The sequence below is a fragment of the Oncorhynchus mykiss genome, chromosome 23, assembly GCF_013265735.2.
Source record: "Oncorhynchus mykiss isolate Arlee chromosome 23, USDA_OmykA_1.1, whole genome shotgun sequence".
Lineage (NCBI taxonomy): Eukaryota > Metazoa > Chordata > Actinopteri > Salmoniformes > Salmonidae > Oncorhynchus > Oncorhynchus mykiss.
This window is the reverse complement of record NC_048587.1, coordinates 10,428,046-10,483,651: the sequence shown is the minus strand read 5'-3', so window position 1 is coordinate 10,483,651 and position 55,606 is coordinate 10,428,046. Positions and strand designations below refer to the sequence as shown.

General features: G+C 42.0%; 1 long non-coding RNA gene and 1 pseudogene across 2 annotated transcripts; one reads left to right on the top strand and one right to left on the bottom strand.

Annotated features, from left to right (window-relative positions):
• The first annotated feature begins 13,115 nt into the window (after positions 1–13,115).
• Positions 13,116–26,339, top strand: LOC110502258 (annotated as a pseudogene).
• A 17,974-nt stretch (positions 26,340–44,313) lies between these two features.
• Positions 44,314–50,721, bottom strand: LOC118943896. 2 transcript variants are annotated; one of them, XR_005039237.1, is made up of 3 exons: positions 50,517–50,721; positions 50,208–50,345; positions 44,314–44,773 (listed from the first exon to the last, which is right to left on the bottom strand). It is a non-coding gene; the product is annotated as an uncharacterized LOC118943896 (long non-coding RNA). The 2 variants fall into 2 exon arrangements; XR_005039238.1 differs by lacking the exon at positions 44,314–44,773 and adding an exon at positions 48,017–48,071.
• Positions 50,722–55,606: the final 4,885 nt, after the last annotated feature.

The window sequence follows — 55,606 nt, the reverse complement described above, 5'->3', positions numbered from 1 at the left end:
GTTATGAAAACTTGAAATCGGCCCTAATTAATCGACCATTCCGATTTAATCGGTCGACCTCTAGTGCAAAGGAGCAAAATAAATAAATAAAATACTGTAGGGGAGAGGTAGTTGTTTGGGCTAAATTATAGATGGTCTATGTACAGGTGCAGTAATCTGTGAGTTTAAAGCTAGTGAGGGAGATAAGTGTTTCCAGTTTCAGAGTAGTAGTTCGTTCCAGTCATTGGCAGCAGAGAACTAGAAGGAGAGGCGGCCAAAGGAAGAACTGGTTTTGGGGGTGACCAGAGAGATATACCTACTGGAGCGAGTGCTACAGGTGGGTGCTGCTATGGTGACGAGCGAGCTGAGATAAGGGTGGACTTTAACTAGCAGGGTCTTGTAGATGACCTGGAGCCAGTGGGTTTGGCGAAAAGTATGAAGCGAGGCCAGCCAACGAGAGCGTACAGGTCTCAATGGTGGGTAGTATATGGGGCTTTGGTGACAAAACAGATGGCACTGTGATAGCCTGCATCCAATTTATTGAGTAGGGTATTGGAGGCTATTTTGTAAATGACATCGCCGAAGTCAAGGATTGGTAGGATGGTCAGTTTTACAAGGGTATGTTTGGCAGCATGAGTGAAGGATGCTTTGTTGCGAAATAGGAAGCCAATCTAGATTTACCATTGGATTGGAGATGTTTGATGTGAGTCTGGAAGGAGAGTTTACAGTCTAACCAGACACCTAGGTATTTGTATTTGTCCGCATATTCTAAGTCAGATCTGTCCAGACTAGTGATGTTGGACAGGCGGGCAGGTGCAGGCAGCGATTGTTTGAAGAGCATGCATTTAGTTTTACTTGTATTCAAGGGCAATTGGAGGCCATGGAAGGAGAGTTGTATGGCATTGAAGCTCGCCTGGAAGGTTGTTAACAGTGTCCAAAGAAGGGCCAGAAGTTTACAGAATGGTGTCATCTGCGTAGAGGTGGATAAGAGACTCACCAGCAGCAAGAGTGAAATCATTGATGTATACAGAGAAGAGAGTCAGTCCAAAAATTGAACCCTGTGGCACCCCCATAGAGACTGCCAGAGGCCCGAACAACAGACCAAGGCTGTCGAGTCTGCCGATGAGGATGTGGTGATTGACAGAGTCGAAAGCCTTGGCCAGGTCAATATAAGGCTGCACAGTATTATTTCTTATTGATGGCGGTTAAGATATCGTTTAGGACCTTGAGCGTGGCTGAGGTGCACCCATGACCAGCTCTGAAACCAGATTGCATAGAGGAGAAGGTATGGTGGGGTTCGAAATGGTAATATGTTTGTTCACTTGGCTTTCGAAGACCTTAGAAAGGCAGGGTAGGATAGATATAGGTCTGTAGCAGTTTGGGTCAAGAGTGTCCCCCCCTTTGAAGAGGGGGATGACCGCAGCTGCTTTCCAATCTTTGGGAATCTCAGACGACACGAAAGAGAGGTTGAGCAGGCTAGTAAAATAGGGGTGGCAACAATTTCGAGCAGATCATTTGAGAAAAAAGGGTCCAGATCGTCTAGCCCGGCTGATTTGTAAGGGTCCAGATTTTGCAACACTTTCAGAACATCAGCTGACTGGATTTGGGAGAAGGAGAAATGGGGGGAAGGCTTGGGCGAGTTGCGCAGGGCTGTTGACCGGGGTAGGGGTAGCCAGGTGGAAAGCATGGCCAGCTGTAGAAAAATGCTTATTGAAATTCTCAATTATAGTGGATTTATCGGTGGCGACAGTGTTTCCTATCTTCAGTGCATTGGGCAGCTGGGAGGAGGTGTTCTTATTCTCCATGGACTTTAGTGTCCCAGAACTTTTTTGTGTTTGTGTTGCAGGAAGCACATTTCTGCTCTAACTGCCTGTGTATATTGGTTTCTAGCTTCCCTAAAAAGTTGCATATCACGGGGCTGTTCGATGCTAATGCAGAACGCCATAGGATGTTTTTATGTTGGTTAACTCTTGCAGCTCCCCCCTACTTTGTGCTATTCTGCCTGAAGACATACCCAAATCTAACAGCCTGTAGCTCAGGCACAGAACCAAGGATATGCATATTCTTGGTACCATTTGAAAGAAAACACTCTGAAGTTTGTGTAAATGTGAATTGAATGTAGGAGAATAACACACAATAGATCTGATTTTAGATAAAACAATGAAAAAAAACATGTTTTTTATTTTTATATCATCATCTTTAAAATGCACAATATAAAACAAACATTCAGATATGATGATGGGGACAATTTCAGTGAAAAATATAAGAGGGCAACAGTACTTGTGCAAGTTTCAGAATGATAACTTCCAAAATGAGTGTGCTATACATGACATTTATCATGAAGTCACCCAGGTGTCCCACACAAGTAGCCCAAATGTACCCAAGTGACCAAATTGGTGAAGGTATACATTTTGAAACAAATAACTATATACAAAATGCCAAAATGGTATTCTAACACCCCCCCCCCAAAAAAAAAATGAAAAAAAATGAAAAAAAAAATATATATACATTTACAAAATAACATGGGTAACTATTTACACACTTTCAATATTTGGATGACCCCCAGTCCTCAATCAAATCTATTTATATAGCCCCAGCCTAAAACCCCAAACGGCAAGCAATGCAGGTGTAGAAGCACGGTGGCTAGGAAAAACTCCCTAGAGAGGCAAAAACCTAGGAAGAAACCTAGAGAGGAACCAGGCTATTGAGGGGTGGCCAGTCCTCTTCTGGCTGTGCTGGGTGGAGATCACAGTGGTTGTAGAGGGTGCAACAGGACAGCACCTCAAGACTAAAAATGAATAGTTTAGGGTTCCATAGCCGCAGGCAGAACAGTTGAAACTGGAACAGCGGCAAGGCCAGGTGGACTGGGGACAGCAAGGAGTTATCATGCCAGGTAGTCCTGACATATGGTCCTAGGGCTCAGGTCATCAGAGAGAGAGAAAGAGAGAATTAGAGAGAGCATACTTAAATTCACGCAGGACACCGGATAAGACTCCCAGTCGGAGTCAGAGTCACTGTGAAAGAAAATGTTCAGTTAGAATAGTTTCACATATGAGCCCTGTATCAACAGGTATAATAAACAGATATATATAGAGAGTTGAAGGTTGAATATATTATTATTACCTGCTACATCTACTGTCTCTTTTATATTATGACATTTCAGCTAGATCTACTGTCTCTTACATTATGACAGACCAGCTAGATCTACTGTATTTATTATATTACTGTCTTTATTATATTACAACAGACCAGCTGTGTCTACTGTCTCCATTTCACTTTGGCCATTGATGTGGTCCTGCCCTCTCCTCAACAGCCTCAAATAGGCTATTTCATGTGGGTTGGGGTGGGGCGGCAGACACACACATCTCACATTTCATGACATTAAATTGTTATATATTTCTTCTAAAATAAAAATCACAAATAATATTTTATATTATTAATTTCAAACAAGGGCATTGGCATGATAACTTACCAGTCCAAAACGATGTCCTCTCCCGTTTAAAAAAATATTCCTCCACAATCGCTAAATGAAGCGTCCAACAACAATCTCTGTCTCACCTTCCCAATCAATTTATTCTAAAGTTGTGTGTACATCTGTATATCTAGACTTAGATTTAGCTTTCCCTGACTTAGTCGCCATAATGATTGATATATAAACGGCTGAATCTGCGCATTCACCAAACAATGCAGTGCGTAATATGCGTAGCTTCTTCCGGTATGAAAATTCAATAGCGCATGACTCTCTTTACGGTGGAGCTTACTACATGGGTTGGTCTTGCAACACATAAACATGGCGTATTGCCGTTTAGCTCAGCTCATTGGCTATCTATACAGCTAGATTTCAAGACGATCAGTGGTCATTGGGTTAAAAGACAGTCAATCAACGAAACAGTGGGCAAATCATTGGTGCACAATGATGTCATTACTTGTCGTCTTCAAATCGGTTTCTTTCAGTCAATACGTCCCGCGAAATGGCCCATCAGGTTTGATTGTGTTACAAACAAACCAGTTGATTGCAATGAAACCAAACATGACTGGAAAAGTCACGGTCTGTGTGGGTGATTTACCGGGAATGTGTCGTCGAAAATGGAATGAGACGGAATTCACAAGGTACAAGCGGTTCACAAAATGTTTCGTGTTAGGCTATAAAAACAGATTTTATCAAACAAAAGATCATTCATTGTGTAACAATGAGCATTGGAATTGCAAACAGACGAAGATCGTCAAAGGTGTTATATAAATAATCTAATATCAAGCATTACTAGCAGGCCAATGCTCTGGTTAAACCGGATGTCCTCAGATAACTCTGGGCCCAGTGTCCTCAGTCAAGTTTAGAGCCTACGTGCAATAACATGATTATCCAAAGGACACACAGCTGCCATCACGCAAATATACTCCCCTGTAAACTACTAAGAACATCCTGCAACACTAACGAGCTTAGAGTGCCAAACTATCTCACTGACATTGACCCTTGCATGCACTCCTGCAAAGACAGGAAACACCTGAGCCTAAAGCAGACATTGCCAGTCCCTATATCCACGCTTCCTTGACACACAAACATCTCATGAGCACTGTACACTCACACTCCACCCCCCCTACTGGTCGGGTGCCAAGAGCAGGGGACTCTGCTGTGCACCAATGGGGCCCCTGCTCTGGCTAGAGCAGGCCCGCCTCCAACTCTTCAGGACCAGTCAGAAGACCAACACGACAAGACTCCACCTACATTATTCTGTGTATACATTCTGCTGTAAACTCTGGCTAAGGACCCCTTTCTGAGCTGACTCCTTCTGAGCCAAATTAATAGGGTCCGTGCACGTTAAACTGCAGGACAAGATATCTTTTGACTCAATAAACTGCCTTTTTGCTATACTTGATTACACTCTGTCCAGCGTCCATGATTTGGTCTCACTCTCCTGTATTTCAACACCAACAAATTGGTAGCAGAGGATGGTTATTCCTGAATTCGATCTATGATAAATTGGTGTGAGAGGCGAGACAAATCAGCGGCTCAAAATCAGACGGAAGAGTGACCTGTCCAGGAGACAATCAGCCATTCATCTTGCTTCAGGAAACCTGATCAGAGCGCTCTACTTAAAAGGTAAGCAGAGCCTGTTAAATCGAAATCTGCATATTGTATCTTAGCCTAAATCAAATTTTGATCAGAAAGTACTGAGTGTGAGTATGAATCGTTGCCAAAAAAATGTATACTAAACTGTTGAAGGCATAGGTCAAAAGATATCTTGTGCATAATATAACTTTTTATGATTTGTTAATGTGAATAATTGATCAACTGAAATCTGCATAGAAAACCGTCCTATTTTGAATAGGTTGTGTATGAAGTGAAGTTGAGTAGTAGACTGAAATCTGCATAGAAAACCGTCCTATTTTTTTAATAGGTTGTGTATGAAGTGAAGTTGAGTAGTAGACTGAAATCTGCATAGAAAACCGTCCTATTTTGAATAGGTTATGTATGAAGTGAAGTTGAGTAGTAGACTGAAATCTGCATAGAAAACCGTCCTATTTTTTTAATAGGTTGTGTATGAAGTGAAGTCAGGTAGAATTAATATAACCAGATTTGACGTTCCGCGATTCCGTGACGGGATGCATTTGTGCCCAATTCAGAGAAAACATTTGTTGGGGAATAATTGCCATACTGTGAATACATAAACGGTGTAAAATTGACGGCCGCTGAGCCCAAATCCTGCCCATACCAGCCGCCGTGCTGAATGCTGACTGGCTGCTATTTTCCTTTTTCTGCTGTGGGTATTCACCAGATGCTAATATTATTCTGATAATTGTTACACACCCGCCTAAATTCACTAATATATTGTTCCAAAAGGAAATTACTGAATTAATTCTAGAAAGTACTTAAATAATCCGCAGAGCTGAGCACGGACTTTTGAAAGAGCCGCAGAGCTGAGCACTGCCTTTGATTGACAAGCCGCCGAGCTATACACTGATTTTTTGTTTTTCATTTCTATCGATATTTCCTAAAGAAATATAATTATTCTGACAATTGCTATAGAACCGCTTGAATTTGTTAACATATTGTTCCAAGAGGTGATTGCTGAATTATTTTTAGAAAGTATTTAAATAATTCACTGAACAAATCCGAATAAAAAATACCGGTTCCCAAAGTGATAAAATTATTCTGACAATTGTTATAGAAGCGCCTGAATTCACTAATCTATTGTTCCAAAAGGTGATTGCTGAATTATTTTTAGAAAGTATTTAAATAAATCGCTGAACAAATTCAAATAAACTACAGGAGAAACACACACGTGGCTGGCACCACATACTGGGAAACCTTTGTATGCGAGGGTGGGGTGCAAGAGATAAGTCTGTGCCGACAACCGCGAATACATCCCTGGTTTCGACCTAGGACGGGCTAAGTATACAAAGATAGAAATGAACACATATACACTGAGGACTGACTGAAACCTAGAGGACACATTACAGACATTACCAGATGAGCTAGAATAAGGATTAGGAGCCAAATAAGACCTTTTTCAGATAATCACTGCCTTAGTTATATCCTGCCTAACCGCGTTAATAATTACCTTAGCAGTTCACGTAATTATTTTGTGATAACATGTCTGGCCCAAATACACCCATACTCAAGTTCAATGAATACTTAGAACAGCGCATGACTGATAGAGCGGGAGGAAAGGAACAGTAAGTGTACTGGCTAAAATGCCTACCCACAGGGCCTGCCACCCCTCACATCCAGTTTAAGTTCAACCAACTGAAAGCTCAAATCTACACTCTGCACCCATATAAGACTCCCCAAGCTGAGACACTGATGACTGCCCCTACACTGAAGACTGGGACGAAGACATGATGCACCTGACCCCACCTATCAGGTGTTGTACCATTGTGTGTGGCCCAGAGGGGGTGGCAGCACCGGTCATCCTACAACCAAGGAACCTCCATGCACCCCTGACCTGGACGGATGAAGCATCAACAGCTTTTGCACTCCTAAAAACAGATCTATCAGCGGCAGCAGCGGTGATTGCACCTGACTACAACAACAAGTGAACACAGAGAAAAATATGGCAGATGCACTCAACGCAGAAGAAGGACTGCCCCACTCTTGTGCTGAAAGAGCGGTACAAGAACTAAAACTGAGACCAGACCTGAAGAATGAACCACTGACCAATCCCGACCAATTGCTGTGCACTGATGGCTGCTGCTACAAAGGAGAAGAAGGAAACATAGCAGCCTATGCGGTGGTACAGCAACTCCCAGACGGTTCACATGTCAGCCTTGAATCAGTCATCATCCCTCAACCAGCATCTGCCCAATTAGCTGAAATCATCGGATTGACGCAGGCCCTCATCAGAGGAAAAGGAAAGACTGTGAATATCTATACAGACTCAGCCTATGCCCATGGAGCAGTCCACACTGATGGACCCAGAACTTTTACGAGAAGCACATAGCCCCACACACGAAGGCAAACTAAAGACCCTTCAAAAGGTCTCGCACATCTGGTGGCACCCTCAAATTAAAGTAATGACTGACTTATTTTATGACGATGACTTATTTTATGACGAATGCAATGTTTTTGACAGCCATAACCCGAAGAAGCCATATCAAACATACCTAATGCATATTTTCAGGACAGTAGCATAGAACACTATCTCTTAGTTATGGTAGATAGGTGTCCAAATGGTTAGAAGCAATACCAACAGCAAAAGAGAATGCTAGGTCAGTCATTAAGTGGCTACAAACCAAACTAATACCCAGGTATGGCATCCCAAGACAAATCAAATTTGACAAATGGCTCACATTTCAGTGACAAACACCTGAGACAGGTGGAAGAAAGATTTGGCATAACCTACAGATTTGGATCTGTGTACAGGCCCCAATCCCAAAATCTGGTGGAACGTCAAACCAAAAGCAAAAGCTAAGATAGCTAAAGTATGTGCCTCATGGGATAATGACTGGTAGAGTCATGCATGGTCCAACAAGGGAGGGAGGTCATATGCCCGCCCTTGATGTACAACAAATTGTAATGTCTGATTATGTGAAAAAACTGACGGTTCTCTCTGCAGCACTCTACCCAGGTTCACAAGGTCCAGGAGGGGGAGCTGCCGGGAGACACGCCACCACTGAAGGTAAAGGTTGGTGACTGGGTGAGGGTTAAAGTCCACAAGAGAAAGTGGCTGGAACCCAGGTGGACTGGACCGTACGAAGTGAAGGAGGTTACTTCACACTCAGTCCAGGTCAATGGTAAATCAGGCGCACCTTGGCACCACCTTACACATTGCACCACAGCCCCAACTCCTTCCAGAACACTGACTGAAGTCTGAGCTCATTTGAACAGCCTAAATTCGATACCAAATGAAGACAGTCCTGATTCAGGTGATGGAGTATCAAACTCCATCTCCCCTGACAAAGGAACCTCGCCCAGTTAGAGGGATATTTCTCTCTCCCTGGGCAAGGCTAGGAATATCTGGGCCTTTCTTTGTGATATTCCTACTGATATTTGGGGTGTCCCTGGGCACTTTCACATGGTTAATAGAACAACTATCACACCCTACCACATCACGTACACTTACCCAGTCCCCTATCCCTGATACCGTCCCTAACATCACTCACTCCAATCACTCTGGCTAGAGCAGGTCCGCCTCCAACCCTTCGGGACCATTCAGAAGGCGGCACGACAAGACTCTACCTACATTATTCTATGTATAAAAACTGCTGTAACCTTTGTCTAAGCCCCTTTTTCAGCTGTCTCCTTCCGAGTCAAATGAATAGGTCCGTGCACGTTAAACTGCAGGACAAGATATCTTTTGACTCAATAAACTGCCTTTTTGTTACAACTGAAATCCACTCTGTCCAGCGTCCATGATTTGGTCTCACTCTCCTGTAAGTTAATCATCAACAGCCCAAATTTGACTAAAGTTTCTTCCTTCACAATGAATATGCGATGTTTATCTTCAATTTCAGCTGCCTCCTCTTCTCCTCCTCAGACAGCAGCACTTGCCTCCTCAATGCTGCTGACACCGTCTCAACAGGTACAGATCTCTGCAATGGATATGCGCCGCTAGATGTTCTTTCTTTTCAGATGCGGGTTACTTGACACGAAGGATGAGTCTGTTTCTGCCCTCTACAATATTTCCAGAACATGACGTTGTTTTCGAACTCTAGCCATGGGAACATTTTGAGCCAATTCGCATTGAATCTATATGTTCTCCCTCCACCGGCTACAGTGGAGGTTGAAGTGACAGCGGGGGTCACGGTAGCTTCGCTAACATTGTTCTCAGCATCCCTAACGTTAGGCACCTCAGGTAAACCTTGTGAAAATGCTTTAGTTGATCCTTGCGAATACCCCTCGCCGGATTTCTCTTTCTCCTCGTCTCTTTTTCGCTTAAAATTGAACGGGCTTCATTTTTATATCACGGTAGGTTGTAATCTTTACTCCCACACTGTGCTCGCACATATCTATTTTTAGGGGCAAATGCAAGTGAAATACTCACACTGTAGAGCCCTGTCCTTGCAACATGGGGCCGTGCATTATCATGCTGAAACATGAGGTGATGGTGGTGGATGAATGGCACAACAATGGGCCTCAGGATCTCGTCACAGTATCTCTTTGCATTCAAATTGCCATCGATAAAATGCAGGCGAAGAAACCGGATGTGAAGGTCCTGGGTTGGTGTGGTTACACTTAGTCTGCGGTTGTGAGGCCGATTGGGTGTAATGCCAAATTCTCTAAAACAACGGAGGCTTATGAGAGAGAATTAATTTAACATAAAATTATCTGGCAACAGCTCTGGTGGGCATTCCTAGTCAGCATATAAATTGCACGCTCCCTCAACTTGAGACACCTGTGGTGTTGTGTGGCAGAACTGCACATTTTAGAGTAGCATTTTATTGTCCCCAGCACAAGGTTGCACCTGTGTAATGATCATGCTGTTTAATCAGCTTCTTGATATGCCACACCTGTCAGGTGGATAGATTACCTTGACAAAGTATAAAAGCTTATTAACAGGGAGGTAAAAAAAAAAAAAAAAAAGTGCACAATGTGAGAAATTAACTTTTTGCACATATGGAACATTTCTGAGATGTTTTTTATTTCAGCTCATGAAACATGGGACCAACACTTTACATGTTGCGTTCATATTTTTGTTCATTTTATTTCCGCACTATGAGGTTGGAATAATATTGTGAAAATGATAATGCCCTTTGTGTAAGAGCTGTTTGAAAAGGCTGCCTTATATTTCTGCCTGTTTTGGTGGGATAGAGTTTTGGCCTGCCTGGTGACATCACCAGGTGGTAAATTAGTTAATAGACCAATAGAAAAGCGTTCCAAACCCCTCTGCCAATAACAGCCACTCCGACCACTCCCAGATGGTCCTTGCAAAATTCTTGTTTGAGTTATTACTCTTTGCTAAGAAGTAGAGGCCTTGTAGTCAGACAAAATTAGTATCGTAACGTATATGGGCAGTTTACTGAATATGATTACGATCTAAATCTGTTTTGTAATTATCCATGATTGGGGTGAAAAAATTATATTCTGGTGCCAGCACGCATCTTTCGCATGTCGATCAGTCAAGTGAGGCTCTACGTGGTCTAAATAACTCAACTGGCTAGTTGAAGAGAAGGGCAGGGTGTACCTTGGTCCTGCTGCTCTGATTGGATAGTGAAGCTGTATTTCTCTGTCCACTCCTGTCATAATTTCACCCGATCACTTTTACTTGTTTCAGTCTGATCATTCAGACTGCTGCCTCTTGTTAGCCTGCTACTATGATGAATCAAATGGTAAGGACATTTGCTATCAGTGTGCATAATATCTCAGAAGGGGCGCGAAAGCGCTTTAGGTGTTTCCCCATGAGGCCAATGGTGACTTTAAAACAGTTAGTTTAATGGCTGTGATGGGAGAAAACTGAGGAAGGATCAACAAGATTGTAGTTACTCCACAATACTAACCTAATTGACAGAGTGAAAAGAAGGAAGCCTGTACAGAATAAAAAATATTACAAATATGCATCCTGTTTGCAACAGGGCACTAAAGTAATACTGAACAAAATATGGCAAAGCAATTAACTTTTTGACCTGAATAGCAAAGTGTTATGTTTGGAAAAAATTACTGAGTACCACTCTCCATATTTTCAAGCATAGTGGTGGCTGCATCATGTAATGGGTATGCTTGTAATCGTTAAGGATTGTAGTTTTTCAGAATAAAAAATCTACGGTATGGAGCTAAGCACAGGCTAAATCCGAGAGGAAAGCCTGGTTATCTGCTTTTCACCAGACACTGGGAGATTAATTCACCATTCAGCAGGAAACACAAGGCCAAAATATACACTTTCGTTGCTCACCAAGAAGGCAGAGAATTTTCCTGAGTGGCCGAGTTAGAGTTATGACTTAAATCTACTTACAGTGCCTTGCGAAAGTATTCGGCCCCCTTGAACTTTGCGACCTTTTGCCACATTTCAGGCTTCAAACATAAAGATTTAAAACTGTATTTTTTTGTGAAGAATCAACAACAAGTGGGACACAATCATGAAGTGGAACGACATTTATTGGATATTTAAAACTTTTTTAACAAATCAAAAACTGAAAAATTGGGCGTGCAAAATGATTCAGCCCCCTTAAGTTAATACTTTGTAGCGCCACCTTTTGCTGCGATTACAGCTGTAATTCGCTTGGGGTATGTCTCTATCAGTTTTGCATATCGAGAGACTGAACATTTTTCCCATTCCTCCTTGCAAAACAGCTCGAGCTCAGTGAGGTTGGATGGAGAGCATTTGTGAACAGCAGTTTTCAGTTCTTTCCACAGATTCTCGATTGGATTCAGGTCTGGACTTTGACTTGGCCATTCTAACACCTGGATATGTTTATTTTTGAACCATTCCATTGTAGATTTTGCTTTATGTTTTGTATCATTGTCTTGTTGGAAGACAAATCTCCGTCCCAGTCTCAGGTCTTTTGCAGACTCCATCAGGTTTTCTTCCAGAATGGTCCTGTATTTGGCTCCATCCATCTTCCCATCAATTTTAACCATCTTCCCTGTCCCTGCTGAAGAAAAGCAGGCCCAAACCATGATGCTGCCACCACCATGTTTGACAGTGGGGGTGGTGTGTTCAGCTGTGTTGCTTTTACGCCAAACATAACGTTTTGCATTGTTGCCAAAAAGTTCAATTTTGGTTTCATCTGACCAGAGCACCTTCTTCCACATGTTTGGTGTGTCTCCCAGGTGGCTTCTGGCAAACTTTAAACAACACTTTTTATGGATATCTTTAAGAAATGGCTTTCTTCTTGCCACTCTTCCATAAAGGCCAGATTTGTGCAATATACGACTGATTGTTGTCCTATGGACAGAGTCTCCCACCTCAGCTGTAGATCTCTGCAGTTCATCCAGAGTGATCATGGGCCTTTTGGCTGCATCTCTGATCAGTCTTCTCCTTGTATGAGCTGAAAGTTTAGAGGGACGACCAGGTCTTGGTAGATTTGCAGTGGTCTGATACTCCTTCCATTTCAATATTATTGCTTGCACAGTGCTCCTTGGGATGTTTAAAGCTTGGGAAATCTTTTTGTATCCAAATCCGGCTTTAAACTTCTTCACAACAGTATCTCGGACCTGCCTGGTGTGTTCCTTGTTTTTCATGATGCTCTCTGCTCTTTTAACGGACCTTTGAGACTATCACAGTGCAGATGCATTCATACGGAGACTTGATTACACACAGGTGGATTGTATTTATCATCATTAGTCATTTAGGTCAACATTGGATCATTCAGAGATCCTCACTGAACTTCTGGAGAGAGTTTGCTGCACTGAAAGTAAAGGGGCTGAATAATTTTGCACGCCCAATTTTTCAGTTTTTGATTTGTTAAAAAAGTTTGAAATATCCAATAAATGTCGTTCCACTTCATGATTGTGTCCCACTTGTTGTTGATTCTTCACAAAAAAATACAGTTTTATATCTTTATGTTTGAAGCCTGAAATGTGGCAAAGGGTCGCAAAGTTCAAGGGGGCCGAAGACTTTCGCAAGGCACTGTAAATCTATGGCAAGACCGGAAAATGGTTGTCCAGCATTGATCAGCAAACAATTTGACAGAATTTAAATAATTTTTTAAAGAATAATGGGCAAATGTTGCACTATCCTGTTGTGGAAAGCTCTTAGACTTACCCAGAAAGGCTCTCAGCTGTAATCGATGCCAAGGGTGCTTCTACAAAGTATTGACTCAAGGGTGTGAGAACTTATGTAAATTAGATTTCATTTATCAATTTGCAAATTATAATTATACATTTTGAATTCAGCCTGTAACATAACAAAATGTAGAATAAGACAAGGGGTATGAATACATTAACATAAAGGGGTGGAACAGGGCTGGAACCACAAACTTCCTTTGTCTAGGCCTACCTGCACTGTCTAGATTTCCTCATTTAATTACTGTTGTCACGTTCTGTTGCATAATTCAACAAGCGTGTCAGTAGCAAGATCTACATGCTTGGCTCTAGATATCACCTATCTATACATACTTTACATTGTGAGATCAGACATCACTATTATCCAAGTTTTCATTTTGGTGTTTGACAGGTCATTAAATATTTCCGCGTTCGTAACTTTAACGGGGAAAAACAACAGGCACCAACAAGAGTATGAAAGAGTCACTGGAGTAAAATGAAAGCAATCAATCCAGCGAGATATAAGTGACAAGTGGATTTTGCATCCCTCAAACAACAGGAAATAGATGGCTGAAAAAGACAGATCCTCAGGTGGGCGGGGCGTGTGCGTTGCTACTCAGCACCTCATTCAACATGTGGACTTCATGTATGCATGGGAGGATTGTATGTGACATGTTTTTTTAACTTCCTATAAAGCTTTCATCCTGTATGTCTGGGCCTACCGTTGGGTAAATGACTGTCTGGAGATGCCAACAGCATAGGTGCTTTGTTTCAAATCTGTCCTTAATTCTTCCTGGTTTCCCCCAATTCACCCCAACCCATGAACCCTTTCTTCCCATATGCTCCACAGGATTTCTATGATCTAAAGGACCAGATTCAGGATGTAGAGGGGCAGTACATGCAGGGACTTAAAGAGCTGAAGGTAGAGGGACCTGAGCTCACAGTGTGCCTTCTTTTGCCCCCTGGTAGCCTTATGGCATCACTAACCCCACTGTACCTACATCGCTCTATGGCCCCACTGACTGTAACCGCTAACTGTAACACCAAAAACACTCAGTCTGATGGCATGTTCCCTGCATGATCTTTCCTGCTCAGTTTGAAACGCACTGTTTATGGCATGGATTGAAAGCCTCGTTTGAACTCTAGCAGTGCTTGGGGAGTAAGAACAAGACCATGAATTGTCTTGTCTTTCAACAATCTGTCTGTTGGATGGGTTTCCAGGTTTGTAGTCCTACGCTAAAATCTATGATTAGCTTTCATTCACACAGCTCTGAGGAACTCCTGGTTTATTTTCTGTAGTCACTCTAAAAGCTCACTGTTCTCTGAATCTATTTGTGTTTAAAAGGGTAGTTTACTAACACACCTGATTCCTTGCATGTCCTACACTTTGGTAGAACTGAAACACAATAGCTGAACTCACTCCAGTTTGATATATTTTTGATCTTTTGTCTCAATTTGTTTTATTTGATTTATTTTGTGCTTTGAATCATTGCGCCGACTGAATCAATGCACCATCGATATCAAGTGGATCTGTTGTATCACTTGTCCATCTCGGGTTTTGTGAAATGGATTACAATGTAAGCCAAGTCCAAGGTGGGCTTCAGAGGGCGCATTGTGATGAAGTTTCAACACCCCATATTTTCAAACACAATCAAACCTGAGTTGGACAACTGATGGAACACTTGAGAAAAGTTGCTTTTCCTCTGTTTTTAGATCTTATAAGATATTACTCATGTTCATACCTTTTTTATGTCTTGATATGAGTATTGTTAATTTAATAACTCGAGTCACTTAAATGCGTCATACTGAATTAGTCATTTGAAGGTGAGACTGAAGTAGAGGTTGCATTTAAGACTCGCCAGTGTGCTTCAAACATCCCAAACATGGTTTCCTAGTTGAGAGACTAAATTAATGTACGAATACTTTCTTGCTCCTATTATCAGCATGGTCTAGGGTTGGACGACGTCAACCTTTGTCCTATTGTGATATGCGATGCTACTGGACGAATCCTGATGAAAAATTATGTTGAACGCCTGGGCAGAAGCTAAGGGCAGGCAATGCTAATCTTTTCTGATATTCCTGTCTGGTGGAGGAGTTGAACAGGTTTGTGTCTGTGGTGTGCACATGATGGAGCAGTGACTGTCTGATGAGGATCTGGCTGTCTTACTGTAGTGAGCTAGGTTAGAGGCCCACATCGTGGCCTGGATAGAAGCAGCCTGCAGTCTTCAGAACTGGATAATAGTTGCTTTATTTGCCTCATAAAATGGAACAAACTATTTGTGTTTAGAAAAAGGTAGTTTACAGACACACCTGATTCCTGGCATGTCCTACACTTTGGTTGAGCTGAAACAGAGTAGCTGAACTCGCTCCACTTTTGATATATTTTTGTTCTGTGGAATCGAGGGTTCCTTATTTTTTTTAATCAGTGGCTTGAATCATTCCGCCGACTGAATCAATGCACCGTCGATCTCACGAGTGTCCTTTTTATAATAAAAATTTATAATAAATAGGTTTAGGCTATAGCCTAATGCCCATGCATGGGAGAGAGAGAAATAATATTGTCTGAATGGACTTTTTGCGCTGCTTTGGTGGAATTCTCCGCTCTGTCTGGCCAACATTCCTCTCTTGCACTCTGTAGGCTATATATAATATTTATTGAAACAGGCTATAGCAAAAAGAATAGGCAGAGTAATTTGACTGTCACTTGTGTGTTGCCCTGCTGTGCACTGCAAGACTGTTTTCTTTACTTCGCGGCTCCAGTCAAGTTCAAATAGGCTAAACCATCGTCGTCTGTCACGTCACGATGTTGTCACCATCGATGATGGCTGTCAATCATCGTCGACAGATGATACTATCGCCCAACCCAAGTGTGGTTGTGCAGAGCTGTACTATTATTACTGTAATTACTATAGTAATAATAGTAATTATTGTTCTGTGGTATCTCCCTCATGGTTCATTCTGTAAAGAGGTGTGTGTGTGTGTCTGGTAGGAGTCGCTGTCGGAGGTGGAGGAGAAGTATAAGAAAGCCATGGTGTCGAACGCACAGCTGGACAATGACAAAGCCAACCTCATCTACAACGTGGATACACTCAAAGATGTCATCGAGTAGATGGAAGAGCAGATGGCCGAGATGCGTAGGGAAACTGAGGACAAGTCTAAGGTGAAGTGTTACACACACTCTCTCTCTCTCTCACACACACACACAGCATAGTAGATAACCTTTATCATCTACTGTTAACATATGCAGACTCGGACAGAGGTGAGCATATGCAAATTGCAGCTAAGTCTCCAACCGCTCTATCAACTTGTTCATATACTTGAACTCATTCATGTGTGCAGGTCTTATAATCAGCAAAGCGGCCAAGTACAACTGCACCATTGTCTGTCTGACCATGAGATCCACTGCTCTTTGCTGACAATGGGTGCAGCTATATAATTCCAGAGGAAACAAGGCCAAATCAAAATGCTCCCTAATCCAATTACCTGGCTAGACAAAAATGCTATAAGTGTAAACGTCAATGGAATCTTGCTCACTGCCCATGACTGCACTCTTATTTTGGGGGTGGATTTTTAACTTGTGTAATGAAGAATGGTTGCACTTTCTGATTGATTGTGACTCTTACAACGGCCCTCTCTCATTCCAGGAACTAGAAAGACAAAAGCACACATGCACAGTCCTGCAGCACAATCAAGCAGATTTAAAGGAGGGAATCCGCCAAAGAGATGAGCACATTAAGGTATGGCTGCACTAAGAAAACCAACATTTGGTGACCATCATTTCACACCTACCTCTTTATACACTTCCATTCTTTACAGTACTGTAGTCTGTGTACTGCAGCAGAAGGAAGTTCCATAGTGTGAGACTACACTTCTCCCTCTCATAGTCTCACACTCATCCCAGTGTCTCCTCTCCTGTTTCATCGTTTTCTCTGTCTGGTCTTTGTCACTTTTCTTTGCCTCGTCTCTCTATACTGAAATTATCTCTACTCCAGATCATTTTCTGGCCACCTGTCTTTTTTTTCTGGTCCCTTACTTGTCATCACTTTATCACTCAATTTCTATTCAAGGCTATCTACATTTGTTTCATCCTGTCATTTCTCTTTCCATCCTTTTCATCTATTTTATTCTGTTTTTCATTCTATTTGACCCGGTCTCTCTCTCTCTCTCTGTACGCAATACCACTAAAGGAGAACCAGCTAATCCAGACTAAGTTAGAGACCCTCACCAGAGAGGTGTTTGCCCTGTAGGAAACGATAAACTGGAAGGACAAAAACATTGGGGTAGGAGGTCACGCTTGGGGGGACTCTGAAGGATTGTGAGAGGCAATAGATGTGCACAGACAGCTTGTGTTGTTTTGGTTTGTATGTTTCTCTCTGACCAAATAGAAATTTAAGGTTTGTGTTTAGATTCAATACCTTTCACCCAGAAGTGTACAGTCGTTCACTTCCTTCTCGTGTATTTAAAAGCATTGAGTTGGTGCAAGCATGGCTGGAGGGAGTTTCCACCATATTCCTTACATCAGTCCAATTCCTTTTAAATTTATCAGTGGACAACTCAGCAGAAGGCTAAAGAATCGGGCCACCCATATAAAGCTGTAGAGTTGCCTGAAGGAAACTTGGTGCTGATTCACCGATCAATGAAATCCGTATCGGGTAATCGACTGGTCCTAAACAGTTTATTGCCTCTCATAGTTGCATGATAGGGACTCTGGATAATAGCCAGTAGTTGTTGGACCAATTCTAATTCAGTTTAGTTTCCCTAAATTTGCATGTGATATGATGATTGTGGGTTCACTAATTTAATAAACTTTGGATGCTGTGGTCATTTTAGGTTAAGATGTAGGTTGTGTGTGAAATCCGTAAAGTTTAGTTCGTGCAAGGGAAACTGTGAACCTGCAAGCATTTGATGTGTATCGGGGAAAAAAATAGAAATTTCTCCCCTTTAAAACTCATTTATTTACCCTGAAATGACAGCATGAAATCCATTTAAGTTATGTAGGCCTAGACTTAAAGCTCTGCCTGTCTAGTGTCAGATTGATATTTTTATTTGGCCTTTAGCTCTCCCTTACATAACTGTTTTGTCATGTGGTGTTTTATGTGAGCATGTGGTGGTTGTCAACATCTGCCACTTTGCCTTTCCAACTCAACCGTACCATTCTGGTGTACCATTTGCAGGTCTATACAGACATATGTGCATGTACAAAGGTCATTGCAGTGTGCATGCATATACTGTACGTATCAGTCTTTCCAACTGTTCCTATACTTCTCTCCTTTCTTTCCTTTTGTCTTCTCTCCCTCCAGTGTGTGGCCACCAAGCCCTAGAAAGGCAGAAAGGGTTATTTGATTGCATTAGGAATGAGAGGGATGAGCTGGCTGACATCAAGGCAAAGGCCAAAACAGGAGAGGTAGGTCTCACCACCAGAGGGCTGGGAATAGTCTATATCCCCATTGAATAGACGAAGTAGGTTCCAGGAATAAGCTTGCTAGAAACAACAGTGATAAAGCAACTTGTGGTATGTGGCTATGTATGTCTTCTTGTGTACCTACATTTGTTTAGTCTTTTTTCCTACTCGGTTGTTTCTTCCACAAATGTGTTGAACTACACGGAGTATACCAAACATTAGGAACACCTTCGTAATATTGAGTTGCATTGAGTTGACTCTACAGGGTGTCAAAAGCATAACACAGATGCACGTGGACTCCAATGCTTCCCACAGTTGTGTTAAGTTGGCTGGATGTCCTTTGGGTGGTGGACCATTCTTTTTACACACGGGAAACTGTTGAGAGTGAAAAACCCAGCAGCGTTGCAGTTCTTGACACAAACTGGTGTGCCTAGCACCTACTGCCATACCCAATTCAAAGACACTTAAATATTTTGTCTTGCCCATTCACAATCTGAATGGCACAACATCAAATCGTTATTTGTCACATACACATGGTTAGCAGATGTTAATGCAAGTGTAGCGAAATGCTTGTGCATCTAGTTCCGACAATGCAGTAATAACCAACGATTAATCTAACCTAACCTTATACACACACACACAAGTGTAAAGGGATAAAGAATATGTACATAAAGATATATGAATGAGTGATGGTACAGAACGGCATAGGGAAGATGCAGTAGATGGTATCGAGTACAGTATATACATATGAGATTTTTATTTATTTATTTATTTTACCTTTATTTAACCAGGTAGGCAAGTTGAGAACAAGTTCTCATTTACAATTGCGACCTGGCCAAGATAAAGCAAAGCAGTTCGACAGATACAACGACACAGAGTTACACATGGAGTAAAACAAACATACAGTCAATAATACAGTATAAACAAGTATATATACAATGTGAGCAAATGAGGTGAGAATGGAGGTAAAGGCAAAATAGGCCATGGTGGCAAGGTAAATACAATATAGCAAGTAAAACACTGGAATGGTAGTTTTGCAATGGAAGAATGTGCAAAGTAGAAATAAAAATAATGGGGTGCAAAGGAGCAAAATAAATAAATTAATTAAATACAGTTGGGAAAGAGGTAGTTGTTTGGGCTAAATTATAGGTGGGCTATGTACAGGTGCAGTAATCTGTGAGCTGCTCTGACAGTTGGTGCTTAAAGCTAGTGAGGGAGATAAAGTGTTTCCAGTTTCAGAGATTTTTGTAGTTCGTTCCAGTCATTGGCAGCAGAGAACTGGAAAGAGAGGCGGCCAAAGAAAGAATTGGTTTTGGGGGTGACTAGAGAGATATACCTGCTGGAGCGTGTGAGATGAGTAATGTAGGGTATGTAAACATTATATTAAGTGGCATTGTTTAAAGTGGCTAGTCATACATATTTTACATACATTTCTCCAATATTAAAGTGGCTGGAGTTGAGTCAGTATGTTGGCAGCAGCCCCTCAATGTTAGTGGTGGCTGTTTAACAGTCTGATGGCCTTGAGATAGAAGCTGTTTTTCAGTATCTCGGTCCCTGCTTTGATGCACCTGTACTGACCTCGCCTTCTGGATGATAGTGGGGTGAACAGGCAGTGGCTCGGGTGGTTGTTGTCCTTGATGGTCTTTATGGCCTTCCTGTGACATCGTGTGGTGTTGGTGTCCTGGAGGGCAGGTAGTTTGCCCCCGGTGATGCGTTGTGCAGACCTCACTACCCTCTGGAGAGCCTTATGGTTGTGGGCAGAGCAGTTGCCATACCAGGCGGTGATACAGCCCGACAGGATGCTCTCAATTGTGCATCTGTAGAAGTTTGAGTGCTTTTGGTGACAAGCCAAATTTCTTCAGCCTCCTGAGGTTGAAGAGGCGCTGCTGCGCCTTCTTCACAACGCTGTCTGTGTGGGTGGACCAATTCAGCTTGTCCGTGATGTGTACGCCGAGGAACTTAAAACTTACGACCCTCTCCACTACTGTCCCGTCGATGTGTAATGATAGGGGGGTGCTCCCTCTGCTGTTGTTTCCTGAAGTCCACAATCATCTCGTTTGTTGACGTTTAGTGTGAGGTTATTTTCCTGACACCACACTCCGAGGGCCCTCACCTCCTCCCTGTTGGCCGTCTCGTCGTTGTTGTTAATCAAGGCTACCACTGCAGTGTTGTCCGCAAACTTGATGAGTGAGTTGAGGCGTGCATGGCCACGCAGTCGTGGGTGAACAGGGAGTACAGGAGAGGGCTCAGAACGCACCCTTGTGGGGCCCCAGTGTTGAGGATCAGCGGGATGGAGATTGTTACCTACCCTCACCTCCTGGGGGCGGCCCGTCAGGAAGTCCAGTACCCAGTTGCACAGGGCGGGGTCGAGACCCAGGGTCTCGAGCTTGATGACCAGTTTGGAGGGTACTATGGTGTTAAATGCTGAGCTGTAGTCGATGAACAGCATTCTCACATAGGTATTCCTCTTGTTCAGATGGGTTAGGGCAGTGTGCAGTGTGGTTGCGATCGCGTCGTCTGTGGACCTATTGGGGCGGTAAGCAAATTGGAGTGGGTCTAGGGTGTCAGGTAGGGTGGAGGTGATATGGTCCTTGACTAGTCTCTCAAAGAACTTCATGATGACGGAAGTGAGTGCTACGGGGCGGTAGTCGTTTAGCTCAGTTACCTTAGCTTTCTTGGGAACAGGAACAATGGTGGCCCTCTTGAAGCATGTGGGATCAGCAGACTGCTATAAGGATTGATTGAATGTCCGTAAACACACCAGCCAGCTGGTCTGCGCATGCTCTGAGGATGCGGCTGGGGATGCCGTCTGGGCCTGCAGCCTATCGAGGGTTAACACGTTTAAATGTTTTACTCACGTCGGCTGCAGTGAAGGAGAGTCTGCAGGTTTTGGTAGCGGGCCATGTCAGTGGCACTGTATTGACCTCAAAGCGAGCAAAGAAGTGATTTAGTCTGTCTGGGAGCAAGACATCCTGGTCCGTGACGGGGCTGGTTTTCTTTTTGTAATCCGTGATTGACTGTAGTCCCTGCCACATACCTCTTGTGTCTGAGCCGTTGAATTGCGACTACTTTGTCTGTATACTGACGCTTAGCATGTTTGATTGCCTTGCGGAGGGAATAGCTACACTGTTTGTATTCGGTCATGTTTCCGGTCACCTTGCCCTGGTTAAAAGCAGTGGTTCGCGCTTTCAGTTTCGCGCGAATGCTGCCATCAATCCACGGTTTCTGGTTTGGGAATGTTGTAATCGTTGCTTTGGGTATAACATCGTCAATGCACTTTCTAAGGAACTCGCTGACCGAATCAGCGTATTTGTCAATGTTGTTGGACGCATTGCGGAACATATCCCAATCCACGTGATCGAACCAGTCTTGAAGCGTGGAATCAGATTGGTCGGACCAGCGTTGAACAGACCTGAGCGCGGGAGCTTCTTGTTTTAGTCTCTGTAGGCTGGAAGCAACAAAATGGAGTCGTGGTCAGCTTTTCCGAAAGGAGGGCGGGGGAGGGCCTTATGCGTCGCAGAAGTTAGAATAACAATGATCCAGGGTTTTACCAGCCCTGGTTGTGCAATCGATATGATGATAGAATTTAGGGAGTCTTGTTTTCAGATTAGCCTTGTTAAAATCCCCAGCTACAATGAATGCAGCCTCAGGATATGTGGTTTAAAGTTTACATAGTCAAATAAAGTTCGTTCAGGGCCATCGATGTGTCTGCTTGGGGGGGAATATATACGGCTGTGATCATAATTGAAGAGAATTCCCTTGGTAGATAATGCGGTCGACATTTGATTGTGAGGAATTGTAAGTCAGGTGAACAGAAGGACTTGATCACACCACGTCTCGTTAATCATAAGGCATACCCCCTACTTCATTGAGATGCAAAGTAAGTCCCGTTCCTGCCCAAACCTACAAAAGTTCACACTACCATTCAAAACATACATTACCATTCACAACATTACCAGAAAGATGCTTTTTTCTGTCGGCGCGATGCGTGAAGAAACCAGCTGGCTGCACCGACTCCAATAGTCTCTCGAGTGAGCCATGTTTCCGTGAAGCAAAGAACGACAATCCATGTCTCAAGTCTTAAAATCCTTATTTAATCTGTCATCTCCTCTGAATTTACACTGAGTGAAGTGGATTTAACAAGTGACATCAATAAGGAATCATAGCTTTCACCTGTTCAGTCTGTCATGGAAAGAGCAGGTGTTCTTAATGTTTTGTATACTAAGTGTATGCTGTGTGTCTGTCAGTCTGTGTACAAGCAATGGAACCCTCAGTAAACCATTACTTCATACAGCTCTGTGGCTTATTGCATTTCAAACTGTGAAATACATTAAGTTGTAAACCCTCCTCTGCTGCCTCACTCTAGGCCAATTTTCAATGAACATACTTTCAATTCACACTGAGTGGTATGCTAGTGTGGATATTGGGACATTGCCCCTCTGTGTTGAGATCCTCTTTTAACCCTGTGTACCTTTGACTCCTTAGAAACACGGTCTGGCCATCATCCCAGAGGGAATGCCTAACGGGGACATCAACCATAACGACCCAGCCGCAGGGATCACCGTGGTCACACGGGAGGCTGGCCAGGTGCTGGAGTCAGCAGGAGAAGGGTCTCTGGGTGAGTGGAAGGGAAAGAACAGGTTCTCCTAAAGGGAGCGGTGGGAGAAATAAATGAATTAATATCGGTGATGTACATGTGTTATTCAGTCAATAATACACCAGGGGGCGCACTTCATTGTTATTTTAGCACAATGATGCTGCGGTCATAGTTGCAAGGCACCTTTTTTATAATTATCATATTTTTTCTCCTTTGCAGATGTTAGAATACAAACGTTTGCGGATGAAAAGGACAAACTCTTAGCCCAGGTACATGTGTAATTTTCCTCTTCAACCCCAGTGATGTCTGGCAGGGCTATACTAGTTTCCTCTTGACTATTTTCTCATGTCTTTTTTAACTGTCTGTTCAGCTATAAGTCATGCTGTCCATTCTGTGTGTTGTCCCTTAGATCAGGAAGTTGAAAATGCAACTGGAGGATGAAATGCAGAAGCACTCCAAGATGGAGAATGCCTTCACAGATGGTGAGAGGATGGAGAATGGCACTGACCTGCACTTCATTGAGATGCAAAGTAAGTTCGGTTCCTACCCAAACCTACAAAAGTTCACACTACCATTCACACCATTGAAAACATACAGTGCCTTGCGAAAGTATTCGGCCCCCTTGAACTTTGCGACCTTTTGCCACAAACATAAAGATATAAAACTTTATTTTTTTGTGAAGAATCAACAACAAGTGGGACACAATCATGAAGTGGAACGACATTTATTGGATATTTCAAACTTTTTTAACAAATCAAAAACTGAAAAATTGGGCGTGCAAAATTATTCAGCCCCTTTACTTTCAGTGCAGCAAACTCTCTCCTGAAGTTCAGTGAGGATCTCTGAATGATCCAATGTTTCAGCTCATACAAGGAGAAGACTGATCAGACATGCAGCCAAGAGGCCCATGATCACTCTGGATGAACTGCAGAGATCTACAGCTGAGGTGGGAGACTCTGTCCATAGGACAACAATCAGTCGTATATTGCACAAATCTGGCCTTTATGGAAGAGTGGCAAGAAGAAAGCCATTTCTTAAAGATATCCATAAAAAGTGTTGTTTAAAGTTTGCCACACGCCACCTGGGAGACACACCAAACATGTGGAAGAAGGTGCTCTGGTCAGATGAAACCAAAATTGAACTTTTTGGCAACAATGCAAGACGTTATGTTTGGCGTAAAAGCAACACAGCTCATCATCCTGAACACACCATCCCCACTGTCAAACATGGTGGTGGCAGCATCATGGTTTGGGCCTGCTTTTCTTCAGCAGGGACAGGGAAGATGGTTAAAATTGATGGGAAGATGGATGGAGCCAAATACAGGACCATTCTGGAAGAAAACCTGATGGAGTCTGCAAAAGACCTGAGACTGGGACGGAGATTTGTCTTCCAACAAGACAATGATCCAAAACATAAAGCAAAATCTACAATGGAATGGTTCAAAAATAAGCATATCCAGGTGTTAGAATGGCCAAGTCAAAGTCCAGACCTGAATCCAATCGAGAATCTGTGGAAAGAACTGAAAACTGCTGTTCACAAATGCTCTCCATCCAACCTCACTGAGCTCGAGCTGTTTTGCAAGGAGGAATGGGAAAACATTTCAGTCTCTCTATGTGCAAAACTGATAGAGACATACCCCAAGCGACTTACAGCTGTAATCGCAGCAAAAGGTGGCGCTACAAAGTATTAACTTAAGGGGGCTGAATAATTTTGCACGTCCAATTTTTCAGTTTTGATTTGTTAAAAAAGTTTTAAATGTCCAATAAATGTCGTTCCACTTCATGATTGTGTCCCACTTGTTGTTGATTCTTCACAAAAAAATACAGTTTTATATCTTTATGGTTTGAAGCCTGAAATGTGGCAAAAGGTCGCAAAGTTCAAGGGAGCCGAATACTTTCGCAAGGCACTGTACAAAGGCATACATGTCACCATTGATACAAAGCATATGCACACTCACTAAAAGGCTCTCTTTACATTAAACATACACTGCCAAAAATAAACTAACAGCAAGGCTCACATCTTAATTCCCTTGTCCTGTGTAATGTAAATGTACTAACTCAAACGTTCTAATATTTTACTGTCTGCAGGAGATGCCAACAGACAGATAAGTGAATACAAGTTCAAGCTCTCGAAGGCAGAACAGGAAATGCGAATAATGGAACAAAACGTAAGTCATGGAAACACTGACATACTTTCCATATGTACCCGAGCTGACCAAATGCAAACTGCTGAACCAGACACATGAATATAAATACATTTGTGTTTGAATGAGAAAATGAAAATAAATGTCAGCTTCAAATGTGAAGGTTGTGTTTAATTTGTTTTTGTTTTATTATCCTCATACCTAGATCAACAGACTTGAAGGACAAGTGTGCAGATACAAGGCATTAGCTAATAACTCAGAGAAAATAGAAGATGAACTGAAAATTGAAAAAAGGAAACTTCAAAGAGAGGTAAGGAACAAAAAAAAGATCAAAAAATTTCAGTGGCTGATGTTTGATTTGACATAAAACAGTCTAAGCTTTTTTTCTAACCATTCCCCTATTTTTTCCCCCACAGCTGCAGATTGCACTAGATAAGTTTGAGGAGATGGAGCTGACCAACAACCACCTAGTAAAGCGCCTTGAGAAGATGAAGGCCAATCGGAACGCCCTTCTGTCTCAGCAGTGAAGGCCGCTGGATTGCCACAGAAGCTGTTAAACTCGTACCTTTGACTGCCATATTGCATCTGGAGCACATTTCCATTCTTCCTCAGGAACACTTGTGTAGCAAAACCAAAAACACTTACAGAAAAAAACACTGGTAGCAGAGAGGCAAAAGTATTTTTTTAAATAAAATATAGGCATTGGTTTGTCTTGTGTGCCAGTGTCTTTCGAAGGGAGACTCAACCTATTAAACCATAGTTATTAGGGGAAGATGAATCTTAAGAAATTCGCAACTCATTACTGGACTACATATTATTCACAAGGTTTTAATTCTCTCTGGCTGGGTGCTTGGCTATTTGTGTTTTGTATTTTTTGATAAGTTGCATAAATGACTATTTTGAACGGTTAAACCCTCACAGCTGCTCTCTGGCCTGCACCTATCTATAATTCCTCACACAGTGAAGTGCCTTCTCACACCTAGAGACTGAGGGTTTTACATTATCTTAAGATTCTAAACAAATATAATAACTTGTACAAAATGTATTTAAAGGTGCAGTCATGATTTGATTAAATATAGAACCAATTGTTTTGAGATTTTATTGAATGTAAAAAATATGTATTTTAAAAGATTTCTTGAAAATAAATGTGCAAATAACAACTGTGTGTATATACACTGCTCAAAAAAATAAAGGGAACACTAAAATAACACATCCTAGATTTGAATGAATGATATTCTTATTAAATACTTTTTTCCTTTACATAGTTGAATGTGCTGACAACAATCACAAATTATCAATGAAAATCAAATTTATCAACCCATGGAGGTCTGGATTTGGAGTCACACAAAATTAAAGTGGAAAACCACACTACAGGCTGATCCAACTTTGATGTAATGTCCTTAAAACAAGTCAAAATGAGGCTCAGTAGTGTGTGTGGCCTCCACGTGCCTGTATGACCTCCCTACAACGCCTGGGCATGCTCCTGATGAGGTGGCAGATGGTCTCCTGAGGGATCTCCTCCCAGACCTGGACTAAAGCATCCGCCAACTCCTGGACAGTCTGTGGTGCAACGTGGCATTGGTGGATGGAGCGAGACATGATGTCCCAGATGTGCTCAATTGGATTCATGTCTGGGGAACGGGCGGGCCAGTCCATAGCATCAATACCTTCCTCTTGCAGGAACTGCTGACACACTCCAGCCACATGAGGTCTAGCATTGTCTTGCATTAGGAGGAACCCAGGGCCAACCGCACCAGCATATGGTCTCACAAGGGGTCTGAGGATCTCATCTCAGTACCTAATGGCAGTCAGGCTACCTCTGGCAATCCCATGGAGGGATGTGCGGCCCCCCAAAGAAATGCCAAACCACACCATGACTGACCCGCCGCCAAACCGGTCATGCTGGAGGATGTTGCAGGCAGCAGAACGTTCTCCACGGCGTCTCCAGACTCTGTCACGTCTGTCACATGTGCTCAGTGTGAACCTGCTTTCATCTGTGAAGAGCACAGGGCGCCAGTGGCGAATTTGCCAATCTTGGTGTTCTCTGGCAAATGCCAAACGTCCTGCACGGCATTGGGCTCTAAGCACAACCCCCACCTGTGCACGTCGGGCCCTCATACCACCCTCATGGAGTCTGTTTCTGACCGTTTAAGCAGACACATGCACATTTGTGGCTTGCTGAAGGTCATTTTGCAGGGCTCTGGCAGTGCTCCTCCTTGCACAAAGGCGAGGGTAGCGGTCCTGCTGCTGGGTTGTTGTCCTCCACGTCTCCTGATGTACTGGCCTGTCTCCTGGTAGTGCCTCCATACTCTGGACACTACGCTGACAGACACAGCAAACCTTCTTGCCACAGCTCGCATTGATGTGCCATCCTGGATGAGCTGCACTACTTGAGCCACTTGTGTGGGTTGTAGACTCCGTCTCATGCTACCACTAGAGTGAAAGCACCGCCAGCATTCAAAAGTGACCAAAACATCAGCCAGGAAGCATAGGAACTGAGAAGGGGTCTGTGGTCACCACCTGCAGAACCACTCCTTTATTGGGGGTGTCTTGCTAATTGCCTATAATTTCCACCTGTTGTCTATTCCACTTGCACAACAGCATGTGAAATTTGTCAATCAGTATTGCTTCCTAAGTGGACAGTTTGATTTCACAGAAGTGTGATTGACTTGTGTTACGGATACAAGTATCCTGTGTGTGTATCCTGTGTCTGTGTGTGTGTGTCCGGTGTTCTTTTCTCTCCTTCTCCCCTCACAGGTGAAAATCATCACTCCCCAATCAGTCACCAATCCAATCATCAATCAGAAGACACACCTCCTCCTGTTTCCTACCCTATCACAGTTCCTTTCTCTTGGTTTAAAAACCCCATCTGTTGTTTGCTCTAAAGCTCAATCTCTCTGTAAATGCCATGTCTGTAGGTCTCTGTGTTGCACGCTCTCTTTGTGTATTAACCTCTCTTTTGTTTGAGCACCTCCATAGCACTTTGTCATCACCTGTGAGTATTGTTTTTGATTATGGTGTTTGTGTTTGATTGCTGGTGGGAAAAGGGGAAACCAAGACAAGTCGCCCATGGGCATACACTACCCGTAGGTAGACTTTGTTAAATACACTAGTTAGAACTGGGCGGACCACCCACTGTATTTTTGGTTAGTTAGCTGTTGTTAAAGTAGTCTAGCTTAGGGGTGTTTTTGGATACTTATTGTTTCTTTCCTTGGGTCCAGCTCAGCCCCTTTTCCTGCTCCCCCCATTACCGTGTGTTTATTAATGAACCCCGAGTTTGACGGTAGAATTCAGTAGTCGTGGTTATTTCGTTCTCACTTTTACTTTGTCACAATTATAATTTGCATGAGTTATGTTACGGGTCTCATTATCATCCCCCCTAGACTGTCGGGCCAAAAGGGATTCGTAACACTTGGAGTTACATTGTGTTGTTTAAGTGTTCCCTTTATTTTTTTTGAGCAGTGTATATAAGGTGGATTTATTTTTTTTGCATGGGTTATGTATTGAATTCTCTTTGGAAGAGGAGTGATGAATTGAGGTTCTTTGCGCAAAAAAAAAGGCAAGTAACATCAACAGAAGACAGCACTACATACCTGTCACGGCCGTCGAATGAAGAGGACCAGCGTGGTGAGCGTACATATTCCCTTTATTAGAAATGATGCAGACAAACCACAAAACAACCGTGAAGCTTAAGGGCTATGTGCCCTGAAAGGAGGGAAAAGGGCTACCTAAGTATGGTTCCCAATCAGAGAACGATAGACAGTTGTCCCTGATTGAGAACCATGCCCGGCCAAAACATAGAAATACAAAATCATAGAAAGCAAAAACATAGAATGCCCACCCCAAATCACACTGTGACCAAACCAAATAGAGACATAAAAAGGCTCTCTGAGGTCAGACAATACCACTTTCTCCTCAAACCTTGTTCACTGCTCTGAAAGCCAAGCAGTTTCAAGTCTCAGGACCACACAGTGATTGTGACTGGGGCACCTACTGCACTCTGAATAAGCTGTATACCAGATATAAACTACCCTTTTTTGTTCAGTTTTTCCATCAATCATGAACAAATTGTTGGATGTTTTTTATTATTGTTATATAATTTTCCTTGTTTCAGGTCAACATCAACAAATTGTACATACAGTATGTACATATTTTTGAATTCCAAAACGGTAACATAACCAACAAACACCAAAACAATAATTATACATTCCCTTTCAGTTCTCTGTTTTTAATTTTTTACATTTCATTAACACTTTGTTTTTCTTCCTTACATACCTTTAATAATTTGACTCGCAAAACATGTGGCTGTAGTGTGTAAAATACCTACACAACAAGACATCTATTTTATACAAGAAAGTGACCGAGGTCCGGTTGACCCATAAATTAATCTAATTTTTATATTGATAATTCTCAGGTTATCTGCAAGATTAGGGGGAAGAGATAGCATAAAGGGGTCCCACATTGTATAGGAATATCCTTTGTTCCTAGCACTAATTTTCTCCAGTGGTAACACTTTGAAGACCTCACAATACACTGATTTATTGTTGGTGGCTGATGTTTTATCCAGTTAAGGAGAGTGCATTTGCAGGTCACAAATAATACTTTTTTAATAAGATTGAGCTGTGCTAAAGTAAGTGAGGGCCTGTTCCCTGACGACACCCAGTACAAATAGCCATGGGTCCATTCTTATAGGACATATGAACATGCCCTCAAGCTCTGTTTTGACGTTTTGTCAAGATTTTACTCAACGGGTAATTCTTAATGAAATGGAGTGGGTTGAGATGTTCAAGTTCCTTGTTGTCCATATCATCAACAAACTATCATGGTCCAAAACACACCAAGACAGGTGTGAAGAGGGCACAACAACACCTTTTTCACCTTAGGGGACTGAAAATATTTGGCATGGGTCCCCAGATCCTCAAAAAGTTCTACAGCTGCACCATCGAGAGCATCCTGATTCCTGACTGGTGGCATCACCACCTGGTATGACAAACGCTCGGCGTCTGACCTTAAGGTGCTACAGAGGGTAGTGCATACGTCCCAGTACATCACTGGGGCCAAGCTTCCTGACATCCAGGACCTATATACTAGGCGGTGTCAGAGGAAGGCCCAAATAATTGTCAAAGACTCCAGTCACCCAAATCATAGACTGTTCTTTCTGCTAGGAACAAAAGGCTCCTTCACAGCTTCTACCCCCAAGCCATAAGACTGCTGAACAGTTAATGAAACGGCCACCCAGACTATATAAATTGACCTCCCCCCCCCTTTAGTCAATTTACAAATTACCTCAACTAACCTGTATAACATGTAAAACAGGCCCTGAATGATGGGTCGCCACTGTTGGGCGCACTGATTGGTGTCACCTCATCAGTCAGTATGCGTTACACCTGTGCTGGTTGTCATGTTAGTGGGAAGGTGTTTCACCTGTGTTGACCCAGGTAATATTTAGGATTGGCTGGCCTAGTGCTGATGAGAGATGTTGGGGGAGAGCTACACTTCAGCTGTGGTGCGATTTCGAGCACAACTTATATAAGTTTGAAAGAAGCCTGAGTTTTGGTGTGCCTACCACCCTGAGACTCAAGGTGCTCTTGAGAGATTTCATCAGACTTTTGCTTTGAGTTTGAGAGACTCAGATGAAGGGGTCCCTTGTGTGCTATTTGCAGCACGTGAGGCTGTTCAGGAATCTCTCGAGTTTAGTCCGAATGAACTCTTTGAGTTTGCTGAGAAAAGGATTGTTGCAGGGCGACCCCTTAAACAAATTTGTCAGAGCATGTTAGCACTTTTCAATACAGGTCAAATCAAATCAAATTGTATTTGTCACATACACATGGTTAGCAGATGTTAATGCGAGTGTAGCGAAATGCTTGTGCTTCTAGTTCCGACAATGCAGTAATAACCAACAAGTAATCTAACTAACAATTCCAAAACTACTGTCTTGTACACAGTGAGGGGATAAAGAATATGTACATAAGGATATATGAATGAGTGATGGTACAGAGCAGCATAGGCAAGATACAGTAGATGGTATCGAGTACAGTATATACATATGAGATGAGTATGTAAACAAAGTGGCATAGTTAAAGTGGCTAGTGATACATGTATTACATAAGGATACAGTCGATGATATAGAGTACAGTATATACGTATGCATATGAGATGAATAATGTAGGGTAAGTAACATTATATAAGGTAGCATTGTTTAAAGTGGCTAGTGATATATTTACATCATTTCCCATTATTAAAGTGGCTGGAGTTGAGTCAGTGTCAGTGTGTTGGCGACAGCCACTCAATGTTAGTGGTGGCTGTTTAACAGTCTGATGGCCTTGAGATAGAAGCTGTTTTTCAGTCTCTCGGTCCCAGCTTTGATGCACCTGTACTGACCTCGCCTTCTGGATGATAGCGGGGTGAACAGGCAGTGGCTCGGGTGGTTGATGTCCTTGATAATCTTTATGGCCTTCCTGTGACATCGGGTGGTGTAGGTGTCCTGGAGGGCAGGTAGTTTGCCCCCGGTGATGCGTTGTGTAGACCTCACTACCCTCTGGAGAGCCTTACGGTTGAGGGCGGAGCAGTTGCCGTACCAGGCGGTGATACAACCCGCCAGGATGCTCTCGATTGTGCATCTGTAGAAGTTTGTGAGTGCATTTGGTGACAAGCCAAATTTCTTCAGCCTCCTGAGGTTGAAGAGGCGCTGCTGCGCCTTCTTCACAATGCTGTCTGTGTGAGTGGACCAATTCAGTTTGTCTGTGATGTGTATGCCGAGGAACTTAAAACTTGCTACCCTCTCCACTACTGTTCCATCGATGTGGATAGGGGGGTGTTCCCTCTGCTGTTTCCTGAAGTCCACAATCATCTCCTTAGTTTTGTTGACGTTACACCAAGGTTACACCATGCCTGTGAGTTTGCCAGTGAGAATCTTGAGAAGGCGCAAACTAAAAGGAAAGTTTGGTAAGATCGAAAGGCCCGAAACCGCACTTTCGCATGGGGTATGTCCTGGTTTTGTTGCCCGTTCTCTGGGGTCACCGTTGCAGGTTCACTTTTCAGGCCCTTACCTCATAATTAAAAAAAATTGTAATCTGGATTACATCAATGCCACGCCAGAGCTCAAGAGAAACTCGGCTGTGTCATGTCAACATGTTGAAACCACACTTCATCCACTACGATCCGAGGCAAAGTTGGTGGAAACCAGTAATCATGTTCTGCCTGTGGCCATTGCTTTCACCGTTGACTATAGTCTTCTCAATAGTATGAGGAAGGTCCAATACACCCTGTGCCAGTTGAACGGTTGAGTAACTTATTTTTGGCATACTTGTCTCCGGAGGAAAAAGGCAACATTGTTCCACTGCTTTTAGAATACTAGGGTTTATTCTCAGACGTGCCAACCCAACCAAATGTACTCGAGCATGACATTGACGTTGGGGACTCTGCCCCAATCCAACAGCATGCCTATCGAGTGAACCCTTTAAAGAGAGGAAAGTTACTAAGAATATTGTAGGAGTTTCCCTTTGAAATCAGACAAGTCTGTGGTAAGGACAACTTGGTTGTTGATTATCTTTCAAGGGTGGTCAGTTCATAAGTTTTGTGTTGTCTTTAGCCTGTGTGTAGCCCTGGCTCACCATTTATTTTGACTGTACGTTTTGCCGTTTTAGATATGAATATTGTTTTGGTTGCACTCGTTCCAGGGGGATTAGAGTAATAGAAATATGTATGTTTTTCAAAACGTCTACGTTTTCAGCAGCTATATAAAATATTATATATAATATTTTATATAAAGTGGCTGTTTTTGTCGTGTATTTAATGATTGACAGCTCCTTTATTTTGGAGAAGGCGATGCATAAGTAGCGATGCATTTAAGTTGATGATGGAAGTTGTTTTCTATTGGTGGTGAGCAAACTTTGGTTTTGGTTTTTCCATTTATTTTATGAAGTTGGACTTTAGCACTTATAGCATGTACGGCATGTACGTGCATCGATTGGTGTCACCTCGTCAGTCAGTATGTGTAACACCTCTGTTGGTTGCCATCTCGTTAGTGGGAATGTGTTTCACCTGTGTTGGCCCAGGTGCTATTTAGGAGTGGCTAGCCCAGTGCTCCAGTGGAGCTTTAGAGATGTTGGAGAGAGCTACACTTGAATGTTTTAATGTTTTTATTTCACCTTTTATTTAACCAGGTTGACCAGTTGTGAACAAGTTCTCATTTACAACTGCGACCTGGTCAAGATAAAGCAAAGCAGTGTGACAAAAACAACAGAGTTTCACATGGGATAAACAAACCTACAGTCAATAACAACAATAGAAAGGAAAATAGAAAAATAGATTTACAGTGTGTGCAAATGTAGGGAGGTAGGCAATAAATAGGCCATAGAGGCGAAATAATTACGATTTAGCATTAATACTGGAGTGATAGATGTGCAGATGATGATGTGCAAGTACTGGGGTGCAAAAGAGCAAGAGGCTAAGTAATAATATGGGGATGAGGTGTGGGGCTGTGCTATCTACAGATGGGCTGTGTACAGGTACAGTGACCGGTAAGCTGCTCTGACAGCTGATGCTTAAATTTAGAGAGGAAGATATAAGACTCCAGCTTCAGATTTTTGCAATTTGTTCCAGTCGTTGACAGCAGAGAACTGGAAGGAAAGGCAGCCAAAATAAGTGTTTGCTTTGGGGATGACCAGTGCAATATACCTGCTGGAGCGCATGCTACGGGTGGGTGTTGCTATGGTGGAATTTTGAGCTCTACCTATTTAAGTTTTAAAGAAGCCTGAGTTTTGGTGTTAACCCCTGTCTGTTTTGCTCCATAGTCTTTTTGCTCTCTATCCTAAGTTTCTTTTAGTTTGTCTTTGGAGAGGCAAACCTAGTGGGCATCCATGGTGGTTGTCTTTTAGAACCCATTACTAGGGGCTTATGCCAACTTTCAGTGGGTGCCTTTCAGAACCCGTTTTGAACCCCTTTCTGTATTGTTTGGTTGTTAGTGATTTTCTTTGTCAGTTCCCTTTGTTGTAACCAACATTTTGAGTTTACAGCACTCCAGTCGACACTTGGCATTGTGATCTTAGGCTTATGTGCGGCTGCTCTGCCATGAAAACCCATTTCATGAAACTCCCGACAAACCGTTTTTTTGTGCTGACATTGCTTCCAGTTGCAGTTTGGAACTCTGTAGTGAGTGTTGCAACCGAGAACAGACGAGTTTTACGTGATTCAGCACTCAGCGGTCCCGTTCTGTGAGCTTGTGTGGCCTACCACTTCAAGGCTGAGCCGTTGTTACTCCTAGACATTTCCACTTCGCAATAACAGCACTTACAGTTGACTGGGGCAGCTCTAGAAGGGCAGACATTTGACTAACTGACTTGTTGGAAAGGTAGCATCCTATGACGGTGCCAAGTTAAGTCACTGTGCTCTAAAGTAAGGCCATTCTACTGCCGAAGTTTGTCTATGGAGATAGCAAGGCTGTGTGATTGAATTTATACACCCGTCAGAAACGGGTGTCCACATACTTTAATATACGAAATAATACACAAGTATTTTTTTGTTATACAGTGTATTTGGAAAGTATTCAGACTAGAGGTCGACGGATTATGATTTTTCAACGCCGATACCAATACCGATTTATTGGAGGACCAAAAAAAAGCCGATACCGATTAATCGGCCGTTTTTAAATATTTATTTTTTTAGCTAATGCTAGTTATCATTGGTGCGTGAAACTGGTATCCACGAGTTCATCTGACTCTGGGGAAGTAGACAAAGTCCCCAAAGTATCCCTTTAATCGGACCAAAAGTTTAAACTGAAAACACAAGACTGGGTTCCTATTTGGCATTCTGGCAGTACTTCCATTTCAAAAAGATTTGCTCCCGAATACTTTCTTGGTACCTACTAAATGTAACCTAGATGCCATCAACTGCCCACTTATATTAGACTGACAAGTGCAAGGCCCATCCTAATCACTCAACAGTGTTGTGTTTATTAGGCATGCAACAGAAAGCACAAATGATAGTTTGTTATTGGCAAAGTCCATCCATGTCAGTCCGTTGTCTTCTGTTTGGTTCCGAATGAACACAACCCAAGATGGTGCATGTGAAATACCTGCCCTCTCCTACCTCCACCTCTAGGACGTACTGTTTCCTGATGGAATAGAACAGGATGTCCTTGTCATTGTCCCAGTTCATCTACGCAACGTAACACAAACCTTCCAATTAGTCACTCTAGTCTAGAAGAACTTATTGATACATATTGATCACATATTGATAGGACATGGTCATGGATAAGAATAGTTCACAGTTCACACCCCAGTAGCCAAATGTAGGTTGAACATGGGCAGACCCTCCATACGAGGGGTGTAGTTGTCAAGCAGCAATGGCAAACCAGCAAGATTTCCTTCCTGCAAACAAGCCTGGTCATAGAGTGGTGCAAGCTCCAGCAACAATACAACGTCACAAACTCACTCAGAGCCAAGTATTTGTGCATGTATTCTCAAAGTGTCTGATCTAGACTCAGGTCCTTCCTGTCCTTATCTTATTCATTATGATCTGAAATGCTAAACTGATCCTATATCAGAACTCCCACTCTAAAACTATTAGTGAAAACAGGCCCAGAATCACAGCCTCTGGTTATAAGAAAAGTACCAATCTCTAGTATGGCACCTCAATTCATTTTCCAGGCATTGATGAGCGCCATACTTACAGATAACCACAAGATGCAAAGGTTGCCGAAGTCGTACAATATAAGCTAAATATTCAGAACCTTGAGCAACCTCATATGAATACTTCTAGCATGTATTTATATAGCAGAAAAATATCATATTAAAGCACTTCTACATGCAACTCTGTACAACGAATGTGCCATGTACATTAAGATATGTGGTTCTGACCTATATTTGGTGGTGTTGAGCAGAGTCCACTGGGGGTTGACACTAGGGTTGCCAACTTTCTCACTACCAAATAAGGGACAAAAGGTGGCGTGCCAATGCACGGTGCCACGGCAGTGTAGGTATGGTGTTTGAATGAATATACAGTGTATATAATATTCTTAGTCAATTGGAAAGGCAAAACATTTTTATATTCCATTTAGTCTATAGCTTTACTAAAACTGTATCATTATGTCAACTTATGTGAATAAACCTCAAAATAAATAATCAAAGAATTCACAATTTGGACCTTCACAGCAAAAAAAAAAAAACATTTCAAATGCAAAAGAGGAAAAGAGGGGCACAAGTCACTCACCAAGTCTACTTTTTCCATGGATATTTTTTTGCTGCTCTTGACTGATTCAAGCAGTCCTTTGTCCTTATGCATAGCCAGAGAGAAGTCCTTACATGACAAGTCACAGCTCACAGATATTTGAAGTTCAATTTTGATCAGCTCTGTCACAGAGCCTCTGTGCTGCATCCGTTTCTTGAGTCTGACCATTTTTTTTTATTTTTTTATTTTTTTTTACCTTTATTTAACCAGGCAAGTCAGTTAAGAACAAATTCTTATTTTCAATGACGGCCTGGGAACAGTGGGTTAACTGCCTGTTCAGGGGCAGAACGACAGATTTGTACCTTGTCAGCTCGGGGGTTTGAACTCGCAACCTTCCGGTTACTAGTCCAACGCTCTAACCACTAGGCTACCCTGCCGCCGCTGGTCATCAGAGAGAAAATCCTCTCCACAAAGGCATTTGAGTCTGGCACACTGAGGACAAATGAGACAATCCTGAACATGTTGATCAAGTTGTCTTTCCCTGGGTTTTGGAAAACTGCCACCCACTTCTCACTGGTGGATTTTGTGATATTCTGTCTGTCTTTCTGCATTTCCTCCAGGCACAATACTCTTCATAGAGTTGGTCCATACTGACTGTTTCTGTCATTTTGAAGGCAACCACCACCTGCTCCCGGTCAGTGAAGGAGAGGTCCTCAGAGGCTGATCGGTTTCAGTTTCACCTTTACATTGACAAGTGGTTTGATTTCTCACCAGGAAATGTATGTAATGACAGTGTCATAGAACTTCACAAAGTCCTGTTGCTGCTTGGACCTTTGTGCTGACAATTGTTTGTCCATCAGCTGCTTGGTCTGGTATCCAAAAAAACTGTTCTGTTTCCGCTGAAACATCTTCATTTTGAAATGTTGGACTTCCTCGTAAACATCTGTGATGCAGAGAGTTGTTTTCTCCAGCTTTGTTACAAGTTGGTCAAAAACACACCCCACGTTGTGGAAAAAGCACAGATAAATCTCAGCAGCTTCCGTTTTTTTCTAAATACTAAAAAATACTCTTCAGCGCCACAGGACAGGTCTCCCCAAAGGACCTGAAGTACGAAGTAAGAGCTGGCCAACTTTGCAGGAGACGATCGACAGCTGTATGAAGAGAGCCATCGTGTGCAAACATGTCGCAGAATTTCCCTCCATTCAATGTCAACAAAGGCAAAAAAATGCACTCAGTTTCTCTCTTCAGGAAGCAGATACGGAGAAGTGGCTGTAGATCTTTAAAACAATTGTCTCAATATCCACTGACAGCTGATCGCAGGTGTGCTTGCAGGCATTATGAGCTATGTGAGCTGGGCAATTAGCTTACAGAATGGGATTGTTGGCACTGCTCAATAACTGGTAAACAGAGAGGTGTTTTCCAAAGTTGACATTGGCATTATCTGCTGCATAGGGCTGTGATGATGTGTCTAATATCCAGTTCATGCTTTTCCAGACAGTTCATCAGAGCTTGATGTATACCATTTGCAGTTTCACCATTGTCTTCATAAAAGTCAAGTAACTTGCACTGCACTCCATCAGACACAGAAATATCTCACGCACACTGGAAACATGTTTCTATTTCCCTTGTTTGAGGCATCACTGGCAACTGAGAAATAGACGGGCTCACCTTCGGTTGGGGACACAGTGTTTGGTCCTAAAACATTCATTGTAATCGTCTCAGCTTCCGTTCTTCCCAAGTGCATCTTCACACCATTTGAGTCATGAAAGAAAGCACCTTTGATCTTAACAAGACAGTCGGTGCTGTTGTAGCTGAGTCTGTGTTTAACCGTATGGTACGCAGTAACCATATGGTACGCAAGTAAGGCTTCACTTGCCGGGATTTTGTTATTTTCACGAAGAATGCACCGATATTGCTAGCACCTTCAGCTAATTTGGCCTTCTTGTGCATTTCTGTGGATGCATGCTGAGGTAGATCATTCTTTCCTCCATGGCCAATTGAAAATTCCCGAAGGCATAAAGTACAGAAAGCTTTCGTCGAGTCACCACTGACGGGCTTAACCCACGTCTATTTTTGCTTCCTATTGTTTGTTGTAGCTGAACAGTATTTACTTTTTTGCAGGTTTATCCATATTTCCTTGATATGCCGACCCGACCGAACAGCAACAGATTATTTATTTATTTATTTTTTATTAATTTCAAATCAATACATAAAGCACATGAGGGAACACAAGCATACATAGATTACAAACAATAGGCAATCGAGCTAGGGGGTACAATATCACATTACAATTACACAAGGACCTTAAGGGACATGCATATACTTACAATTCTAACAGCTTTTTTGTTAGTAGAGCATTTAACTGTCTTAAATACAGTTACATTTCTTTTTGTAGGGTACGAAAATGTGGTTTTCTGTTTGTAAATTTACATTTGTGTATATGAAATTTGGCCAAAAGAATAATGAAATGAATTACATAAAAATGATTCCACTTATTTATATTGTATGTAAAGAATCCAAACAGTACATCTCTCCACAATAGTGTAAAATCTTCATAAATGTGTTCAATTATAAACCTACTGATGTCTTGCAACAGTTTTCTTACATGCATACAATGCCAAAAAAGATGCACAACTGTTTCTGGGTGGTCATTACAAAAGGAGCAATTTGAGTTGATGTTTTCCTTAAACTTCTTCATATAGTGGTTGGCAGGATAATATTTATGAATAATTTTAAAGAAAACTTCCTTAATATTGTTAACAAATAGGTATGTGGCAACATTGAAACTTTTTTCCAACAGATATTATCAATAAATCCATTCCAATAAGGCATGACATGGTATAGATACAACATCCTGCTGAAACAAGGATCATATCGCTCTGTTGTTGAATGGACCAAAAGAGAAACAAATCTTTCCTTGACATGTTCCTGAATAACATAGCAACACCTGAGGGAATGGCATCTAAAACAATTGCAAAATCTTTAGGTGTTACGGGGACCTTGTAAAGTGATAAGAATTCTTTATAACTGAGTAAAAGACCCTCTGCATTTACCAGTTGGCTCACCAATAGGATATTATTTCGGAACCAATATTCTAAAAACAGAGGTATTTTTATACAATATATCCCGATTATTCCATATATAATATCTGTGTGGAGAAAAATTGTGTTTATAAATTAAGGACCATGACAAGAGAACCTGCCGATGAAAAGCAGAAAGTTTCACTGGAACTTTGTCAATATTATAATTGCAAAACAACATGAAGTTAAGGCCACCAAAAGTAGAGAAGACATGATGAGGAATAAAATTCCAGATAGAAGTGGGTCTTCTTAGGAATTGTTTTATCCAATTGATCTTAAAAGTATTATTTAAAGTAGTAAAATCCAGAAAATTCAGTCCTCCATTCTCATAAGTGTTCATTACAACAGTTTTCCTAATGTAATGGGTACGGTTTCTCCAAAGAAAGTTGAAAAGCATCTGGTCTATCTCCTTGCTTATTTTACGGTCAAGATATAAAGATAGCGCACCATATGTTAGTCTAGAGATACCTTCAGCCTTGGTTATTAGGACTCTACCTTTTAAAGATAAGTCCCTCTATAGCCATTGATTTAGCTTCTTCTGTTTTTTTTAATAAGAGGGTTACAATTTAGTAAGCCTCTAGACTTCTGATCCTTTGTAATGGTTATGCCTAAATATGTAAGTTCTTCTTTTACTGGAATACCATAATATGATGATGTCACACAATCTTTGACAGCCATGAGTTTACATTTCTTAATGTTAAGATATAGACCAGACGCTTTGGAAAAGGATTGTATCACATTGATCGATATGGGAATTTGGTTAGCGTCTTTCAGGAAAAGTGTAGTATCGTCAGCCAGCTGGCTTATAATAATGTATTTACCAGCTATGGAGATACCTTGTACAGGACTATTATTTAAAGAATTTGCAAGAAGTTGGGTGATTAATAAAAACAGGTACGGAGAGATAGGACAACCTTGCCTAATTCCTCTCTTTAACTCAAATCTAGGTGAGGTGCCATATTTCAATTTGATAGAGCTGTTACCATTTGCATAGAGAGTCTTTATAGCCTTACAGAAAAAATCCCCAAAGCCAAGTCTCTCAAGGGAGTGGAAGAGAAACTGATGCTCTACTGTGTCAAATACTTTATAAAAATCTAAAAAATAATATGAAACAGCAACAGAAATTACTTTGCAGGAATTTGGCGCGTTTACGCTATACTGTGATTGGATGAATATACGGGACAAGGGAGGTCCGGTATGGGACAAACCAATTTAGCCCAATATAAGGGACATATCCGCTAACACGCGACAGTTGGCAACCCCAGATGACACAGCCCATTAAGAGTGGTTCTGAAGCTTCTCGGTGTAGACCTGAGGTAGACCTGAGGAAGACCAAACATATATTTGCTAGGCTCTCAAACCAAATCTTCTTCTAAGTGTTTTTGCCATCCTTAATTTACTAGCTACAATCTCCCTTTTTTGTAATGAAGTAATTACAACAGTTCGAGTAACTTTCTTCACCTGTTGGTGTCAGCAAAGACACAATCACTGAGTATTGTGGAATATCTATATGAACGACCGATAGACTAGAAAAGATTATCGGCTTTGATGATAGTCCCACTACTGTACATAGCAAAACTGCCGCTATGCCAGCCCAACACTCACCGCCTGAGCCACGAACACTGGACAATGCCGAAGAATGTCTAGCTGGGAAAATCAGCAGCAGCAGCAAGGTGCAGTATTGAGAAAAGTATTAATTGACACAGTGAACAAAATCTAACTCATGCTGCACATAAGGCTTGAGTCGACGTGTCCGGACATGCGTGCAATAAGCCATCTATGTGACCTGTTACCAAATATTACGATAACTAACCCATTCATATATGGTGTTAGCTAGCTAGCTACATTAACTACTATGCTAGCTAGCCTGCTAGATAAACATGGTGCTATGATATTTGATAGGAGATATTTAGCCAATGTATCTAACTAACATTAGCTGGTTATCATTTTTACATGCACATACACATATACAAATGTACAGTGGGTATACAGTGGATGTACACATTTACAATATCAGTAAGAATACAGTATATCTAAATGCAGGGAGATGGACAGAGTGCAATGCAGTGTAGTGCAGTTATTTTGTGTGCAGTTCACAGATGGCTTGATGCGGTGTTCAGCATAGAGTGCATAGTCCTTTAGTCTTTATAGGCCAAATGGCCGGTTGGTGAGGGCAACAGCCCGGGGGAAGATACTTTTCAGGTGGCGGGAGGTTTTGATCATGAGTGACCTGAACCGCCTGCCAGAGGTGAATTTTTGGAGGAGGTGGTGACTGGGGTGGGATGGGTCTGCGATGATCTTTCCTGAACACTTCCTTGCCCGATTGAATTTCGTCCTGGCAACCAAATTGTTTAGAGATGAGTCCTTACAGCTAAAAAAAATAATAATCTCCCAATCACAGAAAACTACTAAAAATACTTGTTTCATAAATTATCACAAATCATGATGTTACGTTGGACCAATTTGTATCGAATAGATATTTTTTATTCTCAAACTAACAGCAGAGCCTATATGATGTCCTTCCATACACGCAAGAGTGATTGATGTGTGACGCGTAAGAGTGATGCTCCTATGCAAACAAAGTTTGATCAGCAGGCTAATATAAGTCCCCAAATGGAAGGCAAACAGATTGTTTGTCATCTGTAGCACCATAGACTCCGCTGAGCAGCTAAAACAACTCGATAACTGCATTGACCTGTATTGTAAATAGGCCTATGCCATCTTAATTTACCCAGTTTATCAAGAGATTTAGCTTTAAAAAACATTATTACATTATGTTGTTATGTAGTTAGATTGTACCATTTGATTTGAAAATTGCTACTTTAATTAATGCATACAGGGCCTTCAGAAAGTTCACACCCCTTGACTTTTTCCACATTTTGTTGTGTTACAAAGTGGAATTAAAATGGATTTAATTGTAATTTTTTGTCAACTGTCTACACAAAATACTAATGTCAGTGGAAGAAAACAATTTTTTTCATAGAAAATAACACTAATACTGTACATCTTGATTAGTTAAGTATTAAACCCCCTGAGTCATTACATGTTAGAATCCCATTTGGTAGCGGTTACAGCTCTCACAGAGTCTTTCTGTGTAAGTCTCTTAGAGCTTTGCAAACCTAGATTGTACAACATTTGCCAATTATTCTTTTAACATTTTTCAAACTCTGTCAAGTTGGTTGTTGGTCATTGTTAGACAGCCATTTACAAGTCTTGCCATAGATTTTCAAGCCAATTTAATTCAAAACTGTAACTAGGCCACTAAGGAACATTCAATGTCGTCTTGGTAAACAACTCCAGTGTATATTTGGCCTTGTGTTTTAGGTAATTGTCCTATTGTAAGGTGAGTTTGCAGAATGAACCAGGTTTTCCTCTAGGATTTTGGCTGTTAGGTCTATACTGTTTATTTTTATCCCCCCCAAAAACGTCCTTGCTGATGACAAGGATACCCATAACATGATGCAGCCACCACCATGCTTGAAAATATGAAGCGTGGTATTCAGTAACGTGTTGTGCTGGATTAACCCCAAACATAAGGCTTTGTATTCAGGACAAAAAAAAAGTACATTTCTTTGACACATTTTTTTTATGGTTGTCACGCTATGACCTTTATTTCCTTTGTTTTGTCTTTATTTAGTATGGTCGGGGCGTGAGTTAGGGTGGGCAGTCTGTTTGTTTTTCTATGTTGGTTTTTGTGTTCAGCCTAGTATAGTTCTCAATCAGAGGCAGGTGTCGATAGTTGTCTCTGATTGAGAATCATACTTAGGTAGCCTGGGTTTCACTGTTGGTTTGTGGGTGTTTGTTTCCGTGTGAGTGTTTGTCGCCAGACGGTACTGTTTCGGTTTTCGTTTTCATCACATTGTTTATTGTTTTGTATTTCAGTGTTCAGTTCGTTTTTAATAAATCGTCATGAACACCACGCTGCATCTTGGTCCGATCCTTACTTTTCACTCTGTCATTTATGTTAGTATTGTGGAGTAACTAACATGTTGTTGATCCACCCTCAGTTATCCCCCCCATCTACCAATATATGCCCTTCTTTGTGAACCATTGGAAAACCTCCCTGATCTTTGTGCTTGAGTCTGTGCTTAAAATTCACTGCTCAACTGAGGGACCTTACAGAGAATTGTAAGTGGGATACAAAGATGGGGTGGTTGTTTAAAAAATCATGTTAAACACTATTATTGCACACAGAGTCAAAACTGTAACTGTAAACATTTCTAAGAACATAATTCCACTTTGACATTATTATTTAATTATAAAAAAAATAAATGTAACCTTTTTAACTAGGCAAGTCAGCTGGTCTCAATACCCTTCCTCACACATTTGTCATGTTCTATGATCCTCTAAAGCCTAATTTCCATTGGAACTTTGAAGTCAACACAGGTTGGGCTGGATTTAGTGGGCAAGCTCGAATTGGGTTTCTACTTTCTAACGTTATCTAGCTAGCTAAATGGTTAGTGTCGTTGCTAGGATAACAAGTTAGCTAGCTAGCTTAATTCCTACCTTGCTTGCCCTTGCATTGGATATTAGCTGTAAAAATAAAGAGATTCACACACTCATATATATATATATATATATATATATATATATATATATATATATATATATATATATATATATATATATATATATATATATATATATATATATATATATATATATCTCCCAGTAATTAATTGGGTAAATCACCAACTTCTTGGCATCGCTGTGCCTTCAGTGTAATGTTATGAATGCTTGAACCAGGTTATGTAGACAAACAGTGCAATTAGCGCAACCAATGACAATAGTGAGTGGTGTGTCATATTTACATTTAATGAGAATGAATTGAGTGAAACTGTTAAACAATAGTTTATAACATTGAATATATTAGGCTATTGTTATCATATGGAAACATAAATATTGTACATAATGTTAGCATCAACATACATTATTGTTTAATTCAATTTAACACACGTGTGTGTGTGTGTGTGTGTGTGTATATGTAATTGTTACCTATTTCATTACATTGTTTTGTTACATGTAATCTTTTGGTTCAACCATAATGCATAATAAGCATCATCAACAGGGGGGAACATATTGGGTGTGTCCATTTATAAGACTTGTTCATAAAAGAGAGAACTGTTCATAAAGAAGGGCCTGAGATCAAAGTCAATATTCAGATCACTAGGGGTCAATGTTTTTAGATATATCCAGTAAGACTCCCTTTGTAGTGGTAGGATCTCGGTGTTACCACCTCTCCTTGGTAGAGCAACATGCTCAATGCCTGTGTATTTGAGAGAAGAGAGAGGATGGTTAGCTTCAACAAAGTGAACTGCTACTGGATAGTCAATGTTCTTACACCTGATTGGGCTGCGGTGTTCAGCTATGCGTTGTTTTAATTGTATTTTTGTTTGTCCTACATAGGCTTTCCCACATGAACAGGTGATGAGATAGATTACTCCCTTGGTCTTGCATGAGATGATACCCCTAACAGCTTTCAATAAGACCTGGCCAGCTAAAATTTCTGCTAGCTAACAGTAGCTAGCCAGCTTTTTTTCAATTCTGATTTGCTAGCTAAAGTTAGGTAGCTAGCATTCTAGGACTGACTGTTCTCATAAAAGTTTATTTTGTAGTGCAAAAAATAATGAAGGATCCAGCTATGGTGGTAATTGGTATCATGTCTGACTACTGCAGTACTGCTTGTCTATGTGCAAGCTAACAGGACCAGATGAGCTAGCAAAACATGTTGTCAGCATCCAGCAGTGATCAGCTAGCTGATGGTTGCATACTACTCGAGCTAGCACAAGTTTTGAAAATGGGCTGCGCTGGCCTGGGTTTACCCCTGACTGCGCTCGAATTTGAGAATTACATTCCAGCCAGCTCGAATTTGGCCCTAGTTTTAAGTGCCAGTGGAAACGGGGCTTTATTCAGCTCAACGAAGGCCTTCTGCTGCTATATAAACACACAGAGAAAATGTTTCCTGTTAATCTTTGAACTATTGATTTCAGAGGTCTGACCTCTCTGGCATCGCTCATGCTCTTTCTGGAGCTGCTCCACCTCCACATTCAGGCTGAGGGAAAACCAGGGGCGCAACTTTAGTTTTAGAAGTGGGGGGCGGCATTAATTTTTAAAGTGTCCAGTTGGATAAACACTCCAAACAGCCTACCCGACTGCTCGGAGGCGTCTGCATGGTCCTAAAGCACACAGTTGCCTGTTTTGTATCACATTCCAATGATAAAACTGGGGGAGACAAAAATGTAATTGTGACATGCCCCCCCCCCCCCCCCCCCCCCCCCCCCCCCGCCATCCCCAGTGAAAGTTGCGTAATGTTATGTTTGCACTGTTTCCCCCTATCAGTGAACAATGTGTGGGGAAATAATAGAGATGTGACTTAGCAGGATCAACAAGCTGCTTTGTGAGCTCGAGAGTTTGGTTAAGGGGGAGGGGAAGTAGATATTACAAATAGTTGACACATTGTGTCATACTGTGTGCACACGACATCTGATTTACGGATAAGCGATTCAGTTTCTCTTAGTGTTCTGGATAGATTTTGTATCCTACTCTGTCCTTTATGCTGTACACATGAAACATGACCTAATTAGAATGTTTGGTAGCATGTACAGTGCCTTCGGAAAGTATTCAGATCAGATGACTTTTTCCAAATTTTGTTACGTTACAGCCTTATTTGGAAATTTATTAAATCGTTTAATCCCACTCATCAATTTACACATAATGACAAAGCAAAAACAAAGCAAAAATGTATTACAAATAAAAAAACATAGGGACGGTGCAAGGAATCCTCCAGACAAGACACTTGGCATTCGGGCCATCTTGGTTTTATCAGACCAGATAATCTTGTTTCTCAGGGTCTGACTCCTAGCGGGCTGTCATGTGCCTTTTTTAGTAAGAAGTGGCTTCCATCTGGCCAATCTACCATGAAGGCCTGATTGGTTGGAGTGCTGCAGAGATGGTTGTCCTTTTGGAAGGTTTTCCCATCTCCACAGAGGAACTCTAGAGCTCTGTCAGAGTGACCATTGGGTTCTTGGTCACCTCCCTGACCAAGGCCCTTCTCCCACAATTGCTCAGTTTGGCCAGGCGGCCAGCTCTAAGAAGAGCCTTGGTGGTTGAAAACTTCTTCCATATAAGAATGATGGAGGCCACTGTGTTATTGGGGAACTTCAATGCCGCAGAAATGTTTTGGCACCCTTCCCCAGGTCTGTGCCTCGACACAATCCTGTATCGGAGCTCTACGGCCAATTCCTTCGACCTCATGGCTTGTTTTTTGCTCTGACATGTACTGTCAACTGTGGGACCTTTTATATAGACAGGTGTTTGCATTTCCAAATCATGTACAAAAGCATCAAATAGCCCCTGTGATATGCAAGTGTTTAGGGAAGTTAGGAACCAACAGGCAGTTCGGAAAGCTAAGGCTAGCTTTTTCAAACAGAAATTTGCATCCTGTAGCACAAACTCAAAAAAGTTCTGAGACACTAAAGTCCATGGAGAATAAGAGCACCTCCTCCCAGCTGTCCACTGCACTGAGGCTAGGAAACACGGTCACTACTGATAAATCCACAATAATTGAGAATTTCAATAAGCAGTTTTCTACGGCTGGCCATGCTTTCCACCTGGCTACCCCTACCCTGGTCAACAGCCCTGCGCTCCCCACAGCAACTCGCCCAAACCTCCCCCACTTCTCCTTCACCCAAATCCAGATAGCTGATGTTCTGAAAGAGCTGCAAAATCTGGACCCCTACAAATCAGCCGGGCTAGACAATCTGGGCCCTCTCTTTCTAAAATGATCTACTGAAATTGTTGCAACCTCTATTACTAGCCTGTTCAGCCTCTCTTTCATATTGTCTGAGATTCCCATAGATTGGAAAGCTGCCGTGGTTATCCCCCTCTTCAAAGGGGGAGACACTAGACCCAAACTGCTACAGACCTACAGTGCCTTGCGAAAGTATTCGGCCACCTTGAACTTTGCGACCTTTTGCCACATTTCAGGCTTCAAACATAAAGATATAAAACTGTATTTTTTTGCGAATAATCAACAAGTGGGACACAATCATGAAGTGGAACGACATTTATTGGATATTTCAAACTTTTTTAACAAATCAAAAACTGAAAAATTGGGCGTGCAAAATTATTCAGCCCCCTTAAGTTAATACTTTAGCGCCACCTTTTGCTGCGACTACAGCTGTAAGTCGCTTGGGTTATGTCTCGATCAGTTTTGCACATCGAGAGACTGAAATTTTTTCCCATTCCTCCTTGCAAAACAGCTCGAGCTCAGTGAGGTTGGATGGAGAGCATTTGTGAACAGCAGTTTTCAGTTCTTTCCACAGATTCTCGATTGGATTCAGGTCTGGACTTTGACTTGGCCATTCTAACACCTGGATATGTTTATTTTTTTAACCATTCCATTGTAGATTTTGCTTTATGTTTTGGATCATTGTCTTGCTGGAAGACAAATCTCCATCCCAGTCTCAGGTCTTTTGCAGACTCCATCAGGTTTTCTTCCAGAATGGTCCTGTATTTGGCTCCATCCATCTTCCCATCAATTTTAACCATCTTCCCTGTCCCTGCTGAAGAAAAGAAGGCCGAAAAAGTCTGAAATATCCAATAAATGTTTTTCCACTTCATGATTGTGTCCCACTTGTTGTTGATTCTTCACAAAAAATACAGTTTTATATCTTTATGTTTGAAGCCTGAAATGTGGCAAAAGGTTGCAAAGTTCAAGAGGACCGAATACTTTCGCAAGGCACTGTATATCTATTCTACCCTGCCTTTCTAAGGTCTTTGAAAGCCAAGTTAACAGACATTACCGACCATTTTGAATCTCACCGTACCTTCTCCGCTATGCAATCTGGTTTCAGAGCTGGTCATGGGTGCACCTCATCCACGCTCAAGGTCCTAAACGATATCATAACCTCATCGAAAAGAGACATTACTGTGCAGCTGTATTCATCGACCTGGCTAAGGCTTTCAACTCTGTCAATCACAACATTCTTATTGACAGACTCAACAGGGTTGGTTTCTCAAATGATTGCCTCACTTGGTTCACCAACTACTTCTACGATAGAGTTCAGTATGTCAAATCGGAGGGCCTGTTGTCCGGACCTCTGGCTGCTGGTGATTCTTTGATCCACCTCTACGCAGATGACACCATTCTATATACCTCTGGCCTTTTGTTGGACACTGTGTTAACTGACCTCCAGGTGAGCTTCAATGCCATTACAACTCTCCTTCCGTGGCCTGCAACTGCTCTTAAATGCAAGTAAAGCTAAATGCATGGTCTTCAACCGATTTCTGCCTGCACCTGCCCGCCCGTCCAGCATCACTACTCTGGATGGTTCTGACTTAGAATATGTGGACAATTACAAATACCTAGGTGTTTGGTTAGACTGTAAACTCACCTTCCAGACTCACATTAAACATCTCCAATCCAAAATTAAATCTAGAACCGGCTTCCTATGTCGCAACAAAGCATCCTTCACTCATGCTGCCAAACATACCCTGGTGAAACTTACCATCCTACCGATCCTCAACTTCGTCGATGTCATTTACAAAATAGCCTCCAACACTCTACTCAACAAATTGGATGCAGTCTATCACAGTGCCATCCGTTTTGTCACCAAAGCCCCATATACTACCCACCACTGCGACCTGTATGACCTTGTTGGCTGGCCCTCGCTTCATACTCGTCGCCAAACCCACTGGCTCCAGGTCATCTTCAAGTCTCTGCTAGGTAAAGCCCCACCTTATCTCAGCTCATTGGTCACCATAGCAGCACCCACCCGTAGCACGTGCTCCAGAAGGTATATCTCACTGGTCACCCCATAAAACAATTGTTCCTTTGGCCGCCTCTCCTTCCAGTTCTCTGCTGCCAATGACTGGAACGAACTGCAAAAATCTCTGAAGCTTACCTCCCTCACTAGCTTTAAGCAACAGCTCTCGGAGCAGCTCACAGATCACCTGTAAATGGCCCATCCAATCTACCTCATCCCCATACTGTATTTATTTATCTTGCTCCTTTGCACTCCAGTATCTCAACTTGCACATTCATCTTCTGCACATCCTACCATTCCAGTGTTTTTAATTGCTATATTGTAATTACTTTGCCACCATGGCATATTTATTGCCTTACCTCTCTTATCCTACCTCATTTGCACATGCTGTATAAAAAATGTTCTACTGTATTATTGATTGTTTGTTTATTCCATGTGTAACTCTGTATGTGTCGAACTGCTTTGCTTTATCTTGGCCAGGTCGCAGTTGCAAATGAGAACTTGTTCTCAACTGGCCTACCTGGTTAAATAAAGGTTAAATAAATCAAATAAAAATGTAATTTACCACAGGTGAACTCCAATCAAGTTGTAGAAACATCTCAAGAATGATCAATGGAAACAGGATGCATCTGAGCTCAATTTTGAGTCTCATAGCAAAGTGTCTGAATACTTATGTAAATAAGGTACATCTGTTTTTTGTATTTTTATACATTTGCTAAAATAAATAAAAACGTTTTGTTTTGTCATTATGGGGTATTGTGTGTAGATTGCTGGGGATTTTTTTAATTTAATCAACTTTAGAATAAGGCTGTAATGTGGAAAAGTGAACGGGTTGGAATACTTTCTGAATGCACTATGTTTTGAGAGTGTCAAACTCTATGAAATGTCTCTCTTTTGAGTGGGTGGGGTTGAACAGTTTGGCATGACTCTTACCGGTCAGTTTCAGCCTCTCTCTGCTTTAGCTCCTCTGTCCTACTCTGTTGCTCCGCCTTCATCTTCCTCAGCATGGAGTCAATGGCACTCAGATCCCAGTTCCATAAAATGGCAATCACAGCCATCCCAAGAAGCCACCTGGAACATGCCAACAAACACATAAGCCCAAACAAGGCTTGTAAAACACATACACAGACACCCTCTGTCTCTCTCTCGTTCTCAAACACACACACACACACACACACACACATACACGCAGAGATATAGAACCTTGATTATTGCATGCCTGCTCTGGAGTGCTGACATCACCTGCGTGGGTCCTCGGGTCTGCCCCCAGCTGAACTGCTCCAAGATGGCACCCAAAAAGGAGCTCTGTAGATTGGCTGCCATCCAAACACACCCTATTAAAAAAAACACTACCTTACATACTTCTGCAATTGCTAAGGCCTTAGGCATGGACACCTAACTCCAATATTCAGAAGTTGTTTGCCTGCTGGAGGACGTTTGCATATGACCTATGCTCCACAAAGAAAGGGTTTAAGTCAAGTCATGCCTTTTTGCCTATCAATAGTTTGTATGTGTCAATGGGAATTGGTGGGGGAACACTCAATCTCACCTAACCAAGAGCTAATATTTCTGTTAGCGCTGTATTATCTCACCAGTGTGTTCTCTCCACCAATAGGGTGATAACCTCCAGCTGATCCCACCTTCTGCTTCTGACACTGATGTGTTGCTGATGGCATCTGTGATGTTGATCATGCAAAGTTGGTTTAGCAGCCACGGGCACGTTTTGTGTCTCTGTCATAGACCTAGATATGTACCAAAGCAAAATGATGTTAGAAATGTCCTGTAAATGTACACTGAGTGTACATAACATTAAGAACACTTGCTCTTTCCATGACACGATATGATCCCTTATTGATGTCACTTGTTAAATCCACTTCAATCAGTGTAGATGAAGGGGAGGAGACAGGTTAAAGAAGGATGTTTATGTGGCCTCCCGGGTGGCGCAGTGGTTAAGGGTTCGCGCCCAGGCTCTGTTGTAAGCGGCCGCGACCGGGAGGTCCGTGGGGCGACGCACAATTGGCCTAGCGTAGTCCGGGTTAGGGAGGGCTTGGTCGGTAGGGATGTCCTTGTCTCATCGCGCACCAGCGACTCCTGTGGCGGGCCGGGCGCAGTGCGCGCTAACCAAGGTTGCCAGGTGCACGGTGTATCCTCCGACACATTGGTGCGGCTGGCTTCCGGGTTGGATGGCGCTGTGTTAAGAAGCAGTGCGGCTGGTTGTGTATCGGAGGACGCATGACTTTCAACCTTCATCTCTCCCGAGCCCGTACGGGAGTTGTAGCGATGAGACAAGATAGTAGCTACTACAACAATTGGATACCACAAAATTGGGGAGAAAAATATTATGTTTATGCCTTCAGACAATTGAGACATTGAATGGCACACTTACACAAGAGGGTGAATGGGCAAGAACGGGGTATGGTAGTACAGTAGGTGTCGTATACTCCCTCTAGGTCATCAGGCTGCTGATTATCCCGCACAGCTGTCACCGTCGTCTCGCCGCACCTTGCGCCTCATGACACTCAGCTGGACCATCACCTCCTTGATTATCTTCCCTCTATCTGTCACTCCTCTTGGTTCCTTCCTCAGGTGTTATTGATTCTGTTTTCATGTCGGTGCGTTGTTTGTGTTCATTGTTTCTTTTAAGTATTAAAATACTCACTCCCTGAACATGCTTCCAGACTCTCAGCGCACTCCGGGTGCACCGGTTTCAGTGTGTCAAGAACTACAACGCTACTGGGTTTTTCATGCTCAACAGTTTCCCTTATTTATCAAGAATGGGCCACCACCCAAACGTCATCCAGCCAACTTGACACAACTGTGAAAAGCATTGGAGTCAACATGGGCCTGCATCCCTATGGAAGGCTTTCGACACCTTGTTGAGTCCATGCCTCAAAGAATTTAGGCTGTTCTGAGGGCAAAGGGGGGTGCAACTTAATATTAGGAAGGTGTTCCTAATGGTTTGTACACTCTGTGTATACTATTGTGGATTATATTGATGCCACAATAATAAAGACAAAGAAAAAAAAAATCCAAGTTATGGAGAAGTAAATCATTGTCACTTGCCACAAACATTTTTCACAACAGCTTTTTCACTTTAGTATGTGGCCCATGTGCATCTATACATTTTTTTTGTCAATTACTCATGTCTTCATTACATGTCCCCACAGATCTTACAGATATCAGTCACACCACCTTTGGAATTGCTAACACTTCCTCGGCCTCCTCCATCAAACACTGCTTCCAGAAGTCGGGTTCGTAGAAATTGCTCTTCCTTCTTCCTCTTGTCCTCCTCCTTCCTTTCACGCTCTGCCTATTCCTGTTATCTTTGTAGTAGTGCCATAAAAGACTGCAGGCCAATCAAAACACACTTATCAGGGCACACACACTTCTAATTTTCAGAACCAATGGCGTCACATTGATTGTACGCTGCAACACACTCGTAGGCACACTCACGGATGCTATTTAAAAGAAGAACAAAGGAGGAGATCTGAGTCAACGTGTAATGTCAAGAGTTCTATGACTCAGCATTTAACATTTTACAATGTTAATATGCTTTATAAATCCAAACCTAACACCATTATCATAGCTAATTAGCTACAGCCTCTTTCTCAATGTTAGAAGGTAGGTTGGTAGCCTAGTGGTTAAAGAGTTGGGCCAGTAACCGAATGGTTGCTGGTTTGAATCCCGTGCCAGCTAAGTGAGAAGTCTGTTGATGTGGCACTTAACCCTAATTGCTCCTGTTAGTTTCTCTGGCTAAGAGTGTCTGCTAAGATGTAAATGATCCATAAGGTCTTTGGAGTTCTGTTTGCCCTTCCCGCTCTCACCTGGCCAGCAGGCCTTGAGTGGCCCACTGGATGGTCACTGCAGCTAGCTCCTCTGGAGTCGGCTCTACATCAACAATAAACATGCATACAGTTAGGAAAAACAAGTCCCTATTATTATTAAAATGTATAAATATGAAATAGTGTGTACGGTGTAGTTTAGCCTCAGTGCAGACTTATTGTATTTTCTTTGCATGTCAAGATGTATTTCTTCATTGCCTTTGTAACCAGATACATTATTGAGAACACATTGTCTTTTACAATAACAAGAGCAAAACCGCAAAGCAATAGACTAACACAACAACACCCGTGCAGACAATAGAGCATGACCACAGTATACATAAGATTGTACAGTCGACTTTACCACCTAATCCTATCTGTACAGCCCAAATATTTATTTTACCTGGAGTATTCGGTTCCTTTGTGCTGTTCAATATGGTGACCTTGACCTTTTCTGTTATCATAATATCTCACCTAGGCCTATGTGTTTATATATGGTTTGTACATGTTTAGAAGTTGATTTGTTACATTTTTTTTTATTTATTATTAAATGGTATTGAATTGAAATGTAGAATATATAGCTTCATGAATATCATCAGAGGGCTCCAGAAATAATTGTAAAATTTGCTGACAAAGTAGTATGGCAACGGTTGTCAAAACAATGAATCCTGCTCTATGGTATGTCGCGAGTCGACAATCTATCTACTGCTCCCCTGTGTGCCTTGGGTGGTGCCTGCAGGAAACAATGAGGGATTGTTTTCAAGCTTCCACTTGAGTGAGTTGCATCACTTCCTTTGACCACATCAGACTCCCTTGGGTTTACGAAGAGACAATTGTGTAATTTAGGCCTAAGTAATGTGTCCACTGGCTTTCTCATAAATCATGTTTACTAAATAGAGTGCATTCTGTTCTGCCACAGGCGGGATAGGACACAAGACACCAACCTTCTGCATAACAACACATAATGCAACCGTGATAGACTATATTCTATTGCTCTTTTGGCTATCACGCCTGGAGCGACAGTAGCTTTTAAGATCTTAGGGAAGGTATGATGTCACCAATGTACCTCAGCCAACCAGCGAGTCTCACTTCAACTACACAAGCATTATGCACACAGATCTCAATTTAGGATTAAGGCCTAGGTGTACGAGGACATTCAAATCAGATCTTCTTTACATTGTTGCAATGGAAGTAAGACAAAGGTAAATTGCCCAATTGACTCATTTTCGATTGTAAGATTATTATATATTTTTTTACCTTTATTTAACTAGGCAAGTCAGTTAAGAACAAATTCTTATTTTCAATGACGGCCTAGGAACAGTGGGTTAACTACCTGTTCAGGGGCAGAACGACAGATTTGTACCTTGTCAGCTCGGAGATTTGAACATGAAACCTTTCGGTTAGAATGAGTAATACAAAGCAGTACTTTTCCTTGGTGGTTGCACAGTCTTGGCACTGGCAGAGAGGGTGTTTTCTTATACCTTGGCAGCAGCATTTCTTGTGGACTGGCCACCCTGGGTCGCCCGGTGTTCTGTCTGCGCTGTGGTGATACACTTTCCAGAGCACAAACAAAGAGTGGAAATTATACTACACATCAAAAGAAAGATCAGCACAACACATCACTATGTACAGAAGGCTAGGTTATCACATATAATGGAATGGTAACTTAAACCAAAAAACAGGCCTGTTTGTGTTCAAAATGGGCTGGGATATTGGCAACTAAATTATGTAGTCTGTAATTGTTTTGCATCTTCACTTCAGACCACAAGCTTTTGCTAAGGCCTAAATTGTCACATTCAGAAACAGATCGACATCGGCTGACTGCTTTAATCCTCCAATGTCTTGCATACCTGCCTTTTATGATTGGACTGCTCCCTTTGACGGTGCCAGTTTTCCCTGCCAGTTAAGTACCGCGTCAAACCAGAGGAACCAATCTAGGAGCCCATAACTGTAGTACAATTATCCAGGGGCAGACTGGCCATCTGGCGTTTTGGGCAAATGCCAGATGGGCTGGTCCATTTTTAGCCAAGGGGGCCAGAATGGTCCGGTGTGTTAAATGCCAGGGCCTATTTCTGGTCCCAGTCTGCCCCTGCAATTAGCCAATAAGAGATGGTGGTTTCAAACCTCTCCAACTAGTTGTTGGTGTTAGATTCACTTCCTGAAAGCTTGCTGGTGACCATGGTAACACCTGTGCGGATGGATACGGTAAAGAGGTCAATGGAAAGCAGACTGGGGGGGATAGAAGCACGTCGGATTGACACACATTCAACAAATCTGATCTAACAAAAAGCGATATTCGCCAAATCTGTCATGATTGATTTATGTAATGACCCACAATGTGGTTACTAAAGTCCAATTTGGATGTATTAGACTGTTTTCGCTGCATAACATTTAGAAGTAGTACATTTTCAGGTTTAGAAGAAGTGACTGCTAAACTCCCATTCGTAAAAGCTGACAGCATAGCTAGCATAGAGAAACTGGTGATGGTAATCAAATATGTTTTTTAAAGGG